General features: G+C 43.2%; 2 protein-coding genes across 3 annotated transcripts in view; one reads left to right on the top strand and one right to left on the bottom strand.

Annotated features, from left to right (window-relative positions):
* The window catches only part of TNPO3 (transportin 3), a 79,604-nt gene extending 60,822 nt beyond the window's left edge, over positions 1-18,782 (bottom strand). Inside the window, exon 1 of one of the 2 annotated variants that reach the window (XM_060776363.2) lies at positions 18,364-18,782. In XM_060776363.2, the coding sequence (XP_060632346.2) occupies positions 18,364-18,570 (207 nt within the window). In that variant the 5' untranslated portion in view covers positions 18,571-18,782. The remainder of the gene's footprint in view (positions 1-18,363) is intronic. The other variant, XM_060776364.2, reaches the window with a different exon arrangement.
* Positions 18,783-29,335: 10,553 nt separating this feature from the next.
* On the top strand, positions 29,336-63,190 carry TSPAN33 (tetraspanin 33). Its single transcript, XM_060776366.2, has 8 exons — positions 29,336-29,497; positions 41,292-41,349; positions 43,820-43,947; positions 46,205-46,279; positions 49,131-49,226; positions 53,209-53,337; positions 55,946-56,107; positions 60,075-63,190. The coding sequence occupies exons 1-8, from the start codon at positions 29,381-29,383 to the stop codon at positions 60,174-60,176; spliced, it is 867 nt and encodes a 288-aa protein (XP_060632349.2). The 5' UTR covers positions 29,336-29,380; the 3' UTR covers positions 60,177-63,190.
* The last annotated feature ends 8,899 nt before the right edge of the window (positions 63,191-72,089 follow it).

The following is a 72,089-nucleotide window of genomic DNA, read 5'->3' as shown; positions in this document are numbered from 1 at the left end:
AAATAGAGTATATAAAACAGCAAAATCAAGGATTCCTTTTTGGATGTCTTTTACATTATGGTCAAGCTGTGGATGTTTGAATCTGTGGATATTAAGCGCCAACTAGAAACAATATCATACGAAAGCTGACTGGCACAACCTGGGGATCACAACCAGACACAGGGAAGACATCTGCCCTTGCGCTATGCTACTCGGCTGCTGAGTATGCATGCCCAGTGTGGAACACATCTCACCACGCTAAAACAGTGGAGACTCTTAATGAGACATGCCGCATTATCACGGGGTGTCTGCGCCCTACACCACTGGAGAAATTACACTGTCTAGCCGGTATCGCACCACCTGACATCCGCCGGGAAGTAGCGGCCAATAGTGAAAGGACCAAGGCAGTGACATCTCCAGCTCATCCCTTGTTCGGGTATCAGCCAGCACGTCAATGACTTAAATCAAGAAATAGTTTTCTAAGATCTACAGAGACACTCGCTGGAACACCTCAGCAAGCGAGAGTCCAAAAGTGGCAGGCTCAAACTCAGAACCTCAATCAATGACTGAGACCAAATGAGAGACTCCTCCCTGGGCACACAGAAAACTGGGCGACTTGGAAGGCGCTGAACAGACTGCGCTCTGGCACCATGTGATGCAGAGCCAACCTTAAGAAATGGGGCCACAAAGTGGAATCCATGACATTCGAGTGTGGAGAAGAGCACACCACTGACCACCTGCTGCAATGCAACTTGAGCCCTGCCACATGCACAAGGGAGGACCTTCTTGCGGCAACACCAGAGGCACTCCAAGTGGCCTGATACTGGTCAAAGGACATTTAATCAACTACCAAGCTTGCAAACTCTGTGTTTTGTCTGTTTGTTTGTTTGTTAAAAATGTAATACAAATGTCTGGTTGCTGATGACACGATAAATAAAATAAAATAAGCGCCAATTATATCTTGAAATCACTCTCTTGGCCAAGAATAGAGGCTGGAGGCTTGTTCATAAAACAAAAGCAAAGAGCCTTCAACGCCCAGAGGACAAACTGGTACGACAGATATAAAGTTAGTGATTGGAAGCATTGGGACTTGTTTTCTAGGTAACCAACTCCAACTAGGTGGTCTTTTTAACCATGGGCTTCCATCACACCACTGGGCAGGGAGCCTGAGCAGAGGGTCTCAGGTTGGAAGAAGACAGCCAAAGAGAAGAGGCAAAAGGTGAATGGAGAAAGCGGCTCAGAAAAGCTGGAGAAAGCTGAAGAAAGGCCAGGGCTATCAAATGGTGACACTTGAGGAGGGCCCTGGCCTGGATGAGATGCAGCGCCGCTTCACACTGCAGTCTCATCTCTTGCCAAGTCGCCTTCCTCCTCAGACATAAATCAGAAAGGTCCTGCTCCAAAGAGCATATTTCAAACCTGCCCAATTCAAGGCTTGGGGGAGGAAAATGCAGATTCCAAAGACATAAGGCCTGTTCCACCTTCTTCACAAACCGGTAACTTGGAAGGCAGGAATGCTACTAGTCCTGCTTATCTCTGGCCTCCGAAGATCTAGAGAAAGGAGACAATTGGTCTCCAAATGAGATTAACTATTTATCTCGGGCAAACTTTGATCCTCCACGTGTTTGGGATTTCAACTCCTACAATTCCTAACAGCCAGTAGGCTATTAGGAATTGTGGGAGTTGGAGTCCAAAACACCTGGAGAAGGGCCAAAGTTTGCCCATGCCTGACCTAGACATTTCTAGAGAGAATACCAATGTGTAGTTATGGATAATAATAATAATACCAGTGCAGGTGGTCCCAGTGGTCATTGGCACACTGGGTGCCATGCCAAAAGATCTCTTGGAAACAATAAACATCGACAAAATCACAATCTGTCAATTGCAAAAAGCCACCTTACTCGGATCTGCATACATCATTTGAAAATACATCACATAGTCCTAGACGCTTGGGAAGTGTTAGACGTGATTTTGTGATACAAAATCCAGCATATAGATCTCGTTTGCTGTGACATACTGTACTTTTGTGTAAATAATAAAAATAATAAAAAAATCTTTACTTATCATAGAATCAAAGAGTTGGAAGAGACCTCCTGGGCCATCCAGTCCACCCCCATTCTGCCAAGAAGCAGGGATATTGCATTCAAAGCACCCCTGACAGATGGCCATCCAGCCCCTGTTTAAAGGCTTCCAAAGAAGGAGCCTCCACCACACTCTGGGGCAGAGAGTTCCACTGCTGAACAGTTCTCACAGTCAGGAAGTTCTTCCTCATGTTCAGATGGAATCTCCTCCTTATATCTCACTTTTCTCCCAAAATGGGACCCAAACCAACACTTCTTCCATTGTCAATCTCAGTCTGTAAGGTAGTCCCCTCTAGTCCTTACTCCCCACCATCTATACTCCCTTTCTAGCCCAGAAAAGCATTAAACCAGAACAGTTGGTGGCAGGCCAAAGAGAGATTGCTCCATCCATAGAAAGAATTTCAGGGATTCAATCTATAAAAGTGAGGTCAACTCCTAGTTCCAAGTAAAGCATGGTCAGTGAAACAGGGAGGGTTTATGCAAGTGTAATCAATTCAATGTCTTGTCGAAGGCTTTCATGGCCAGAATCACTGGGTTGTTGTAGGTTTTTTTGGGCTGTATGGCCATGGTCTAGAGGCATTCTCTCCTGACGTTTCGCCTGCATCTATGGCAAGCATCCTCAAAAGTAGTGAGGTCTGTTGGAACTAGGAAAATGGGTTTATATATCTGTGGAAAGACCAGGGTGAGACAAAGGACTCTTGTCTGCTGGAGCTAGGTGTGAATGTTTCAACTGACCACCTTGATTGGCATATAATGGCCCGACAGTGCCTAGAGCAACAACCAAAGGTTTGCTCTAGGCACTGTCAGGCCATTATATGCTAATAGTCCGCTGTAGTCTGGAATCGAGTATGGATATGCTGTTGTGTTTTTTATTTGCCGGGGGGTGTTGTTTTTGCGCATGCACTATAGCATTTCTTAGCTTTTTTGGCTTTTTAAGTCCCTTCCATTGTGTTTTTTTGTGTTTTTATGAGTTTTTGTGTTTTTATGATGGTCACTTGTTGGCCTGAGAGGTGCCTTGTGTCTAAATTTGGTGTCAATTCGCCCAGTGGAGTTTGAGTTATGTTAATCCCACAAACGAACATTTTTATTTATACAGATCACCAGTCATTTTAAACATATTTTAGGGCTTTTTTTTACAGTTGATTTGTTATTTCTTATATTTTATATTTCTCATGCATACTTAAGGAGCGCATGTTCAGTATGCTCACAAGAATCATAAACAGGAAGAGACTTGTCTTACACAATTCTGACGCTCTAAGACAGGAAGTATTCACCCAAAGTATTGGCCAGACTTCAACTCAGGTGTGACTGAGCCAGACCCATTTTTCAACAATTGATAGGCTTGGCTTTGACTGCAAGGAATGTACTCCTTCTCTCAAAATTCACAGAATACTCCACCTTTTTACTCCACCCAGGCTCCCTAAAGACTTTCCAGCATTGAACAGGCAAGAGAGGGATCAGGTACTGAAAGCCACACAGCTTACCAGTTGCATTCAAGCCACAGGACTGAGGATCAATGATGGATCAATCAGTTCTGAAAGCAAACCCTCAAACAGCTCGACAGAAACTGAGTTGTTGTGAGTTTTCCAAGTTGTACGGCCACATTCACTGGACCAAATTGGGCACAAATACCCAATACACCCAAATGTGAACGGTAGTGGGGTTGGTGGAGGACTGATTTTGTAATTTGGGAGTTGTAGTTGCTGGGATTTATAGTTCACTTTTAATCAAAGAGCATTCTGAACTCCACCAGCGATGGATTTGAACCAAACTTGGCTCCCATGACCAACAGAAAACACTGGAAGGGTTTGATGGGCATTGACCTTGAGTTTGGGAGTCGTAGTTCACCTATATCCAGAGAGCACCGTGGACTCATGCAATGGTGGATCTGGACCAAACTTGGCACACATACTCAATATGCCCAAATGTAAACACTGGTGGAGTCTGGGGAAAATAGAATCTTGACATTTGGGAGTTGTAGTTGCTGGGATTTATAGTTCATTACAATCAAAGAACATTCTGAACTCCACCAACGATAGAATTGGCTCAAACTTCCCACATGGAATCCCCATGACCATCAGAAAATACTGTGTTTTCTGATGGTCTTTGGTGACCCCTCTGACACCCCCTCGCGGCCCCCAGGTTGAGAAACACTGGGTTAGTGTGTCTGTTTCATATTTAGTATTTTAAGATGTGATAGTTTTTGTGTTGTGTATTATGAAAATGTTTCTATGGATTTACACTGAATTATTTCTATAATTGTGTGTTCTTAGTTCTGTACATTAATGTAGGTGCGTCTTAGGTTAGAGTGTCTGTTTCATATTTAGTATTTTAAGATATAATAGTTTTAGTGTTGCCTATTATGAAAAAGTTTCTATGGATTTAACCTGAATTATTTTAATACTAATGATGTTCGATGTTGTTTTAATATTTGTATATTTTAAACTGTATTCTAATACTTTTATGTTATGCTGCTTTGAGTCTCCTGTGGGAGAGATAAAGCAGGGTATAAATAAAAATAATTATTATATTATATTATTATAATAAAAATGGAAAAAGGAAGCTTTCAGAGAAATAAGCATGCCACTCTTGTTTCAGCATAAAAGGGGAGAAGAAGAAATCTAGCAGCAGTGTGTCTGTTTCATATTTAGTATTTTATATTATGGAAATGTTTTCTTTGCATTAGCTTGGTATTTTCTATTTTTATGACTTCTCAGATTAAGGATTTAATCTGAATTGTTATAACTGTTTTAATACGAATGATGTTTGATGCTGTTTTAATATTTTAATTGTATTCTAATACTTTTCTGTATGTAATTTCTGTGTTCTCAAATAAAATGCTGTGTCCAGGTTGGTTCTTCAGACTACTTTAACCAGAGAAATCAGCCATAGCAGAGCACCTGATGAACCAACCTGGACACAGCATTTTATTTGAGAACACAGAAATGCTGGACCACTCTCACAACCACCATGTCAGACTACACAGAGAAGCCATCGAAATCCACAAGCATGTGGACAATTTCAACAGAAAGGAGGAAACAATGCAAATGAACAAAATCTGGCTACCAGTATTAAAAACTCTAAAATTACAACAACACAATAACAGAGAGGAAACAAACATGGACATCTAACCACCTCTCAACAAAAGTTTGCTCTAGGCACTGTCAGGCCATTATATGCTAATCAAGGTGGTCAGTTGAAACATTCACACCTAGCTCCAACAGACAAGAGTTCTTTGCCCCACCCTGGTCATTCCACAGATATATAAACCCAATTTTCCTAGTTCCAACAGACCTCACAACCTCTGAGGATGCTTGCCATAGATGCAGGTGAAACGTCAGGAGAGAATGCCTCTAGACCAGGGGTCCACAAACTTTTAAAACAGAGGACCAGGTCACAATCCCTCAAACTGTTGGAGGGCCAGATTATAATTTGAAAAAAACATGAATGATTACCTATGCATACCACATATCTTATTTGTAGTGCAAAAATCACTTTAAAACAATACAATAATTAAAATGAAGAACAATTTTAACAAATATAAACTTATTAGTATCTTAGTGGGAAGTGTGGGCTTGCTTTTGGCTCATGAGATAGGATTGTTGTCATTGTTGTTGTGTTCTTTCAAGTCGTTTCAGACAGGTTGACCCTGAGCGAGGGCCGCGTAAATGACCTTGGAGGGCCACATCCGGCCCCCAGGCCTTAGTTTGAGGACCCCTGCTCTAGACCATGGCCATATATCCCAAAAAAACCTACAACAACCCAGTGATTCCGGCCATGAAAGCCTTTGATAATACATTAATAACCATGCTACTCTTGCTTCATCCTCGTGGACAACAAGTTAAACATGAGCCAACAATGTGATGTGGCGGCAAAAAAAGCCAATGGGATTTTGGCCTGCATCAATAGGAGCATAGTGTCTAGATCTAAGGAAGTAATGCTACCCCTCTATTCTGCTTTGGTTAGACCACATCTGGAATATTGTGTCCAATTCTGGGCACCACAATTCAAGAGAGTTATTGACAAGCTGGAATGTGTCCAGAGGAGGGCGACTAAAATGATCAAGGGTCTGGAGAACAAGCCCTATGAGGAGCGGCTTAGGGAACTGGGCATGTTTAGCCTGAAGAAGAGAAGGCTGAGAGGAGATATGATAGCCATGTATAAATATGTGAGAGGAAGCCACAAGGAGGAGGGAACAAGCTTGTTTTCTGCTTCCTTGGAGACTAGGACGCGGAACAATGGCTTCAAACTACAAGAGAGGAGATTCCATCTGAACATTAGGAAGAACTTCCTGACTGTGAGAGCCGTTCAGCAGTGGAACTCTCTGCCCCGGAGTATGGTGGAGGCTCCTTCTTTGGAAGCTTTTAAGCAGAGGCTGGATGGCCATTTGTCAGGGGTGATTTGAATGCAATGTTCCTGCTTCTTGGCGGGGGGTTGGACTGGATGGCCCATGAGGTCTCTTCCAACTCTTTGATTCTATGATTCTATGATTCTATTCTATAAAAGAGGAGGGAGGAGAAACCTAGCAGCAGCTTTCAGAACAACTGATTTATGTTTGCATGAGCTTTTGTGGCTAACCCACACCTTTGGTCACCCCTCAGCTCTGGCCTGGCCCAGTGGTTTACATCTTCAACAGGAAGGAGCATGAGACCAGGAGAGGGAGGCAAAGTACAGGCAGCCGCTCTTATCATCTCTCTACCTTTCCTGACTGGGCAAAAGGACAGGCTCAAGGCCTTGCCAAAGAAGACAGAGGCACCTCTTTCCGCCTGCCTCCCTCCCTCCCTTAAAGAGACCAGGGCTGCGGAAAGGGTGCCAGCAGCCAGAAGCAAGTCTGGAGTTTCAACAGCCCTTGCGTAAGAGGTCACAAACAAGCCCAGTTTCAAAATAAGCCATGCAAGGCTGGAGCTGGAAAGGAGGCAGGAAGTGATGTGATCCCCTGGTGTCGCTAACCAGAGCGGCTGAGCAAAAAAGCACCCAGGCAAAGTTACAGATAAGAAAGGCACCGAGGAGGGAGCCCAGGGGAACAACCCCAAAGCCAGGCTGATGCCACAGGCTGCATCGTTGGCATTGCCAAAAAGTATTCTTGCTTTTTTAATGCATTCATAGAATCATAGAATCAAAGAGTTGGAAGAGACCTCATGGGCCATCCAGTCCAACCCCCTGCCAAGAAGCAGGAATATTGCATTCAAATCACCCCTGACAGATGGCCATCCAGCCTCTGCTTAAAAGCTTCCAAAGAAGGAGCCTCCACCACACTCCGGGGCAGAGAGTTCCACTCCTGAACGGCTCTCACAGTCAGGAAGTTCTTCCTAATGTTCAGATGGAATCTCCTCTCTTGTAGTTTGAAGCCATTGTTCCGCGTCCTAGTCTCCAAGGAAGCAGAAAACAAGCTTGCTCCCTCCTCCCTGTGGCTTCCTCTCACATATTTATACATGGCTATCATATCTCCTCTCATCCTTCTCTTCTTCTCTTCTCATTCAAATAGAAATGATCACTTTTTATGCTAGTATTGTGATCACAACTCTTAACTCTGTGGTTTGGTTTTTAATGTTTTTAACAGATAGTCACAATCTGAGAACTCAGGTGCCTTGCAAAGCCCAAGTGTAAAATGTGCCAAGACCTGCAAATCCACACACTGTGTATGCCAAGAGATCTGCTGAAACCACTACAATCTGAATGCAGGAGCATCGATGTTTCCAATCCTTCAGAACAAGGGATGGGCTGAGAAGACATTGCTTCAAAGACACAGTTGGGAATGAAATCTCCTTTTTGTCAAAGGCTTTCATGGCTGGAATCACTAGGTTCTTGTAGGTTTTTTCGGGCTATAGGGCCATGTTCTAGAGGCATTTCTCCTGACGTTTCGCCTGCATCTATGACAAGCATCCTCAGAGGTAGTGAGGTCACTGCCTCTGAGGATGCTTGCCATAGATGCAGGCGAAACGTCAGGAGAAATGCCTCTAGAACATGGCCCTATAGCCCGAAAAAACCTACAAGAACCTAAATCTCCTTTTATTTATTATTATTTAATTCAGGTACTTCTACCCCGCCCTTTTCAACCCCCGAGGGGGGACTCAGGGTGGCTTACAAAAAAGGCACAATTCAATGCCTACACAAAATACACATACGTACAAAGCAGCAGTTAAAACAATTATCACAGTTAAAATAGTCGGTATATAACACAATCAATAAAAACTAATCTCATGTTCAACATTCAGAGTTCCATAGTTCCATTCCATTTTGTCAATTCCTGTCCATCGTCAAAGTCCTTTCTTTATCTGCTAGATTGTCCGAATGCCTGGTCCCAAATCCATGTTTTCAGTTTTTTCCTAAAGGCAAGGAGGGTTGTCGCTGATCTAATTTCCCCGGGGAGTGAATTCCAAAGGTGAGGGGCCACCACCGAGAAGGCCCTGCTCCTCGTCCCCGCCAATCTCGCTTGTGATAAAGGCGGAGTCGAGAGCAGGGCCTCCCCAGAAGATCTTAAGACTCCGAGGTGGGACGTAGAAGGAGATCCATTCGGACAGATAGACTGGGCCGGAACCGTATAGGGCAGTGGTTCTCAACCTGGGGTCCCCAGATGTTTTTGGCCTTCAACTCCCAGAAATCCTAACAGCTGGTAAACTGGCTGGGGTTTCTGGGAGTTGTAGGCCAAAACACCTGGGGACCCACAGGTTGAGAACCACTGGTATAGGGTTTTGTAGGTTAAAACCAGCACTTTGAATTGTGCTTGGAATTGGATCGGCAGCCAGTGGAGCTGACATAACAAGGGGGTGGTATGCTCCCTGTATGACACTCCTGTAAATACTCTGGCTGCCTCCCGCTGGACTCTGAGTTTCCGAACAGTCTTCAAAGGCAACCCCACGTAGAGTGCGTTGCAGTAATCTATCCGGGATGTAACAAGAGCGTGGACCACCGTGGCCAGATCCGACTTCCCAAGGTACAGGCGCAGCTGGTGGCCAAGTTTCAATTTAACAGTTCATACTTTTCCAGTATGAACTGTTGTAATGACTAGCAATTGCAGAGACCTGTGCTTAGTGCCTGCCCAGTCAAACACTTGAGGGCTTAACGTCACACAACGCACCAAGGAAACACTATGAGCAACACTCAGATGTTGTGACTCATAGAGAGAGTGACCCTCCAGGCCTATGTCTCCAGCACTCTTGTACTTGTTATTGCCCAAAGCCAACAAAAATGAGCTTCACTCAGTTATAATACCCATTTAACTGTCATAGGGAAATGATTTTAGAGGTTTTAGTTTGAGTAGATACTGAAATTTTAGGTTAGAGGGCTCTAGTAGCACCATACAAAGGGCTGCAGTTTTCCAGTTGAGGATCCTCATCTAACTACAAATCCCAGGATTCCATAGATAAAGCCATTGCAGTTCAAAGTGGGATCAAACCACTACAACTGTGTAATGTGGATGCACCTCAAGACTGGGGAACAAACACTTAATAAATAATAATAAACTTTATTTATTCACCGGGATTGTGGCGCAGCTGGCTGAGTGTCAGCTGCATTAAGATCACTCTGACCCAAAGGTCGTGAGTTCGAAGCCAGCCCGGGTTGGAGTGGGTTTCCAACCAACTGTGTAGCCTGTTGTCAACCTTTGCAACCCGAAAGACAGTTGCATCTGTCAAGTAGGAAAATTAGGTACCACCTTGTGTGGGGAGGCTAAATTAACTAATTTATGAGGCCATAAAAAAGACTCTAGGAAAAATCACTCCAGCAAAGCATGCGGGGAATGCGGAAGTACTTCATCAGTGTCGCAGATGGACGATGAAAGCGACAACTCCCTTGGCGGCCAGAAAAAGTTAAATAGCCTCTATGTATGTCTGTATATGTTGTATGTCAATTGGCATTGAATGTTTGCCATTTATGTGTACACTGTAATCCGCCCTGAGTCCCTTGCAGGGTGAGAAGGGCGGAATATATATACTGTAAATAAATAAATAATATCCCACCACCATCTTCCCAGTGGGAACTCGGAGTGGCTTACATGGGGCCAAGCCCGAACAACATATTACAGCAATAAAATCAAAGCATAAACAACAAACAACAACAACATCAAAATTACATAAGAAAAAAATGTCATAAAATAACATTCTAATAAACAAAATCACAGTAACATGTAAAGGATAAAACAATTAAAAGACTGTAATGTGATAAAATAGGAGCAGGACATTTATGGGGAACTCATAAAATACACAGAGTTGTGAGGCTAAACTTCCCATTTGGAGGGTGCGAGCTCCAGTAGCGAGCTCCAACTCAGTCCTATCCAGAGGCATATGATGACCAACACCTCAGTCCACACAACAATTGGCTGTGCTGAATTATGGGAACCATGGTCCCCACACACAAATAGAACGCATTGCAATGTGCTGGAACAGGTTTGTTTACATGTGCTGCCAGAAGTAAGAGAGATAGATCTATAGCCCTAGACCAGTGGTTCTCAACCTGTGAGTCCCCAGGTGTTTTGGCCTACAACTCCCAGAAATCCCAGCCAGTTTACCAGCTGTTAGGGTTTCTGGGAGTTGAAGGCCAAAACACCTGGAGACCCACAGGTTGAGAACCACTGCCCTAGACCAAGAAAAGGCCAGTGGTTCTCAACCTGGGGTCCCCAGACCTTTTCAGCCTTCAACTCCCAGAAATCCTAATAATAATAATAATAATAATAATAATAATAATAATAATAATAATAATTTATTTATATACCGCTCCATCTCCCCGAGGGGACTCAGAGCGGTTCCCAGGTAACATCACAAAACATACAAAGTAAAAACAACATAACCACAAGATTAACAAAACAAAATATAAGCATAAAAATCGCCGCCATAACACACATATATTAAAAGTAATCCTGCCCGTTCAAACTTGTAAAGTGGCTGGGAGTTGTAGGCCATAAACATCTGGGGACCCCAGGTTGAGAACCACTGCTCTAGGCTTTAGAACAGTGGTTCTCAACCTGTGGGTCTCCAGATGTTTTGGCCTTCAACTCCCAGAAATCCAAACAGCTGGTAAACTGGCTGGGATTTCTGGGAGCTGTAGGCCAAAACACCTGGGGACCCACAGGTTGAGAACCACTGCCTTAGAAGAAAAGCCTGAAACTCAGCACCAAAAAAAATCAAAATTTAAACAACACAGAGCATATTAGGCATTTATTCGTTGACACCTGTTGCCTTCATGACTCCATTCCTTGACACTCTCAAACCCCAAGTCAGCTCTCCCATTCAAATATCTCTAACTGAAGGATCCCAACCCATGATCTCAAACAGCCCCTCTCCTTATTCACTTGAGGGATCTCATTTCCTTCATGCAATCAGCTGACACCCGGAATTCCGCATTTCTCCATCCGTCAGTTCCTCCCATACAACGCACATCCAAGCTTCGCCTGATCCTTAGGAAACCCCCTCAGATATATGTAGACCAAGGCTTATCACTTTCTCAACACTGCTATTTGAAATCATGGGAGACACTTGTACGCAAAGTCACACTGGATCCCCCCCTTCCTACACACTTCAAAACTAGAAGGGGTCCAGAGAAGGGCAACCCAAAATTGGCTTGGAAGTCAAGACCAAGAGAGGCTTAGGTACCTGGATATGCTTAACTTGGAGAAGAAAAGATTGAGAGAGGACACGAGAGCCATGTATAAATGTATGAAAAGAGGTCAATGTTGAAGAAGGAACAGACCTCAATACCTCTGAGGATGCTTGCCATAGATGCAGGCGAAACGTCAGGAGAAAATGCCTCTAGAACATGGCCATATAGCCCCAAAAAACCCACAACAACCCAGTGATTCTGGCCATGAAAGCCTTCGACAATACATTGAACAGGCTTGTGTTCTGCTGCAGAGGAGGAAGGGACACAACGGAGCCATAGATTCGAACTGCAGAAAGGGACCTTTCAACTAAACGTTGGGAAGATCTTCCTAATGATAAGAGCTGTTCTAGAGTGGAATACACTGTCGCCTGAGTGTCTGGAGGAGTCTCCTTCACAGGAGATGTTTAAGCAGAGGCTGGATGGCCATTTGTTAGGAGTGCTCGGACTGTGCGTAGCAGAATGGGATTGGACTGGATGGCCTAACTCTTATGTTTCAGAGGTGGTTGACTACAACATCTTGTTGAATTGAAATGAGTGATGACTGATGTTCCCTAAGAATGAAGGGACTAGATTTGAAACCAAGAGGTCAGGAAAAGGAAAGTCATGTAAAAGATAAACAAGATTTTGAATGGTCATCTCTTGACAATGCTTTAGTCATGTAGTCCTGCATGGAAGAATGGGATGGGACTGAATGGCCTTGGGACTTCACCAAACTACAAATCTCAGGATTTCCTAGCATAGAACCATGGGAGTTCTAGTAAAGGTAAGTAAAGGTAGTCCCCTGACATTAAGTCCAGTCATGTCTGACTCTGGGGTGTAGTGCTCATCTCCATTTCTAAGCCGAAGAGCCAGCGTTGTCCGTAGACACCTCCAAGGTCATGTGGCCGGCATGACTGCATGGAGCGCCCATGTTTTCGAACTGTTAGGTTGGCAGAAGCTAGGGCTGACAGCAGAAGCTCACGCCGCTCCCCGGAATCCAACCTGCGACCTTTTGATCAACATGCTCAGCAGCTCAGTGCTTTAACCCACTGCGCCACCTGGGGCTCTATGGGAGTCCTAGTGGGGTCAAAATGCACTCATTCTACAATACAGAAGCACCCTAAGTTCCCAGTATCCCTTTGCAATATAAATGTACATGCAAGACAAGAACAGCTGACATGACGGACTAATAGAAGCCTATAGGCAGCTGTATATTAAACAGCATAATACAATACAATATCATACCATATACATGCATCTGGGAAACAAGAGCATTTGACACCATTGGGAGTTGCAGTTCGCCGAAGCCCATTCCCTATCCAGTAACAATCCTTGAGGCCCTGGTGGAACTACATCTCCCGGGACCGTATCCCTTATGTTTCTCAACCTGGGGGTCGGGACCCCTGAGGAGGTCGCGAAGGGGTGTCAGAGGGGTCGCCAAAGACCTTCAGAAAACAGTATTTTCTGATGGTCATGGGGATTCCATGTGGGAAGTTTGAGCCAATTCTATGGTTGGTGGAGTTCAGAATGTTCTTTGATTGTAGTGAACTATAAATCCCAGCAACTACAACTCCCAAAAGTCAAGGTCTATTTTCCCCAGGCTCCACCAGTGTTCACATTTGCGCATATTGAGTATTTGTGCCAAGTTTGGTCCAGATCCATCATTGCGTGAGTCCACAGTGCTCTCTGGATGTAGGTGAACTACAACTTCCAAACTCAAGGTCAATACCCAACAAACCCTTCCAGTGTTTTCCGTTGGTCATGGGAGTTCTGTGTGGCAAATTAGATTAAAATCCATCGCTGGTGGAGTTCAGAATGCTCTTTGATTATAATAATAATAATAATAATAATAATAATAATAATCTTTTATTTATAACCCGCTACCATCTCCCGAAGGACTCGGTGCGGCGTTCAAGAGGCCAAGACCCAATACATCAATAAACAACACAACAACAATACATCAATAAATAACTCAAGCAATAGACATTAAAACAGCACAACACAATTTAAAATCAGTGTCAGGGCCAGTTGTAATGCATTAAGAAATTTAAAAACTGGGCATTACCGGGTAAAGTGGATAGGTATTTTTGGAGAAGATAGGGCGTGCAGACAATCCTAGATTTCTAATAAAGTGCATTTGGGACAAGTGCTTTGGGGTTTCCTATTCTGGGAAGGCACACTGGAACAGCCACGTTTTCAAGCTCCTCCTGCCAGCGTCGGGGCGTGCCTGATATCCTTGGGGATTGAATTCCAGAGTCAAGGGGCCACCACTGAGAAGGCCCTGTCCTGTCCCTACCAATCATGCTTGCGATGCAGGCGGGATCACGAGCAGGGCTTCCCCGAAAGATCGAAGAGATCGTGTGGGTTCGTATACAGAAATGCGGTCACGCATAGATGAACTATAAATCCCAGCAACTACAACTTCCAACTACAACTCCCATCGCTTTGTATGGAGCTGAAATATGGGGTGAGCAAGACCTTTTATTGGTAGAAAGATTCCAACTGCGCCACCTGAAAATTAGCTTAGGTGTGGAGAGATCATCCCTGTCAGCTGCAGTGAGAGCAGAGATGGGAGTACCCCCTATTTCCACGGTAATCCTGAAGAGGCAGATCAATTGGTGGTACAAAATAAGACAAACGCATTTGAGCAGCTCGACATTAAGTCCAAGTTGGGACGACATCAGAATATTCCCTATACGAGGAGAACCTGTGGGTGCCATGAGGTAGATGCAGAAGTGGAGGACTCAGAACATTTTTTCTTAAAATGTCCCTACTACAATAGGATCCGATCTTACTACCTAGAGCCTCTGCTGGAGAATCATACTCATTTAGAGAATAAGGAGAAATTGCACATCCTCCTTCAGGGTTCAGACAAAAACTCTATTTTAAAATTGACCCTTTTCACGCAAAAAGCACTGGCCATCCGCGAGAAGATGGAAGCAGAGAGAGAGGTGACCTTGCTGCCATCAACAAAATTCAAACTTAAAAACTTAATATGGACATGCCACTAGTTTTACCTACCCCTGCCCAAACCCTACTTTAAGGAATGAATCCATTTTTAATATTTTAATTTTTTTTATCTTGTAGTTGCACAATCATTTAGGAGTGGGTTGACAGGCCAGTAGGCCGGGATGCCTTGTATTCATATATGGTTTTACTGTATGTATGGGCAAGTGTGTATGTTTTTGTATGTTTTGCATGTTTTGATATGGTCAAAATTGACTAATGAATAAAGAATTGTTGTTGTTGTAACTCCCAAATTACAAAATCAATCGTCCCCCAACCCCACTAGCATTTACATGTGGGTGCACTGGGTATTTATGCCCAGTTTGGTCCAGTGAATGAAAATACATCTTGCATATCTGATATTTATATTATGATTTATAACAGTAGTAAAATGACTGTAAAATGACTGTAGCAACGAAAACAATGTTATGGTTGGGGATCACCACAACATGAGGGACTGTATTATGGGGTCACAGCATTAGGAAGGTTGAGAACCAGTTTACCGGCCCAGTTTACCTGTCCAAACATATTCTCCCCTATGAACCATCAAGATTGTTAAGATCATCTGGAGGGGCCCTGCTCTCGGTCCCACCAGCCTCACAAGCGCGTCTGGCAGGGACGAGGGACAGGGTCTTCTCGGTGGTGGCCCCTCGGCTCTGGAACTCTCTCCCACTGGAGATCAGAACTGCCCCTTCTATCTTGACGTTCAGGAAACAGGTGAAAACTTGGCTCTGGAAATTGGCATTCGACGAGTGTGTCAATATTCCGTGATATGGATGGATGACGACGAACAACGATTTTATTGTGACGACTGACCATTGTAATTATATGGCTGCATTTTACTATTTTAATGTTTTTAGTCCAATATGCAATATGATGTTTTTTTAATGACTGTTTGTGATATTATGTTGGAAACCGGTCTGAGTCCCTCGGTGGAGGTGAGAAGACCGGCATACAAAACTGCTAAATAAATAAATAATAGTAAGATGACTGTTATGAAGTAGCAACAAATAATAACAGTGTTATGGTTGGGGATCACCACAACATGAGGGACTGTATTGAGGGGTCACAACATTAGGAAGGTTGAGAACCACTGCCTTATGTAAAGACTAGCTGTGCCCTGCCACGCGTTGCTGTGGCCTATAGTAAGACTTTCAAAGTAGAGGTAGATATCTGGACTATTATGAAAGTGAGGTACGTACTATTCCTTCCCCCTTCCTCTCCTTTCTTCCTTCTCTACCTCTTTCATTCCTTCTTTGGCTCTTTGGTTTCATCCTTCTTTCTTTCCTTCATTCCCTCCCTGTTTCCTTCCTCTACTTCTTCGTCTCCTTCTTCCCTCCCTGTTTCCTTCCATCTTTCACTTTTTATTTCGTTTTTCCTTCCTTCCTTCTTTCCTGCCTTTCCTTCCCTTTTTCTTTCCTTTCTCTTTTCTCTTCCTCCTTCCTTCAGTACCTCTTTATTTCCTTCCTTCCCAATGCCCACCAAACCCTTTTAGTGTTTTCTGTTGGTTAGGGGAGTCCTGTGTGCCAAAATTGGTTCAATTCCATCATTGCTGGAGTTCAGAACGCTCTTTGATTGTAGGTGAACTATAAATCCCAGCAACTACAACTCCCAAAAGTCAAGGTCTGCTTTCTCCAGGCTCCACTAGCGTTCACATTTGCGCATATTGAGTATTTGTGCCAAGTTTGGTCCAGATCCACCATTGCGTGAGTCCACAGTGCTCTCTGGATGTAGGTGAACTACAACTCCCAAACTCAAGGTCAATGCCCACCAAATCCTTCTAGTGTTTTCCGTTGATCATGGGAGTCCTGTGTGCCATGTTTGGTTCAATTCCATCATTGAAGGAGTTCAGAATGGTCTTTGATTATAGGGGAACTATAAATCCCAGCAACCACAACTCCCAAATGACAAAATCATAATTTTTGAGTGATGGTCACTCCTTGTGTAGTGAGACATTTTGTTGCCAAATTTAGTGTGATTTCACTCATTGGTTCTTTTGTTTTTAAGGTACTCATTATGCACAGAGCATTTTTATATATAGACAGATAGATAGATTGCACTGAATGTTTTTGCTTTATCAATGTATGTATTTTGTTTCGGCATCGAATTGTGCCGACTGTGTATACTGCCCTGAGTCGCCTTCGGGCTGAAATGGGCGGGATAGAAATAAATGTAAATAAATAAATAATAATGTAATGTAGCAACAAAAACAATGTTATGGTTGGGGGTCACCACAACATGAGGGACTGGATTAAGAGGTCACAGCATTAGGAAGGTTGAGAACCACTGCCTTATGTAAAGATTAGAGAGAGGGGGGAAGGAAGGAAGGAAGGAAGGAAGGAAGGAAGGAAGGAAGGGAGAGAGGAGTGTGGCCTAGCTTCCTTCCCCCGAAATTATTCTGGAATACCCTCCCCAAAGACAGGCCCCTAAGTTGACAGTCTTTAGAAAGAACTTGAAGACCTGGCTGTTCCCAGAATAGGAAAACTCCAAAAACAAGTCCCAGAAGCACTTTATTAGAATTAAGATTGCTGCACCTACCCTGAAATCTTACATATCACCTGTCACATCAGCACTTTTAATCTGTACCCATTACTCTGGCCCGGCCCAGTTTTATTGTGTCTTGGTGTATTGTTTATTGCTTGTTGTTTAATATTGCTTTAACTGTTTTAATATGCTTTAGGTGTTGTATTGTTGTGTTCTGTTTTGAGGCCTTGGCCTTTGTAAGCCGCACCGAGTCCAATCATAGAATCATAGAATCAAAGAGTTGGAAGAGACCTCATGGGCCATCATCCAGTCCAACCCCATTCCGCCAAGAAGCAGGAATATTGCATTCAAATCACCCCTGACAGATGGCCACCCAGCCTCTGTTTCAAAGCTTCCAAAGAAGGAGCCTCCACCACACTCCGGGGCAGAGAGTTCCACTGCTGAACGGCTCTCACAGTCAGGAAGTTCTTCCTCATGTTCAGGTGGAATCTCCTCCCTTGTAGTTTGAAGCCATTGTTCCCTTGCGTCCTAGTCTCCAGGGAAGCAGAAACCAAGCTTGCTCCCTCCTCCCTGAGGCTTGCTCTCACATATTTATACATATTTATACATCTTCTTCGGGAGATGCTAGCGGGGTACAAATAAAGTTAATAATAATAATAATAATAATAATAATAATATGGTCAAAATTGACTAATCAATAAAGAATTATTGTTGTTATTGTAACTCCCAAATTACAAAATCAATCCTCCCCCAACCCCACTAGCATTTACATGTGGGTGCATTGGGTATTTGTCCCCTGTTTGGTCCAGTGAATGAAAATACATCTTGCATACCAGATATTTACATTTATAAGAGTAGTAAAATGACTGTTATGAAGTAGCAACAAAAACAGTGTTATGGTTGGGGGTCACCACAACATGAGGGACTGTGTTAAGGGGTCACAGCATTAGGAAGATTGAGAACCACTGCCTTATGTAAAGATTAGAGCAGTGGTTCTCAACCTGGGGTCCCCAGATGTTTTTGGCCTTCAACTCCCAGAAATCTTAAGAGCTGGTAAACTGGCTGGGATTTCTGAAAGTTGTAGGCCAAAAACATCTGGGGACCCCAGGTTGAGAACCACTGGATTAGAGAGAAAGGGAAAGGAAGGAAGGGAGAGAGGAAGCGAGGAGTGTGGCCTAGCTTCCTTCTCCGGAAAGTGAGGCCTGGGCCTGGAGTAGAGGGAGGGCGGCCGCGGCCTGCTCACCGATCTCTGGAGCTCCCCGAGCCAGAGGCTGGCGCGCTCCTTCCCGCTGGGGTCCGGGTCGTGGTAGAGGGCCTGCACGGCCTGGTAGACCACCTGGAGGCCCGGCTTGGAGGGCCCGCTCCCCGCGCCGCCACCGCCGCCTCCGTTCCCCGCGCCGGGCCTCGGGCAGCCGCCGCCGCCGCCGCCCCCTCCTCCGCCGGGATCCATGCTCCTGCCTGAGGCGCACGCGGCCTGCTCTGCCTGCCTTCCTTCCTTCTCCTCAGGCCTCCTCCGGAGCCATCTCCCCGCCCTGGTCCGTCACCGGCCGAGAGAGAGAGAGAGAGGCAGGAAGCGCTTCAGGAGGAAGACGGTGCAACACGCAGGCCGCTCCCCACGGAAACCCCGCCCCCGCGCAACGCGTTCCGGACCAACCGCCCGCAGCGCGCTCTTGCTTCCACCCTCGGCAACGAGAAGAAGGCCCACCGCCTGCCACAGGGAAAAGGGAGCCGGGCCTCGAGGGAAGGAAGCGGGGAGGCGCCCTCGCGGGAACCGGCAGCCACGGGAGACGCACTTCCGGCGCCTCAGGAGGGCCGTCGTGACTTTGGGCCTCCGCGAAAAGGGCCCGGGTGGGAAACAGGCGCCCAGACCGGAAGTGGGCCGCTTTGGGGCGGGAGGCGGGAAAAAGGGAGGAAGGAAGGAAGGGAGAAGGGAGGGAGGGAGGGAGGGAGGAGGAGGCCTCAGGCTCAGGCCCAAAGTTACTTTCTCAAAAAGTTACTCTGGAAAGCCTCAAATGGAAGAAGGCAGACATGCTCAGGCCCAAAGTTACTTTCTCAAAAAGTAACTGGGAAGCCTCAGGCTCAGGCCCAAAGTTACTTTCTCAAAAAGCAACTGGGAAGCCTCAGGCTCAGGCCCAAAGTTACTTTCTCAAAAAGTAACTGGGAAGGCTCAGGCCCAAAGTTACTTTCTCAAAACGTAACTGGGAAGGCTCAGGCTCAGGCCCAAAGTTACTTTCTCAAAAAGTAACCTCAAAAGGAAGGATATAAGGAGGGAAAGAGGCACCCTCATGCTCAGGCCCAAAGTTACTTTCTCAAAAAGTAGCCCTGGAAAGCATCAAAAGGAAGGATGAAAGGAATCATGCTCAGGCCCAAAGTTACTTTCTCAAAAAGTAACCCTGGAAAGCATCAAAATGAAGGATGAAACGAATCAGGCTCGGGCCCAAAGTTACTTTCTCAAAAGGTAACTCTTGGAGGCCTCAAAAGGAAGGAAGGAGGCAGCCTCATGATCAGGCCTAAAGTTACTTTCTCAAAAAGTAACTCTGGAAAGCCTCAAAAGAAAGGATGAAAGGAAGGAAGGAGGCGGCTTCATGCTCAGGCCCAAAGTTACTTTCTCAAAAAGTAACTCTGGAAAGCCTCAAAAGGAAGGATGAAAGGAATCAGGCTCAGGTCCAGGGTTACTTTCTCAAAAAGTAACTCTGGGAAGGCTCAAAAGGAAGGATGAAAGGAATCAGGCTCAGGCCCAGGGTTACTTTCTCAAAAAGTAACTCTGGGAAGGCTCAAAAGGAAGGATGAAAGGAATCAGGCTCAGGCCCAAAGTTACTTTCTCAAAAAGTAACTCTGGGAAGGCTCAAAAGGAAGGATGAAAGGAATCGGGCTCAGGCCCAAAGTTACTTTCTCAAAAAGTAACTCTGGGAAGCCTCAAAAGGAAGGATGAAAGGAAGGAAGGAGGTGGCCTCATGCTCAGGCCCAAAGTTACTTTCTCAAAAAGTAACTCTGGGAAGCCTCAAAAGGAAGGATGAAAGGAAGGAAGGAGGCGGCCTCATGCTCAGGCCCAAAGTTACTTTCTCAAAAAGTAACTCTGGGAGGCCATGAAAGGAAGGAAGGAGACAGACACATGCTCAGGCCAAAAGTTACTTTCTCAAAAAGTAACTCTTGGAGCCTCAAAAGGGAGGAAAGTGGCAGACACATGCTCAGGCCCAAAGTTACTTTCTCAAAAAGTAACTCTTGGAAGCCACAAAAGGAAGGAGGCAGCCTCATGCTCAGGCCCAAGTTACTTTCTCAAAAAGTAACTCTAGAAAGCCTCAAAAGGAAGGAAGGAGGCTGACTCATGTTCAGGCCCAAAGTTACTTTCTCAAAAAGTAACTCTGGGAAGCCTCAAATGGAAAGAGGCAGCCTCATGCTCAAGCTCAAAGTTACTTTCTCAAAAAGTAACTCTGGGAAGCCTCAAAAGGATGAAAGGAATCAGGCTCAGGCCCAAAGTTACTTTCTCAAAAAGTAACTCTGGGAAGGATGGAAGGAAGGAGGCAGACACATGCTCAGGCCCAAAGTTACTTTCTCAAAAAGTAACTCTGGGAAGCCACAAAAGGAAGGATGAAAGAAATCAGGCTCAAGCCCAAGTTACTTTCTCAAAAGGTAACTCTGGGAAGCCTCAAAAGGAAGGATGAAAGGAAGCAGGGAGGCAGCCTCATGCTCAGGCCCAAAGTTCCTTTCTCAAAAAGTAACCCTGGGAAGCCTCAAAAGGAAGGATGAAAGGAAGGAAGAAGGCGGCCTCATGCTCAGGCCCAAAGTTACTTTCTCAAAAAGTAACTCTGGGAAGCCTCAAAAGGAAGGAGGCAGACTCATGCTCAAGCCCAAAGTTACTTTCTCAAAAAGTAACTCTTGGAAGCCACAAAAGGAAGGAAGGATGGGGGCGGCCTCATGCACAGACCCAAAGTTACTTTCTCAAAAAGTTATTTCTGAAACTACCAATCCAGTTACTTTTGAAACGAAAACTTCCAGATAGTTTTAAAATTACTGCTCTAGTTCTGAAACTACAGTTTTCAGTTCTGAAACAGCAGCTCCAGTTACTTTTGAAACTAAAACTTCTAGTTACTTCTGAAACTAGTTGCCAATTACTTCTGAAACTACAGCTTCCAGTTGAAACTACAGCTTTTTACTTCTGAAACTACAGCTCCAGTTGCTTTTGATACTTTGGGCAGTTGCAGCTGTCTCAACCAGAGCATTCTGAATGGCAGCTGTAACCCGAAAAAGTAACTTTACCAAAGTGGAAGAAGTACTCCATTCTCACACTTCCCTTACTATGGTTTTTAGTTTTGAATATGTTTTTTAATGAACTTTAACTTAATTGTTTTTAATACTAATGATATTTAATTCTGTTTTAATATTTGTATATGTATTATAATTCCATTGAAATGCTTTTAATGTAAGTAAAAGTCTCCTTGTGGAGAGAAAAAGTGGGATATCTTCAAACTGCAAGAAAGGAGATTCCATCTGAACATGAGGAAGAACTTCCTGACTGTGAGAGCCGTTCAGCAGTTGAACTCTCTGCCCCGGAGTGTGGTGGAGGCTCCTTCTTTGGAAGCTTTTAAACAGAGGCTGGATGGCCATCTGTCAGGGGTGATTTGAATGCAATATTCCTGCTTCTTGGCAGAATGGGGTTGGACTGGATGGCCCACGAGGTCTCTTCCAACTCTAGGATTCTATAATAATAATATCAAGAGTAGTAAACTGCTTAAAGTGCGAAAAACATAGCAAATACCGTAAAAACACAATCCAAAGCAGAAGAGAAAACTGGGAAAAGAAGGCTCTCCATGGACAGTTCCTGGGGAAAATTGAGAGCCAAATTGACAAAGAAAAAACATGGCTGTGGCTCACAAATGGAACTCTGAAAAAGGAGATGAAGGAGGGCCTGATTCTGGCAGCCTAAGAACAAGCCATTCGAACCAAGGCCATCAAAGCCAGAATTGAAAAGTTGAAAACAGATCCCAAGTGTAGACTCTGCAAGGAAACAGATGAAACGATAGATCACATCCTCAGCTGCTGCAAAAAGATTGTGCAGACAGACTACAAGCAGAGGCACAACACCGTTGCTCAAATGATTCATTGGAACTTGTGCCACAAACACCATCTGCCTGCGACAAAGAACTGGTGGGATCACAAGCTGGAAAAAGTTACAGAGAATGAACATGCCGAACTATTCTGGCACTTCCAGATTCAGACAGAGAGTTTTGGAGCATAATACTCCTGACCTCAGGATCGTGGGAAAAAACAAAGTATGGATCATTGATGTTGCAATCCCAGGTGACAGCACGATTTCAGAGAAACAACTGGAAAAGCTGACACGAGATGAGGATTTAAAAATCGAACTGCAAAGACTCTGACACAAGCCAGTCAAGGGGGTCCCAGTGGTGTTCGGCACACTGGGCGCAGTGCCTCAAGACCTTGGCATGCACTTAATCGGCGCTGACAAGATTACCATCGGCCAGCTGCAGAAGGCCACCCTACTCAGATCTGCACACATTCTCCGATACATCACACAGTCCTAGACACTTGGGAAGCGTCCGATGTGTGATCCAATACAACAGCCAGCAGAGTGACCTTGTTTTCTGTGTACTAATTTTGTCGTGTATCAAATAATAATACGATGTTATTGTTTTATTCACTTTTCCACAAAGCAAGTGACAATATAGTTTAAACGTCTAGGTAAAAATGTATTATTATTGCAAGTATTATTGTAATTATTAATAATAATAACAGAGTAATTGTTGTGCATAGTAATAATAATTCCAATATAGTAATAACAATGGAGTCATTGTTCTGAAATTATTATAATTATTAAAGTATTTTATTGCAAATATTATTATTGCTATCACTAATAATAATAGAGCCATTGTTATGCATAATAATAATAATTCCAATATAATAATAACAGAGTCATTGTTATGCAATTATTGTTATTGGAGTGTTTTTATTGTTATTATCAATAGTTTTTAATATTATTAATAGTAATAATATCCACCAATATTCCGTTTTCCGTTCTTGAGTTCAGAGTAGAGCATCTGTTTGGGAGATGGTGGTTGGGCATACGGACATCGTGGCTGGTCCAGCGGAGTTGATGGCGGAGGAGCATCGCTTCAATGCTGGTGGTCTTTGCTTCTTCCAGCACGCTGACATTTGTCCACTTGTCTTCCCAAGAGATTTGCAGGATTTTTCAGAGGCAGTGCTGATGGAGTCGTTCCAGGAGTTGGACGTGTCCAACTCTAACCCGATGAGCCTGCATTGTCCATAGACACCTTCAAGATCTTATGTTCAGCATGGAGCACCGTTACCTTCCTGCAAAAGAAGTACCTATTGATCTACTCACATTTGCATGTTTTCAAATTGCTAGGTTGGCAGAAGCTGGGCCTTACAGCAGGAGCTCACCCTGTTCCCCAGGTTCAAACCACCAACCTTTTGGTCAGCAAGTTTAACACGTCAGTGGTTCAACCTGCTATGCCAACCAGGGGGCCACTAAATACTACTACTGCTGCTATTATAATTAATAATAATTGGTCATTTCATTACAAGCTACTACTTCCCAGTGGATGTCGGGTGGTGCAATACCGGCTAAACAGTATAATTTCCCCAGCGGTTATTTATTTTTTTATTTATCGTGTCAGGAGCAACCAGACAGTTGTATTACATTTTTAACAAAACAAACAAACAAACAAAACACAAAGTTTGCAAACTTGGTAATTGATTAAATGTCCTTTGACCAGTATCTGGCCACTTGGAGTGCTTCTGGTGTTGCCGCAAGGAGGTCCTCCATTGTGACTGTGGCTGGGCTCAGGGTGCATTGCAGCAGGTGGTCTGCGGTTTGCTCCTCTCCACACTCGCATGTCGTGGATTCCACTTTGTGGCCCCATTTCTTGAGGTTGGCTCTGCATCTCGTGGTGCCAGAGCGCAATCTGTTCAGCGCCTTCCAAGTCGCCCAGTCTTCTGTGTGCCCAGGGGGGAGTCTCTCATTTGGTATCAGCCATTGATTGAGGTTCTGGGTTTGAGCCTGCCACTTTTGGACTCTCGCTTGCTGGGGTGTTCCAGCGAGTGTCTCTGTAGATCTTAGAAAACTATTTCTAGATTTAAGTCGTTGATGTGCTGGCTGGTACCCATACAGGGGATGAGCTGGAGATGTCACTGCCTTGGTCCTTTCACTATTGGCTGCTACTTCCCGGCAGATGTCAGGTGGTGCAATACCGGCTTAACAGTGTAATTTCCCCAGCACTGTTGGGCATAGACATCCTGTGATAATGCGGCATGTCTCATTCAGAGCCACATCCACTATTTTAATGTGGTGAGATATTTTCCACACTGGGCATGCGTACTCAGCAGCAGAGTAGCATAGCGCAAGGGCAGATGTCTTAACTGTGTCTGGTTGTGATCCCCAGGTTGTGCCAGTCAGCTTTTGTATGATATTATTTCTAGCGCCCACTTTTTGCTTGATATTCAGTCAGTGCTTCTTGTAGGTCAGAGCACGGTCCAGAGTGACTCCCAGGTATTTGGGTGCGCTGCAATTTTCCAGTAGGGTTCCTTCCCAGGTAATAATCCTCAGAGCTTGAGATGTTCGTCTGTTCTTAAGATGAAATGCACATGTCTGCATTTTAGATGGATGAGAAATCAGCTGGTTTCCCCTGTAATAGGCAGTAACAGCACCTAAAGCTTTGGAGAGCTTCTGTTCAACCATTTCAAAGCTCCCTGCTTGGGCGGTGATGGCACGATCGTCAGCATAGATGAAACTCTCTGTCCCTTCTGGCAGTGGCTGATCATTTGTTTGCATGTTAGACATTGATGGAGCAAGAACGCTCCCCTGAAGCAGGCCGTTCTTCTGTTTTCGCCATCTGCTTCTCTGGCCCTGGAACTCAACAAATAACAAAAGTGGCTAAAATAGGACTGAAGATTGAATACAGAATTAAGATATTAAGATAGAATGAAGAAACTGTTTAAAAGGATAGAGGGATGGGATTACAGCAATATTTTCACTGTGTGTTTAAGGGCCACTGCACACAGCCATATAACACAGAATTCTGGGCACCACAATTCAAGAGAGATATTGACAAGCTGGAATGTGTCCAGAGGAGGGCGACTAAAATGATCAAGGGTCTGGAGAACAAGCCCTATGAGGAGCGGCTTAGGGAACTGGGCATGTTTAACCTGAAGAAGAGAAGGCTGAGAGGAGATATGATAGCCATGTATAAATATGTGAGAGGAAGCCACAGGGAGGAGGAGGGAGCAAGCTTGTTCTCTGCTTCCCTGGAGACTAGGACGCAAAGGAACAATAGCTTCAAACTACAAGAGAGGAGATTCCATCTGAACATGAGGAAGAACTTCCTGACTGTGAGAGCCGTTCAGCAGTGGAACTCTCTGCCCCGGAGTGTGGTGGAGGCTCCTTCTTTGGAGGCTTTTAAACAGAGGCTGGATGGCCACCTGTCAGGGGTGCTTTGAATGCAATATTCCTGCTTCTTGGCAGAATGGGATTGGACTGGATGATGGTACCAGGAGGTCTCTTCCAACTCTTTGATTCTATATCAGGGGAGATAATCCACAATATCTGTTGTAGTAGAGTCTGCTGGCATTGGTGCATTTGTGTCAATAATAATAATAATAATAATAAGAAGAAGAAGAAGAAGAAGAAGAAGAATATCATTAAATTATCATCATGTTTATTTATATCTTGGTTTTTCTCTCCTCAAGGAGACTCAAAACAGCTTCAAATATTAATAAATGTATAGATTTGAAATAAAAAGAAAAACCTCCTGAGAAGGAGTCTCCTCTGAACTCTAGGGCCTCTTCTAAATTGCTATCAAATCTCTATTATCAAGTCAAATAATCCAGATTATCTGCTTTGAACTGGGTTATATAAATCTACACTGCCAGGTAATCCAGTTCAAAGCAGAGACGATAATCTGGATTTTATATGGCAGTGTAGAAGGAGCCATAGATCCCTTTCCTGTGAACTGTTGTCAAGCCAGGATTACATAGGCTGTTGCCATGGCAGCTAAATGAGCATCATACTGCTCCAAATTGCATAGTGTGCGCATGGGCCCCGGTTGCTAGCAATGAGTCATGCATTAAAAGCCTTTGAGAAGCACATTCTCCACAATTTCGTTCTGGAAACTGGTGGTTTGATGCCGCTTTTGTAAATACCTAGCATTAATACCTTGACATTCTCCGTGTGTAATTTTTTTGAAAAATAGCAAAACCCTAACCCTTCCCCACAGCCCTATATCCCAGAATATCAACGCAGAAAATCCCACAATATGTGCTTTGAACTGTGTTATCTGAGTCCACACTCAGATAATGTGGGATTTTCTGCCTTGATATTCTGGGATGTAGGGCTGCGTGGAAGGGCTCCTAGTAGGGTGCATCTACATACAATATAGAATGAATGCAGTTTGGCACCTGATGAACGAACAGGGCTCATGGCTGTGGACTTCTGGGAGATGTAGTTTTCCAAGGCCGAAGGTATTATTATTATTATTATTATTATTATTATTATTATTATTATTATTATTGCTGCTGCTGGAGACTACTCCAGCACATGTCCGCTTTTAAAAAGCCCAAAACAGATCATCAGCTAACTGAGCTGTGACACGGACACACAGCTGGTTTAAAGGAAGCATGAATAGTGACCATTAAAACTCTCCGAAAGTCTTTATTTTGAACTATATAATTTTATTTATTTATTTATCTCTCCGTATGGAGGGACTCAAAGCGGCTCACAATCAACAACATTACAACTTAAAATATACAATATACAATAGTAAAACAGCATATAATTATATATTATTATATGTTATGGAGCCCCCAGTGGCACAGTGGGTTAAACCACTGACCTGCTAAACTTGTTGACCGAAAGGTCTCAGGTTCAAATCTGGAGTGCAGCGTGAGCTTCCACTGTCAGCCCCAGCTCCTGCCAACCTAGCAGTTCGAAAACATGCAAATGTGAGTAAATCAATAGGTACTGCTCCGGCGGGAAGGTAACGGTGCTCCATGCAGTCATGCTGGCCACATGACCTTGGAGGTGTTTACGGACAACGCCGGCTCTTTGGCTTAGAAATAGAGACGAGCACTAACCTCCAGAGTCAGACACAACTGGACTTAATGTCAAGGGAAAACCTTTACATTTACCTTATATGTTATCTGTAGTAATTATATTTCACATATTAGTATAACTATATTACAATATTATTATTATATATTGTTATATTGTAGTATACTAGCTGTCCCCTGCCATGCGTTGTTGTGGCCCAGTCTGTGTATATGTGCTTTGTGTGTGTATATGTGTGTGTATATATTTGTGTATATATGTGTGTTTGTGTATATATGTGGTTTTGTGCATGCATAGCAATGTATTATTTATTTTTTTGGCTTTTAAGTCTCTTCTGCTATGTTTTTCAGTCTTTTTGTGGGTGATGGTCACTCATTGGCCTGACAGGTGTATTGCGTCTATTAATCCATTTCGTGTCTATTAATCCATTGGTTGTTGAGTTATGTTAATCCCACAAATAAACATTACATTTTTATTTATATAGACTAGTCGTCCCCTGCCACGCATTGCTGTGGCCCAGTCTGTGTATATATGTTTTGTGTGTATATATGTGTGTATATATTTGTGTTTATGTGTATATATGTGGTTTTGCGCATGCGTTGCAATGTATTGTTTATTTTTTGGCTTTTAAGTCTCTTCTGCTGTGTTTTTCAGTGTTTTTGTGAGTGATGGTCACTCATTGGCCTGATAATTGTTATTGTGTCCAAATTTGGTGTCAATTATGCTAATCCTACAAACGAACATTACATTGGGTTGTAGTAGGTTTTTTCGGGCTATATGGCCATGGTCTAGAGCAGTGTTTCTCAACCTGGGGGTCGAGACCCCTGTGGGGATCGCAAGGGAGTGTTAGAGGGGTCACCAAAGACCATCAGAAAACATAGTATTTTCTGTTGATCATGGGGGTTCTGTGTGGAAAGTTTGGTCCAATCGTTGGTGGGCTTCAGAATGCTATTTCATTGTGGGTGAACTATAAATCCCAACAATTACAACTCCCAAATGGCAAGGTCTATTTTCTCCAAACCCTACCAGTGTTCACATTTGGGCATATTGAGTATTTATGCCAAGTTTGATCCAGATTCATCATTGTTTGAGTCCACAGTGTTCTCTGGAAGTAGGTGAACTACAACTCCAAAAAACTCAAGGTCAATGTCCACCAGACCTTCCCAGTATTTTCTCTTGGTCATGGGAATTCTGTGTGCCAAGTGATTCAATTCCATCATTGGTGGAGTTCAGAAGGTTCTTTGATTTTAGGTGAACTATAAATCCCAGCAACTCCAGGATTACCAAATGACAAAATCAATCACCCCCAACCTCACCAGTATTCAAATCTGGGCGTATTGGGTATTTGTGCCAAATTTGTTCCAGCGACTGAAAATACATCCTGCATATCAGATATTTACATTACGATTCATAACAGGAGCAAAAATTACAGTTATGGAGTAGCAACGAAAATAACATTATGGTTGGGGGTCACCACAACATGAGGAGCTGTGCTAAAGGGTCATGGCATTAGGAAGGTGGAGAACTACTGGTCTAAAGGCATTCTCTCCTGACGTTTCGCCTGCATCTATGCAAAGCATCCTCTGAGGTAGTGAGATGCTTGCCATAGATGCAGGCGAAACATCAGGAGAGAATGCCTCTAGACCATGGCCATATAGCCCGGAAAAACCTACAACAACCCAGTGATTCCGGCCATGAAAGCCTTCGACAATACATTGATCATTACATTTTTATTTATATAGTATATATAAATAATTTAAGTAGTATATTACAGTATTATATTGCATTGCATTATAATATTATCCCTATTATATGTATATACAATTAGCATAACACAATATTAGTATTATACATTAATATATTGTACTATATCACTGTTCTTCAATAATATTAAATAAACAAACCAAGCAATGTTCCACCTGGTTCACCTTCCCTTCTACCCCTGCGCGGCCCCTTTAAGAGCTCCCCCCTCCTCCCTTTGGACTCCTTACAGGTGGTGCCTGGAGAAATGATACAACAAGGTTCGAAAGGGGCGGGGAAGAGGCTGAGTGAAGGGGAGAGGAACCAATAGAAAGCGTCCTAGGAGAGCGCTCAGCCAATGAGCGGGCGCCCAGGCAAGAAAGGGGCGGGGTTTACCCTGCCAGGTTAAAAACCCCGCGCTGGTGCAGCTTGCAGGTGAATGCTCCTGTCTGAGGTCATGGCGAAGAGGCCGGTGAACCCCCAGCACGGGGAGGACTTCTCCTTCGTTAGCCCGCTGGTGAAATACCTGCTCTTCTTCTTCAACATGGTCTTCTGGGTGAGTCTTGCAACATGGCTGGGTTCAGACGTGCATGTATACACGTGTCTAGAAAGGTTAACACACCTAGGCCTTTAAGGTTGCCTCTGGGGCATGGTCTCTGGATGCAGCCAACCACACTGTAGATTTAATAGTCTTCCAACATGGCTGGGTTCAGACGTGCATGCCTGTACACGTGTCTAGTGTACACGTGTCTAGAAAGGTTAACACACCTAGGCCCTTAAGGCTGCCTCTGGGGCATGGTCTCCCTGGGTGCAGCCATCCACACTGTAGATTTAATAGTCTGGCAACATGGCTGGGTTCAGACGTGCATGCCAGTACACGTGTGTAGTATACACGTGTCTAGAAAGGTTAACACACCTAGGCCCTTAAGGCTGCCTCTGGGGCATGGTCTCTCTGGGTGCAGCCATCCACACTGTAGATTTAATAGTCTTGCAACATGGCTGGGTTCAGACGTGCATGCCTGTACACGTGTCTAGCGCACACATGTCTAGAAAGGTTAACACACCTAGGCCCTTAAGGTTCTCTCTGGGGCATGGTCTCTCTGGGTGCAGCCATCCACACTGTAGATTTAATAGTCTTGCAACATGGCTGGGTTCAGACGTGCATGCCCGTACACGTGTCTAGTATACACGTGTCCAGAAAGGTTAACACACCTAGGCCTTTAAGGTTGTGTCTGGGGCATGGTCTCTCTGGGTGCAGCCATCCACACTGTAGATTTAATAGTCTTGCAACATGGCTGGGTTCAGACGTGCATGCCTGTACACGTGTCCAGCATACACGTGTCTAGAAAGGTTAACACACCTAGGCCTTTAAGGTTGTCTCTGGGGCATGGTCTCTCTGGGTGCAGCCTTCCATACTGTAGATTTAATAGTCTGGCAACATGGCTGGGTTCAGACGTGCATGCCAGTACACGTGTCTAGTATACACGTGTCTAGAAAGGTTGACACACCTAGGCCCTTAAGGCTGCCTCTGGGGCATGGTCTCTCTGGGTGCAGCCATCCACACTGTAGATTTAATAGTCTTGCAACATGGCTGGGTTCAGACGTGCATGCCTGTACACGTGTCTAGTGTACACGTGTCTAGAAAGATTAACACACCTAGGCCCTTAAGGCTGCCTCTGGGGCATGGTCTCTGGGTGCAGCCATCCACACTGTAGACTTAATGCAGTTTGATACTGTTTCTACTACCATAATAATAATAATACTAATAATAATAGTGTTGTCATGGCTAAGTTAATGTGTTTACATACTGTTTTAATGCATCTACACTATATTTAATGTGGTTTGATACCGTTTTAACTGCCATGGCTGAATTAATGCGGTTTGATACTGCTTTAATGCAGCTACACTGTAGATTTAATGCAGTTTGATACTGTTTCTACTGCCATAATAATAATAATAATTATCTATGCTGATGCTAGTTTCATCTATGCTGATGATCGTGCCATCACCGCTCAAGCAGGGAGCTTTGAGATGGTTGAACAGAAGCTCTCCGAAGCTCTAGGTGCTCTTACTGCCTATGACAGGGAAAACCAGCTGATCCTCAACCCATCTAAAACACAGACATGCGCCTTTCACCTCAAGAACAGGCAAACATCCCGAGCTCAGAGGATTATTACCTGGGAAGGAATCCCACTGGTGCATTGCAGCGCACCCAAATACCTGGGAGGAGTCACTCTGGACCGTGCTCTGACCTACAAGAAGCACTGCCTGAATATCAAGCAAAAAGCGGGTGCTAGAAACAATATCATACGAAAGCTGACTGGCACAACCTGGGGATCACAACCAGACACAGTGAAGACATCTGCCCTTGCGCTGTGCTACTCTGCTGCTGAGTACGCATGCCCAGTGTGGAACACATCTCACCACGCTAAAACAGTGGATGTGGCTCTTAATGAGACATGCCGCATTATCACGGGGTGTCTGCGCCCTACACCACGGGAGAAATTACACTTAGCCGGTATTGCACCACCTGACATCCGCCAGGAAGTAGCAGCCAATCGTGAAAGGACCAAGGCAGAGACATCTCCAGCTCATCCCTTGCTTGGGTATCAGCCAGCACGCCAACGACTTAAATCTAGAAATAGTTTTCTAAGATCTGCAGAGACACTCGCTGGAACACCCCAGCAAGCGAGAGTCCAAAAGTGGCAGGCTGAAACCCAGCACCTCAACCAATTGCTGATACCAAATGAGAGACTCCCCCCTGGGCACACAGAAGACTGGGCGACTTGGAAGGCGCTGAACAGACTGCGCTCTGGCACCACGAGATGCAGAGCCAACCTCAAGAAATGGGGCCACAAAGTGGAATCCTCGACATGCGAGTGTGGAGAAGAGCAAACCACTGACCACCTGCTGCAATGCAACCTGAGCCCTGCCACATGCACCAGGGAGGACCTTCTTGCGGCAACACCAGAGGCACTCCAAGGGGCCAGATACTGCTCAAAGGACATCTAATCAACTACCAAACTTGCAAACCTTGTGTTTTGTTTGTTAAAAAATGCAATGCAACTGTTAGGTCTGCTCCTGACAAAATAATTAAATAAGGGGTCTGTTTCAAAGGACATTTAATAGAACACCAAGTCTGCAAACTTTGTGTTTTGTCTGTCTGTTTGTTTTGTTCTGTTAGAAATGTAATACAATTGACTGGTTGCCCTCACACGACAAATAAATCCTAGATTTAATGTGGTTTCATAGAATCAAAGAGTTGGAAGAGACCTCATGGGCCATCCATTCCAACCCCATTCTGCCAAGAAGCAGGAATATTGCATTCAAATCACCCCTGACAGATAGCCATCCAGCCTCTGTTTAGAAGCTTCCTGTAGAGATGTGTTCATTATAAAGTGTTATTTATAATGTTTATTATAGAGTGTTAAATGTACTGTGTTTTAAACTGTATTTATGTATTACATTTATTGCCATGGCCTAGCTGTGAGGGATAGGTTGCCATGGTGACGAGACAAGGCAGCAGAGGAGGTGGGCGGAGCTAAAGGAGTAAAAGGTCTGAAAGTGGCAGTTAAGCTCCAGTCCGGTGGAGGAGACCCGGAAAAGAGCAGAGCCAGTTAAGGGCTCTGGGAAATAGCAGAGTCAAGAAAGGACTCTGGGAAAAGTAGTTCAGTCCGGTGGAAGAGACCCGGGGAAGAGGATAGCCAGTTAGGGCTCTGTTGTGAAGCTGTGAGAATTCAGTAGTTCCTAGAATTTGTGAATATTTCTTCAGCAAGAGAGCTGAAGGTGTTACCTTGTTAGATTGCTTAGGTTAAAAGAATCTAACAGAGGGGGTCTTCAGGATTGCCAGTAAGGAAAGACTGGTGATCAGTGGTTTGTTCCGAGTATAGGGCAAACAGTGTGGACATTCACAATAGGGAACTCTGAAGTAGTATAAGCACTTCACTAAGAAGAAGTTTGTAGAATTGTATCATCAGAAGCATGTATCTCAAACCAGCCATTTTGTAACATCAAGCCTTGTGCCAAGTTCAAATTCTCAAAACTGCAACAATTACATTCTGTTAGCAATAAAACTTGTTCTCTTTATATTTCAAACCTGCCTCCTCGATTGCTGTCATGCTTGGTGCATTCCACACTACCAAAGTCACCTCACAACACAACTAAAGATAAACAGAGACCTAAACCAGCGTCTCTAAACATATTGGTGGCAGCTTAATTGATATCTAAAAGAAGGTTCCTCACAGAATATTAGTGGCTATAAAGAAGATTAATACTTCCTCCCATAATTTTGGTGGCATCTAGTGAGATTTGCGCTGCTTCTTTACATTTTTTGTTGACAAGCGGTGGGATTAGTGCCTCTTTACATAATTTGGTGGCAGACGACGGGATTCGAGTAACAACTGATCGAGTGCCTTAAGTTTGATTTTAAAATAAGTTGTGAGGTAAAAGTTGCTGAAAAATGGCTACCAGGCGGCAGAGAAAGCTGGCTGAAGAAAGAGAGGGAGACATAGGGGAAAGTTCGGGCTCTGAGGCAGAGACAGAGCCAGTGCCTATGTCAGAAATGGCTTATAAATACAAACTGGAGATGGAGGAAAAACGATTAGAGATGAGACGATTAGAACTAGAGATGGAGGAAAAACAAAGAGAGAGAGAACAGGAGTTAGAATTAAAGAGAATGGAGTTTGAGCTAGAAAAACAAAGATTGACTTTGTCTCAAACATCCAGTGTTGTCCAGGAAGGGAGATCTGGAGTGGATACCCCAGATTTGACAAAGAAATTCCCAAAATTTACCAAAGGAGATGACCCAGAGAAATTCCTTATATCTTTTGAGAGATGTTGTCGAGATTTTGGGTTGGCTAAAGACAAATGGATGATATACCTAAGGCCTCAGATAAATGAGAAGCTTTTACAGATTTATGGACAGATGCCGGAGGAGTCTTGTAGAGACTATGATCTGTTTAAGAAGCAGGTTCAACAGGAATATAGATTGACTCCTGAATATTATAGATTTAAGTTCAGGACATTGAAGAAAGATAAAACACAAAGTTTTGCTCAGGTGGCCTCTAGATTGTCTCAACTGTTCGATAGTTGGATAAAGACGTCTGAGGTAGAAGATTATCATCAGCTGAGGGAACTTTTGAAATTGGAACAATTTTTCCAATTAGTTCCTTATGAAATTCGTTGGGTGATTCAAGATCGCAAGCCATCCACGATTGTAGAGGCAGCGGGTATGGCAGATCAAATAACAACCTTGAAAGAAGGATTTAAAAGGGAAGATCTACCAGGGGACAAAAGAACAGACAGGCAGCCATTTTATCCACAACAAACGCGCCCACAACATGAAAAGGGCTCTGACATAGAAAACACCATCTATAGGAGGCAGAGTGTAATAAGACCAACTGCTCCTGAGGTAAAACGTCGGTGCTATCAATGTGGAAAATTGGATCATATAAAATATCAATGTCCTCTGTTAAGGAATGAGAAAACAACCCTCTTTATAAATAAAATGAAAGAAACACCAAAGGCAGAACCGGTTACTGTTGCAAAGGAGAGTTCAAGCTCAGAGCCTGGAGAGAAACAATGTTTGTTCATCCTGTCAGGCAGCCCATCTAAGGACTATTTAGAAACCATTTCTATTGATCACAAAGACAGGAAAGGACTCCGAGATACAGGTTCCGAAATATGCATAGTGCATCCCGAAATAATACCTCAGAGATTTCAGCAGCCAACCTCTGAAATAAAATTAAAAGGTTTAGGTCCCGCGATCCCGACACCCGTGGTGACCTTGCCAATACAATATGAAGGATGGAAGGGTGTGTGGGATTTTGCAGTCAGTCCTGACATACCATACCAATGTTTAATTGGAAATGATTTGGCTGAGGAGATTAAATACTGTAAGATGGCTTGTGGGGAAAAAAAATGTATCAACAAAAGCCCTGAACAGAAAGCCCTGTGTTTTGCCATCCGACAAGATGGGGATGAGAGCCCAGAAGCCAGTGCTACAGTTGCTAAGGTTGTTGAGAAGACAGGAGGAGTTGAGGAAATTCAACAGGAACAAAGAGCAGAAGAACGACCCTATAGATTTATTGCTGGAGGTGGTGTTCCAAATATAAAGTCAGAAGTGTACAGCCAGGAGAGACCATGCAAACGAGGAACAAGCCCTGCAGCAGAGCCGATTCCAGTGGCTGATTATCTGAGAGCCAGTGAAGAGAGTATAGAAACAATAGGTCTGGAAAGACAAGTGATAAACTCTGAGGAGAAAGAGGAATCCTTGACCTTAAAAGATGTATTTCCTTCAGCTCCACATAAAGAAATTACCTCAGCCGAACTTTTCGACAAAAACAATAAAATAAAAGTAAAAGAGAAAGCTAAAGGAAAACAAACTCTGGATGTGACAGTAGGAGCTGATGCGAGTTCAGAATATCCAGGGGTCTTCTGTGAAACAAAGATCCATACATCTGAAGAGAAAGTGAACAGAAAGAGAAGATTTGGCCATGTGTCGGAAGAGAGATCTCCTTTATCCTTGAACGGAGAGGAAGGAGAGAATAAAAGCCAAGCTGATGGTCTGATAGGAGAGCTGATGTACGCAGACTATATTGGTGGTGATAAAAAGAAAAAGCTGCAATTTCTAGCTTTAAAAGTTTGTCCAGATAGCAGTGATGAGCTTGCCATGAAGAAGGACAATATTCGTGTTCGTTCTTCTAATGACAGTGAATTCTCTTCAGTGCCAAGAAAAGATGCTAAAGGAATTCCAGATTATTCACTACAACCTGATGCTTCATGGAAGCAAGCCATTGTTCAAGCCCTGAAAATCGATGGAAACAGAACTGTTCCTGATAATTGGAAGGTCAGATTAAAAGAAGATACCCCAGCAACAAAAAAGAGAGGAGAAAAGACTTGCAGACATCGTGTGAGGAAGAAAACCATATCTCCAGGTAATCGAAAAGACATCAAGAGACAAAAGAAGAAACCTAAAAAGAAGAAACGAAGAAGTGGAAAAAAGAAGCTAAAAGATCATCATAAAGAGACATTGCTGTAGACAGTTGGTCCAATACAACTGAGGTTGTGTTTGAACCATGGGACATTAGACACTAAGACATCTATGTCAATGATCAAATGTGGGAGTTTAACTATTGTGTGGGCTATTAACAAATTGAGACCATATGTATGGAGAAAAGTTGTGGTATGATATATAGATAAATGTCTTATAAATTAACCAGACTAGGTAGAAGGTCAATTATATATGTTAATGTATAAAGGTAATGTATGTGTAATATAGTATAAAATAGTATAGTGTAATATTTAAACCAAATGGGTATACTGTTTTATTATAGACTTATAAAATATAGGATGTTATTACAGTGGTGAACTGTATATGTTTCATACCATAGATATAAGATATAATCCCATTATAATAAAGTGTGGTAAGTATATATGTTTTACAATAGGCAATAAATATTTACAACTATATATATAAATATAGAAATGTTTAGATATATTGTTTAGGTATAAATATAAAAATGTGAGACTTGGATACCACATCCATAGATGATATTAGAATTTCGTAGGTTAAAGGTTTGTATATATGTGTAATTGAAATGTATTTAACCCTAATATGTTTTCCTTTCAGAATTGATATATATGTATTTATTGTTGGATAATATGTGGAATTATTTTTTTTGCCATTCTGGGACTGAGAATGGTCCAAAAAAATAATATTTCTGGGGAGGAAGGTGTAGAGATGTGTTCATTATAAAGTGTTATTTATAATGTTTATTATAGAGTGTTAAATGTACTGTGTTTTAAACTGTATTTATGTATTACATTTATTGCCATGGCCTAGCTGTGAGGGATAGGTTGCCATGGTGACGAGACAAGGCAGCAGAGGAGGTGGGCGGAGCTAAAGGAGTAAAAGGTCTGAAAGTGGCAGTTAAGCTCCAGTCCGGTGGAGGAGACCCGGAAAAGAGCAGAGCCAGTTAAGGGCTCTGGGAAATAGCAGAGTCAAGAAAGGACTCTGGGAAAAGTAGTTCAGTCCGGTGGAAGAGACCCGGGGAAGAGGATAGCCAGTTAGGGCTCTGTTGTGAAGCTGTGAGAATTCAGTAGTTCCTAGAATTTGTGAATATTTCTTCAGCAAGAGAGCTGAAGGTGTTACCTTGTTAGATTGCTTAGGTTAAAAGAATCTAACAGAGGGGGTCTTCAGGATTGCCAGTAAGGAAAGACTGGTGATCAGTGGTTTGTTCCGAGTATAGGGCAAACAGTGTGGACATTCACAATAGGGAACTCTGAAGTAGTATAAGCACTTCACTAAGAAGAAGTTTGTAGAATTGTATCATCAGAAGCATGTATCTCAAACCAGCCATTTTGTAACATCAAGCCTTGTGCCAAGTTCAAATTCTCAAAACTGCAACAATTACATTCTGTTAGCAATAAAACTTGTTCTCTTTATATTTCAAACCTGCCTCCTCGATTGCTGTCATGCTTGGTGCATTCCACACTACCAAAGTCACCTCACAACACAACTAAAGATAAACAGAGACCTAAACCAGCGTCTCTAAACATATTGGTGGCAGCTTAATTGATATCTAAAAGAAGGTTCCTCACAGAATATTAGTGGCTATAAAGAAGATTAATACTTCCTCCCATAATTTTGGTGGCATCTAGTGAGATTTGCGCTGCTTCTTTACATTTTTTGTTGACAAGCGGTGGGATTAGTGCCTCTTTACACTTCCAAAGAAGGACTCCGGGGCAGAGAGTTCCACTGCTGAACGGCTCTCACAGTCATGTTCCTCATGTTCAGATGGAATCTCCTCTCTTGTAGTTTGAAGCCATTGTTCCATTGCGTCCTAGTCTCCAGGGAAGCAGAAAACAAGCTTGCTCCCTCCTCCTCCCTGTGGCTTCCTCTCACATATTTATACATGGCTATCATGTCTCCTCTCAGCCTTCTCTTCTTCAGGCTAAACATGCCCAGTTCCCTAAGCCGCTCCTCATAGGGTTTCATACCATTTTAGCTGTCATGGCTGAATTAATATAGTCTGATACTGCTTTAATGTACCTACACTCTAGATTTAATGCAGTTTGATACTGTTTCCGCTGCCACCATAATAATAGTCATAATCATGCCATAGAAAAATTAATGCAATTACCTATGGCTTTAATGCATCTGCATTAGATTTAATGCGGTTTGATACAGCTTTAACTGCCATGGCTGAATTAATGCAGTTTGATACTGTTTCTACCGCCATAATAATACCGATGATGATGCCATGGCCGAATTAATGCAGTTTGATACTGCTACACTGTAGACTTAATGCAGTTTGATACAGTTTCAACTACCCATGGAAAAAAGTAATGCAGATTGATACTTCTGAATGTATTCGAATCGGATAAGAGATATTCAAGTCATATTATTATTTCCTCGTATCACAGATTTATAAGTATTATTGATTAGGGATTTGGATCATTGATTACTTGGATTCTACCTGAAAATATTGGAATCGCTTAGGCATGTACAAATACCAAGGATGGCCGCTGTTTACAAAGGTGCTGCACCGATCCCTTCTAATTACAATCCAATTATTACATTATCAAACTATTACTTTTCTCAGTTTGGAAGTCTGCCAGGTTTTAATAGCTGGAGTTTCGGACAATTGACGATTTTTTACTTTGATCCAAGAGTTTAGGAATCCTTCCAAGTGTCATCTTTTCTTTGGCAAGTTGAAATTAATTTATCAGTCCATAGATATTTTCCATAGAGGAGTTCTTGGTGGTATGAAGAGACTTCTGTCCCCATCCCAAAAAAGTCAAATGCTAACGTATGCTCAAACTTAGATATGTAGATGATACCATTTTGATGGCCGAAAGCAAGGAGGAACTGAGGAGCCTTCTGATCAAGGTGGAAGAAGAAAGGGCAAAAGCTGGGTTGCAGTTCAACAGGTGGCAAAACTATACAGAGGATCTGTGTAGGAAGGATAATAATATCGAGGATAGTTTTGATGGTCTGGTGAGTGAATTAGAACCAGACACCCTGAGGAGTGAGGTTGAATGGTCCTTAAAAACAAAGATGGCAGGGACCTAATAGAAGCTGAAGAGATCAAGAGAAGGTGGGGAGACTATACAGAAGATCTGTATAGGAAGGATAATAATATCGAGGATAGTTTTGACGGTGTGATGAGTGAATTAGAACCAGACATCCCGAGGAGTGAGGTTGAATGGGCCTTAAAAACAAAGATGGCAAGGACCTAATAGAAGCTGAAGAGATCAAGAGAAGGTTGCGAGACTATACAGAAGATCTGTATAGGAAGGATAATAATATAGAGGATAGTTTTGATGGAGTGGTGAGTGAATTAGAACCAGACATCCTGAGGAGTGAGGTTGAATGGGCCTTAAGAAGCATTGCTAACAACAAGGCGGCAGGAGGTGATGGGATCCCAGCGGAACTGTTTGAAATCTTGAAAGATAATGCTGTCAAGGTGATGCATGCCATATGCCAGCAAATATGGAAAACACAAGAATGGCCATCAGACTGGAAAAAACCAACTTATATCCCCATACCAAAAAAGGGAAATGTGAAAGACTGCTCAAACTTCCATACAGTGGCCCTTATTTCTCATGCCAGTAAGGTAATGCTCAAGATCCTGCAAGGAAGAAGACTCCAGCAATACATGGAGCGAGAGTGGCCAGATGCACAAGCTGGATTCAGAAAAGGCAGAGGAACGAGAGACCAGATTGTCAATATCCAAATGCTGGATAATGGAGGAAGGCAGGGAGGTTCAGAAAAACATATATTTCTGTTTCATTGACTATTCTAAAGCCTTTGACTGTGTGGATCATAATAAATTGTTGTTCCAGGGCCAGAGAAGCAGATGGCGGAAACAGAAGAACGGCCTGCCTCAGGGGAGTGTGCTTCCTCCATCCATGTTCAACATCTACACAAATGACCAGCCACTGCCAGAAGGGACAGAGAGCTTCATCTATGCTGATGATCGTGCCATTACCGCTCAAGAAGGGAGCTTTGAGATGGTTGAACAGAAGCTCTCTGAAGCCCTAGGTGCCCTTACTGCCTCTTACAGGGAAAACCAGCTGATCCCTAATCCATCTGAAGCGCAGACATGTGCTTTTCACCTTAAGAACAGACAAGCATCCTGAGCCCTGAGGATGACCTGGGAAGGAATCCCACTGGAGCATTGCAGCACACCCAAATACTTGGGAGTCACTCTGGGCCATGCTCTGACCTACAAGAAGCACTGCCTGGATATCAAGCAAAAAGTGGGCGCTAGAAACAATATCATACGAAAGCTGACTGGCACAACCTGGGGATCACAACCAGACGCAGTGAAGGCATCTGCCCTTGCGCTCTACTACTCTGCTGTTGAGTATGCATGCCCAGTGTGGAACACATCTCACCACGTTAAAACAGTGGATGTGGCTCTTAATGAGACATGCCACATTATCACGGGGTGTCTGCGCCCTACACCACTGGAGAAATTACACTGCTTAGCCGGTATTGCACCACCTGACATCCACTGGGAAGTGGCAGCCAATAGTGAAAGGACCAAGGCAGAGACATCTCCAGCTCATCCCCTGTTTGGGTATCAGCCAGCATGTCAACGACTTAAATCTAGAAATAGTTTTCTAAGATCTACAGAGACACTCACTGGAACACCCCAGCAAGCGAGAGTCCAAAAGTGGCAGGCTCAAACCCAGCACCTCGATCAATGGCTGATACCAATTGAGAGATTCCCCCCCCTGGGCACACAGAAGACTGGGCGACTTGGAAGGCGCTGAACAGACTGCGCTCTGGCACCACGAGATGCAGAGCCAACCTTCAGAAATGGGGCCACAAAGTGGAATCCTCGACATGTGAGTGTGGAGAAGAGCGAACCACTGACCACCTGCTGCAATGCAAACTGAGCCCTACCACATGCACAATGGAGGGCCTTCTTGCAGCAACACCAGAGGCACTCCAAGTGGCCAGATACTGGTCGAAGGACATTTAATAGAATGCCAAGTTTGCAAGCTCTGTTTTGTCTGTCTGTAATACAATTGTCTGGTTGATACTGACATGATAGATAAATAACCGAGGGATCCATATATATGTATATGTGTGTGTGTGTATTTATATTATTGTTAAAATCTTTCGAAGCCGTGTTTAATTCATCCGTGCCTGCCATCTCAAAGCTCTTTGTTTTCCAATTATCTAAAGAAGGTGTCATGCAGGGATGGGACCGTCCCGTGTCAGTGTTCTAGCTGATGGTCTAATATTATTAGTTTTTAAAAAAATTGGAATGATATTTTGCATTGAAATGTATTTGAGTATTTTTGGAATCAATTCATGCTTCTTTTTCCCCCAGATGATTTCAATGGTGATGGTGGCCATCGGGGTCTATGCTCGCCTGATGAAGCATGCAGGTAAGGAATGAATGAGAGAGAGAGAGAAAGAGAGAGTTAGAAATGAAAGAGAAAGAAAGAGTGAGAAAGAAAGAAAGAAAGAAAGAAAGAGGAAGAGAAAGAAAGAGACAGAAAGAGAGAGAAAAAGAGATAGAAATAAAAAAAGAGCAAGAAAGATACCGGTAATAGAAATAAGAGAGAGAAATAGAAATGAAAGAGAGATAGAGAAAGAAAAAGTGAAAGAGGAAAAAAGATAGAAGGAAAAAGAAATAAAAGAGGCAAAATGAAAGAAAGAGAGGGGGAGAGAGATAGAAATATAAGAGGGAGAGCCAGAAAGATAGATTGAAGTAAGAGAGAGAGAAATGATAAAGATAGCAAGAAGGAGGAAGAGAAAAAGAATGAAATAAAAAGAGGGAAGGAAAGATACAGAAAGAGACAAAGAGAGAAATAAAAGAGCAAGAAAGATAGAAGTAAGAGAGAAGTGAGAAAAATGAAAGAGAGAAGGAAGGAGGAAAAGAAAGAAAGTGAAAAAGAGACAGAAATAAAAGAAAGAGAAAAAGGGGGGAGAGAAATAAAAGAGGGAAGAGAAAGAAAGAGTGAGAGAAAGACAGTAAAGAGAATGGAAGAGAAATAAAAAGAAAAAAGATAGAAAAGAGCAAGAAAGATAATCTAAGTAAGAGACAAATAGAAATGAAAGAGAAAAAGAAATAGAAAGAAAAAGAAATAAAAGAAGGGAAGTGACAGAAAGAGAGAGCCAGAACGATAGATCGAAGTAAGAAAGAGAGAGAGAAATGGAAGAGAAAGAAAGATAGCAAGAAGGAGGAAGAGAAAAAGAATGAAAGAAAAATAAAAGAGAAAGAAAAATACAGAAAGAGAGAAAGAGATAGAAACAAAAGAGAACAAGAAAGATCAAAACAAGAGTAGAGAGAAATGAAAGAGAAAGAGAGAGAGAAAGAGTGAAAGAGAAAGACAAAAAGAGAAATAAAAGAAAAAAGAGAAATAAAAGAGAGAAGAGAAAGATAGAGTGAGAGAAAGACAGTAAACAAAGAAAGAGGAAGAGAAATAAGGAGAAATGATAGAAAAGAGCAAGAAAGGTAATAGAAGTAAGAGAGAAATAGAAATAAAAGAGAAAAGGAGATGGGAAAAAAAGAAATAAAAGAGGGGAAGTGACAGAAAGAGTGAGAGAAATAAAAGAGCGAGAGCCAGAAAGATAGATTGAAGTAAGAGAGAAATAGAGAGAAATTAAATAGAAAGAAAGATAGCAAGAAGGAGGAAGAGAAAAAGAATGAGAAAAAAAATAAAGGGGAGAGAAAGAAAAATACAGAAAGAGAGAAAGAGATTGAAATAAAAGAGAGCGAGAAAGATCAAAATAAGAGAGAGTAGAGAGAAATGAAAGAGACAGGAGAAAGAGTGAAAGAGAAAGATACAGAAATAAAAGAAAGAGAAAGATCGAAATAAGAGAGAGGAGTAGAGAGAAATGAAAGAGAAAGAGAAAAAGGAGAAAGAAAGAGTGAAAGAGAAAGAGAAATAAAAGAAAGAGATAGAAACAAAAGGGAGAGTGAGAAAGAGAAGTAAGAGAGAAAGAGAAATGGAAAAGAGAAAGAGTGAAAGAGAAAGAAAAAATAGAAAGAGAAATAAGAGACAGAAAAGAAAGAAAAAATAGAAAGGAAAGACAAAGATGAAAGAGAGAAAAATAAATGCGAGAGAGAAAGAAAAATACAGAAAGAGATAGAAATAAAAGAGAGCGAGAAAGATCGAAATAAGAGAGGAGTAGAGAGATATAAACACAGAAATACACAAATATATACACATATGCATACACATATACACCCATCTATCTATCTCTCTCTATCTCTGTCTCTATCTCTCTCTCTCTCTCTCTCTCTTTCTCTCTTTCTCTTTCTCTCTCTCTCTTTCTCTCTCTCTCTTTCTCTCTCTCTATCTCTCTGTCTATGCAAACACACATATATACACATATACACAAATATATACACACACATAAACGCATATATACACATACACAAAAACATATACACAGATTGGGCCACAGCAACGCGTGGCAGGGCACGGCTAGTCTATAATAATATTAATTATGCAAGTCCCAGCATTTCTTCACCTTGGGATGCTGGGACATCCAATGCAACGGGATCCGGATTGCTGCCTGTTGCCTGTCGATCCTGCTCTGAACCAGAGACCTTTTGGGGTTTGTTGTACTGCAATTCCCACCATGAATAAGGGATGCTGGGAGTTGTAGTCCCACATCCCATTAGGTTTCAAAAGAGAGGACTATCATGGCAGGGGTGTGTGTGGGATTTTGGGAAGGATAGTCCCCAAAAAGGTATGTTTTTGGTGAGGAATGCAGTGCAAAAGTGGGGTTCTGGAATGGAAGATGGCTCCGTTCTGGTGCCAAACTGCATTAATTCTGCCGTGTGGATGGATGCACCTCTAGCCTCCCCTTTGCAACTCCTAATTCTCCCCTCTCTTTCCACAGAGGCAGCCATGGCCTGTTTGGCTGTGGATCCGGCCATTTTGCTGATGGTGGTCGGGATCCTGATGTTTTGCATCACCTTTTGCGGCTGCATCGGCTCCCTGCGAGAAAACATCTGCCTGCTGCAAACGGTGAGGCCAAAGGGGACAGGCAAACTCAGCTGACATCCCACACTTCAGGTTTCAGGTTGACCATTTGTAGTCTACGTCCGCTCTTCGTTGTGGTCGAACCGATGCTGTACGTGTGCAAGCGAAAAGAAATAAAATCAAAGATATACCTGAAAACCTTCCTATGGAAGGTAAAAAAGGGTTTTCCCCTGACATTAAGTCCAGTTGTGTCCAATTCTGGGATTCTGGTGCTCATCTTCCATTTCTAAGCCGAAGAGCCGGCGTTGTCCATAGACACCTCCTAGGTCATGTGGTCTGCATGACTGCATGGAGCACCATTACCTTCCTGCCAGAGTGGTACCTAGTGATCTACTCAAAGTTGCATGTTTTTGAATTGCTTGGTTGGTGGAAGCTGGGGCTAACAGTGGGAGCTCACCCCCGCTTTCCGGATTTGATCCTGCAACCTTTCGCTCAGCAAGTTCAGCAGCTCGCTGAACCGGAGACTCCATTTCCTATGGAAATAGTTTTTTTTAATTAGTTAGGCAAAGGGTCCCAGGAAGAAAACCACCTAATTTAAATAATGCAAATTCAGAACAGGCCAGGCAAGGAGGGATGGAGTGGGAAGAAGAAGCCCTTTCCCATCAGCTTTGGTTTTAATTTCAGAAATGGACCTTGAGTGACAAGAATGCTCCTTGTATTGTCGAAGGCTTTCATGGCCGGAATCACTGGGTTGTTGTAGGTTTTTTCGGGCTATATGGGCCATGTTCTAGAGGCATTCTCTCCTGACGTTTCGCCTGCATCTATGGCAAGCATCCTCAGAGGTAGTGAGGTCTGTTGGAAATAGGACCATGGGTTTATATATCTGTGGAATGACCAGGGTGGGACAAAGAACTCTTGTCTGCTGGAGCTAGGTGTGAATGTGTCAACTGACCACCTTGATTAGAATTTGATGTCCTGGCAGTGCCTGGGGGAATCTTTTGTTGAGAGGTGATTATATGTCCTTGTTTGTTTCCTCTCTGTTGTTGTGCTGTTATAATTTTACATTGTATTGTCGAAGGCTTTCATGGCCGGAATCACTGGGTTGTGGTAAGTTTTTTCGGGCTATATGGCCATGTTCTACAGGCATTCTCTCCTGACGTTTCGCCTGCATCTATGGCAAGCATCCAGAGGTTTTGAGGTCTGTTGGAACTAGGGAAAAGGGTTTATATATCTATGGAATGACCAGGGTGGGACAAAGGACTCTTGTGAATGTTTCAACTGGCCACCTTGATTAACATTTGATGTCCTGGCAGTGCCTGGGGGAATCTTTTGTTGAGAGGTGATTATATGTCCCTGATTGTTTCCTCTCTATTGTTGTGCTGTTGCAATTTTAGAGTTTTTTAATACTGGTAGCCAGATTGTGTTCATCTTAGTGGTTTCCTCCTTTCTGTTGAAATTGTCCACATGCTTCTTGTGGATTTCAGTGGCTTCTCTGTGTAGTCTGACATGGTGGTTGTGAGAGTGGTCCAGCATTTCTGTGTCCTCAAATAAATAAACCAGCATGTGGACAATTTCAACAGAAAGGAGGAAACCATGAAAATGAACAAAATCTGGCTACCAGTATTAAAAAACTCTAAAATTACAACAGCAAAACAACAGAGAGGAAACATTCAGGGACATCTAATCACCTCTCAACAAAAGATTGCCCCAGTCACTGCCAGGCCATCAGATGCTAATCAAGGTGGTCAGTTGAAATCTGCTGTGTCCAGGTTGGTTCCTCAGGTACTCTGCTGTGGCTGAATTCTCTGGTTGGAGTAGTCTGCAGTGCCTTTCATGTTCAAGGCACATGAAAGGCACTGTAGGCTACTTCAACCAGAGAAGCCACTGTGTAGTCTGAACAAAATCTGGCTACCAGTATTAAAAAAACTCTAAAATTACAATAGCAAAACAACAGAGAGGAAACAATCAGGGACATCTAATCACCTCCCAACAAAAGATTGCCCCAGGCACTGCCAGGTCATCAAATGCTAATCAAGGTGTTCAGTTGAAACATTCACACCTAGCTTCAGAAGACAAGAGTCCTTTGTCTCACCCTGGTCATTCCACAGATATATAAACCCATTTCCCTAGTTCCAACATGCCTCACTACCTCTGAGGATGCTTGCCGTAGATGTAGGCGAAACGTCAGGAGAGAATGCCTCTAGAACATGGCCATATAGCCTGAAAAAAACCTACAACTACCCAATAATGCTCCTGTCTTACCTCAAGACCTTCCCTTAATGGGGTCTTCTCTTTTCCGTAGTTCTCGGTCTGCTTGACCATCATTTTCCTGCTGCAGCTGGCGTCCGGCGTTCTGGGCTTTGTCTTCTCAGATAAGGTATTTGTTGTTGTGGTTGTGATACTATTATTACTGTGGTGGTGGTGGTATTAATATTCTTGCTATTGATATTGTTGTGATATGATTGTGATAGTGGTATTATTGCTATTATTATTGTATTGTGGTATTTTTGTTGCTGTTGTTATTGTGGTAGTGGCATTTTTTGTTGCTTTTATTATGGTGCTATTATTGTGGTAGTGATATTATTTCTGTTGCTGTTATTATTGTTCCAGTATTATGATGATGGTGGTATTAATGATTTTGCTGTTGTTATTGTGGTGGTGGTGTTGTTGTAGTTTTAATATTGTTGCTATTGTTGTTGTGGTATTATAGTGATAATGCTATTGTTGTTGCTGCTGTTATTTTATTGTGGCATTATTATTATGGTAGTGATTCTGTTGTTACTGTTATTATGTCATGGTGGTATTGCTTTTGCTGTTATTATTGTACTATTATTGTGGTAGTGATATTTGTTGCTGCTGTTATTATTATTATTATTATTATTATGGTAATATTGTTGTTGTTAATATGGTAGTGTATTGTTGTTGCTGTTATTACTGTTATTGTGGTAGTGGTGTTGCCATTTTTGCTGTTATTGTATTATTGTGGTGTTGTTGCTGTGGTTATTGTGGTAGTGGCATTGTTGTTGCTATTATTGTGGTAGTGATATTATTTCTGTTGCTGTTTTTATTGTTCCGATATTATGATGATGGTGGTAGTGGTGGTATTAATGATGTTGCTGTTGTTATTATTGTTGTGTATTATTGGAGTTTTAGTGTTGTTGCTATTGTTGTTGTGATATTATAGTGATAATGCTATCGTTGCTGCTGCTGCTGTTATTTTATTGTGGTATTATTGTTATGGTACTGACACTGTTGTTACTGTTGTTGTTATGTTATGGTGGTATTGCTGTTGCTGTTGTTATTATTGTACTATTGTGGTAGTGATATTTGTTACTGTTATTATTATGTTATAGTGGTATTGCTGTTGCTGTTATTATTATTGTTCTATTATTGTGGTAGTGATATTTGTTGTAGCTGCTGTTATTTGGTAGTTGTATTGTTGCTGCTGTTATTTTATTGTGGTATTGTTATAGTAGTGATGCTGTTGTTACTGTTGTTATTTTTATGTTATGGTAATATTGCTGTTGCTGTTATTATTATTGTATTATTATTGTGGTAGTGATATTTGTTGTAGCTGCTGTTACTATTATTATTATTATTATTATTATTATGGTAATATGGTAGTGTATTGTTGTTGCTGTTATTACTGTTACTATGGTGGTGATATTTTTATTTTTGCTGTTTTTATTATATTATTGTGGTATCTTTGTTGCTGTTGGTATTATTGTGGTAGTGGTATTATTGCTTCAGCCTCTGTTATTTTATTGTGGTATTATTGTTATGGTAGTGATAGTGTTGTTACTGTTGTTATTATTATGTTATGGTAGTATTGCTGTTGCTGTTGTTATTATTGTGCTATTATTGTGGTAGTGATATTTGTTGTTGTTGCTGTTATTATTGTGGTAATATTGTTGTTGCTGTTGTTAATATGGTAGTGGATTGTTGTTGCTGTTATTACGGTTATTGTCGTAGTGATATTGTTATTTTTGCTGTTATTATATTATTGTGGGATTGTTGTTGCTGTTGTTATTTGGTAGTGGTATTGTTTCTGCTGTTATTTTATTGTGGTATTATTGTTATGGTAGTGACACTGTTGTTACTGTTGTTGTTATGTTATGGTGGTATTGCTGTTGCTGTTGTTATTATTGTACTATTGTGGTAGTGATATTTGTTACTGTTATTATTATGTTATAGTGGTATTGCTGTTGCTGTTATTATTATTGTACTATTATTGTGGTAGTGATATTTGTTGTAGCTGCTATTATTATTATTATGGTAATATTGTTGCTGTTGTTAATATTATTTATTTTATTTATTTATTTATAAATAAATAAATATGGTAGTGTATTGTTGTTGCTGTTATTACTGTTACTGTGGTGGTGATATTGTTATTTTTGCTGTTATTTTTATATTATTGTAATATCTTTGTTGCTGTTATTGTGGTAGTGGTATTGCTGCTGCTGTTATTCTATTATGGTATTATTGTTATGATAGTAATTCTGTTGTTACTATTATTATTATTATTATTATTATTATTATGTTATGGTGGTATTGCTGTTGCTGTTATTATTATTGTGCTATTGTGGTAGTGATATTTGTTGTTGCTGCTGTTATTGTAATATTTTTGTTTCTGTTGTTAATATGGTAGTGTATTGTTGTTGCTGTTATTAATGGTGGTGATTGTTATTGTTATTTTTGCTGTTATTATTACATTATTGTAGTATCTTTGTTGCTGTTATTATTGTGGTAGTGGTATTGTTGTTGCTGCTGCTGCTGTAATTTTATTGTGGTATTATTGTTATGGTAGTGATAGTGTTACTGTTATGATGTTATGGTGGTATTGTTGCTATTGTTATTATTGTACTATTATTGTGGTAGTGATATTTGTTGTTGTTGCTGTTATTATTATTGTGATAATGTTGTTGCTATTAATATAGTAGTGTATTGTTGTTACTACTGTTAGTTGGTGATATTGTTATTTTTGCTGTTATTATATTTTTGTGGTATCATTGTTGCTGTTATTATTGTGATATTGTTGTTATTATTAGTATTGTGGTTGTTATTATTGTTATTATTAGATAAATGTGTTGCTGGGGCCTGCAGAGGAGGTCTCCCATTTGCAAGGATGGCAAAGGAGGAATCCAAGACTTCAGTCCTCTAATTTCTTGAAAGTTTAATGAAAATTAAATTAATTTTTAAAAACACCCCCTCGTTATCTTCGTTTCCAGGCGCGGGGAAAAGTCAGCGAGATTGTCAACAACGCCATTGTGCATTACCGGGACGACTTGGACCTCCAAAACCTCATTGACTTTGGTCAGAAAGAGGTATGCTGTTTGCATATACTACAAATCCCCAATTCTCCTTGCTAACTTCCAACCAAAGGCATAATGAATAAATGCAGTTTGACCCCACTTGAATTGACACAACCCAATGCTGTGGAATCCTGGGAACTGCAGTTTTCTAAGGTCTTGACCCTTTCTGCTTGCAGCACCTTTGCTTCGCCGCTCTTGTTAAGAGGGTTGAATGAAAAGTAATGCCTCCACCTTCGTTACTTGGGTTTGGATGGGAATATTTTAATAAATCAGACACAGAACTGATCCTTAGAATGTGCTCTTTAACTACCACTATTCACCTTTCCACATAATCACCAAATTGGATACATTTCTGCCAACGATGAACAAGTTTTCTGAAGCCGTCAACACTCTGTTTCCGCAACCAGTGTCTCACAGTTCTCTCATCCTGGGTACCCATCGTGCACAGATCTTCTGATAGCCAAGCAAAGCAATAATGTGACCCACACGTTCTTGCAAAATGCCCGTTGTGCTTGAAATCTCTCTCGGAGTGATACGACAATAGTTCTGAATTAATCTGTCAACCTTTTGCTTGTGATACTCGGTGGTTGCCGTCACAGGATGTCCAACTCTTTGTTTGTCACGCAAATCAGATGTTCTCACCTCGACATCTTTAGACTTACTCGCCCAACGACGCACAGTACTCACATCAACACAATCAACATCAACAGCTTGCATTCTCTGATGAATCTCCTTTGAGGTGACACAGTACTCACATCAACACAATCACCATAAACAGTTCAAATTCTCTGATGAATCCCCTTTGGGGTGACATCTTCTGCTGTCAAGAACTCAATCACTGCACATTGCCTAAGTCGTATTGACTGACCATCTGCGCACAGTTCCATACTTTGCACTTTAACAATACAACCGTTCCATGCTAAGGCTTCCCGCCAAAATGGAACTGTAGAGGGGAGTCTACTGAACAAGCCAGTACCTGCCACATACCAGTACTCCCACCTGTTGAGTTTCAAAGGTGGAGGCATTGCTTTTCACTTTAGCAACACAACCGCTCAATGCGAAGGCTTCCTGCCAAAATGGAACAGTAGAGGAGAGTCTACCGAACAAGCCAGTACTTGCCACATACCAGTACTGTCATCTGTTGAGGGGTTTCGAAGGTGGAGGCATTACTTTTCACTTTAACAACACAACCATTCAATGCTAAGGCTTCCTGCCAAAATGGAACTGTAGAGGAGAGTCTATTGAGCAAGCCAGCACCTGCCACATATTTATTTATTTATTTGGAGTGCTTCTACCCCACCCTTCTCAACCCCCTAGGGGGGACTCAGGGCAGCTTACAAAAGGCACAATTCGATGCCCAACAATTCACAAAACACAATGTACAAATTACAGTAAAATGTCAACAATTATGATTAATTAAAAATAATCGAAAACACTACAATAGCAGCAGTAAAATCATCTTGTCGTCAAAGTTTGCACATACCAGTACTGCCATCTGTTAAGGAATTACGAAGGTGGAGGCATTACTTTTCACTTTAACAACATAACAGTTCAATGCTAAGGCATCCCGCTAAAATGGAACTGTAGATGAGAGTCTACTGAAAAAGCCAGTCCCTGCCACATACCAGTTCTGCCATCTGTTGAGACGTTATGAAGGTGGAACATCTGGTGGACAAAGAAGGCCGAAGAAATCCAACACCTGGCAGATACCCATAATGCTCAGGGATTCTTCAAAGCCACAAAGGTAATCTATGGACCAAGAAACCATGGCATACAGCCTCTACGTCCATCAGATGGAACCAAACTCCTGAAGGACCAAAACTCAATTGCACTACGTTGGAAAGAACACTACCAAAGCCTCCTGAACCGCAGCTCCAATGTGGCCGAAGAGGTCCTCTCACAAATCCCACAACAACAAACCAGGGATGAGCTTGCAGCACTGCCTAGTTTGGAAGAAGTCAGCAATGCCATCAGCCAACAGAAGAATAACAAAGCCAGTGGACCAGATGGGATCCCTGCTGAAATCTTTAAAGAGGGAGGACCTGAGCTAGCACACCAACTCCATCAGCTCATAGAAAAAGTGTGGGTGACCGAGAAAATCCCAGCAGACTTCAAGGATGCCACCATCATCACACTCTTCAAAAAAGGGGAAAGAACAGACTGCGGAAACTATCGAGGTATCTCCCTTCTAACCTCCGCTGGGAAAATCCTCGCAAGAATCCTTGCAAACCGCCTTCTGCCCCTCTCAGAAGACACCCTCCCAGAATCCCAGAACGGCTTCCGCCCCTCCAGAGGAACCGTGGACATGATCTTCACTGCACGACAGCTCCAAGAAAAATGCAGGGAACAAAACCAACCTCTGTACATGGCATTCATCGACCTTGCCAAGGCATTCGACACAGTGAATCGCAGCGCTCTCTGGACCATCCTCCACAAAATCGGGTGCCCAAGCAAATTTGTGAACATCCTGCGGCTCCTCCATGATGACATGATGGCAACAGTTTTGGACAGCAGTGGCTCCCAAAGTGACCCATTTAAGGTGGAATCCGGTGTCAAACAGGGATGTGTTATTGCCCCAACTCTATTCTCCATCTTCATCGCTATGATACTTCACCTTGTTGATGGGAAGCTTCCCACCGGAGTGGAAATAATCTATCGGACAGATGGCAAGCTATTCAACCTCAGCAGACTGAAAGCCAAAACCAAGGTTACAACAACATCTGTTATAGAACTCCAGTATGCTGATGACAATGTCGTCTGTGCGCATTCAGAAGAAGATCTACAAGCCACTCTAAACACCTTCGCAGAAGCATACGAGAAGCTCGGCCTGTCACTGAACATTGAGAAAACCAAGGTGCTTTTCCAGCAGTCACCAGCCAACTCCTCCCCAATGCCAGAGATACAGCTTAATGGTGTAACATTAGAAAATGTGGACCATTTCCGCTACCTTGGCAGCCACCTCTCCACCAAAGTCAACATCGACGCCGAAATACAACACCGCCTGAGCTCTGCAAGTGCAGCATTTTTCCGAATGAAGCAGAGAGTGTTTGAGGACCGGGACATCCGTAGGGAGACCAAGGTGCTTGTCTATAAAGCCATTGTCCTCCCAACCCTGCTCTATGCCTGTGAGACGTGGACTGTCTACAGACGTCACATGCAGCTCCTGGAACGATTCCATCAGCGCTGCCTCCGGAAAATCCTGCAAATCTCCTGGGAAGACAAGCGGACAAACGTCAGTGTGCTGGAAGAAGCAAAGACCACCAGCATTGAAGCGATGGTCCTCCAACATCAACTCCGCTGGGCCGGCCACGTTGTCCGGATGCCTGACCACCGTCTCCCAAAGCAGTTGCTCTACTCCGAACTTAAGAACGGAAAACGGAACGTTGGTGGACAGGAAAAGAGATTTAAAGATGGGCTCAAAGCCAACCTTAAAAACTCTGGCATAGACACTGAGAACTGGGAAGCCCTGGCCCTTGAGCGCTCCAGCTGGAGGACAGCTGTGACCAGCAGTGCTGCAGAATTCGAGGAGGCACGAGTGGAGGGTGAAAGAGAGAAACGTGCCAGGAGGAAGGCGCGTCAAGCCAACCCCAACCGGGAACGCCTTCCACCTGGAAACCAATGCCCTCACTGCGGAAGAAGATGCAGAGCAAGAATAGGGCTCCACAGCCACATACGGACCCACAAGGAAATCCAAAATGGAAGACCATCTTACTCGTCCAACGAGGGATCGCCTAAGTAAGTAAGTAACTTTTCATTCAACCCTCATATTTCAAGTGAATGCAGTTTGGCAGCATTTTAACAGCCGTGACTCAATGCGATGGGATCCTGGGAGTTATAGTTTCCCAGCGTCCTTAGCCTTCTCTGTCCAAGAGTGACGGTGTCTCACCAAACAAACTCCCAGGATCCTGTCGCATTGAGCTATCGCAGTTGGAAGTAGTACAAATCTGCATGAATTCCCCAGTGTGGACACAACCTCTTCTTTTCCTCTTTCCAGTTCAGCTGCTGTGGAGGCGTCTCCTACAAGGACTGGTCCCGAAACATGTACTTCAACTGTACGGCGTATAATCCCAGCCGGGAACGCTGCTCCGTGCCTTATTCTTGTTGTCTGCAAGTCGAGGATGAGGTCAGTGAGGACAAAGGGCTCTGGGTGTTGGTTGGTTATTACAGGCTGTCCCCAAGTTACAGACATCCTACCCCTAGTTAAGAATGGAGCCGAGACAACAGAAAGTGAGAGGAATCTGATATTATGTACTATTAGTATTAATATAAATATTTTATATTGTATAATTATATTATATTGTATTGCACATATATACAAATATATACACACATATCCATAGAACACATATGGACAGACTGGGCCACAGCATGCATGTGCAAAACCACATATATACACTAATATACTCAGATATATATACACGTATCCACAAAACACATATACTCAGACTGGGCCACAGCATGCATGCGCAAAACCACATATATACACTAATTTTCATATATACACAAATATATACACACATATCCACGGAACACATATACACAGACTGGGCCACAGCATGCATGCGCAAAATGACATATATACAGTAACTTACATATATACATATACACAAATATATAGCCACATATCCACAGAACACATGTACACAGACTAGGCCACAGCATGCATGCGCAAAACCACATATATACACTAACATACATATATACACAGATATATACACACACATACACAAAACACATATACACAGACTGGGCCACAACATGCATGCGCAAAACCCCATATATAACACTAACATATGTATACTATATGTATATGCATATAATATTTATAATATTATAATGTAACGAATATAATAATAATAACAATGATATTATAATTATATGTTTATATTACATATAATATTACTAATAATATTACGATATAGTGGTATGGTGCAATATAGCAATGTTTAATGCTGATATTGTACTATGCTAATAATATAATATATTGTATGTAATATATACATTGCTCTGAGTCCCCTTCGTGGTGAGAAGGGTGGCGTATAAATGTCGTAAATAAATAAATAACACACATATATACACATCTACACAAATCTATACACACATATCCACAAAACACATACACACAGACTGGCCACAGCATGCATGCGCAAAACCACATATATACACTAACATACATACGTACACATATACGCAATATATACACACATATCCACAAAATACAGACTGGGCCACAGCATGCATGCACAAAACCACATATATACACTGACACATATATACACATATATACACACACATAACACATACACACAGACTGGGCGACAGCATGCATGCGCAAAACCACATATGTACACTAACATACATATGTAAACATATACATAAATATATACACGCATATCCACAAAACACAGACTGGGCCACAGCATGCATGCGCAAAACCACATATATACACTGACACATATATACACATATACACATATAGACACACACATAACACATACACACAGACTGGGCCACAGCATGCATGCGCAAAACCACATATATACACTAACATACATATGTACACATATACACACATATCCACAAAACACAGACTGGGCCACAGCATGCATGCGCAAAACCACATATATACACTGACACATATATACACAGTCACATATACACATATATACACACACAAAACACATACACACAGACTGGGCCACAGCATGCATGCGCAAAACCACATATATACACTGACACATATATACACATATACACATATATACACACACATAACACATACACACAGACTGGGCCACAGCATGCATGCGCAAAACCACATATATACACTAACATACATATGTACACATATACATAAATATATACACACATATCCACAAAACACAGACTGGGCCACAGCATGCATGCGCAAAACCACATATATACACTGACACATATATACAAATATACACAAATATATACACATATATCCACAAAACACATATACACAGACTGGGCCACAGCATGCATGCGCAAAACCACATATATACATTAACATACATACATACATACATATATATATGCACACACACATATACATAAATATATACACACATATCCACAGAACACATATAAACAGACTGGGCAGCAGAATGCATGCGCAAAACCACATATATACACTAACATACATATATATATATATATACGCACACACATATACACAAATATATACACACATATCCACAGAACACATATACACAGACTGGGCCACAGCATGCATGCACAAAACCACATATATACACTAACACACACACACACACACACACACACACATATATATATATATACCGTATATATATATACATACACATACACACACATACACACATATACACCAATATATATACACATATCCACAAAACACATATACATAGAGTGGGGCACAGCATGCAAGTGCAAAACCACATATATACACTAAAATACATATATACACAAATATGTACACAAATATCCACAGAACACATATACACAGACGGCTAGTGTTATATATTCAGAATTGTGGGAGTTGAAGTCCTAAACACCAGGAGGGCCAAAGTTGGCCCATGCTTGCCTTAGGGAATGTGCAGTAGTGATTAGAATGTGGATGGATGAGTGCTTTGTTTTTGCAATTCTGCATATATAATGTGCCTGTATGTATATGCTATATAATATGCCATCTCTGGCCTTTGCCCTCCTCCTCCTCCTCCTTGCAGTCGGTCATCAACACCATGTGTGGCCAAGGCATGCAGGCCCTCAACTACCTGGAGGCCGGCGAGTTCATCTACACCAACGGCTGCATCGACAAGCTGGTCAACTGGATCCACAGCAACCTCTTCCTCCTGGGTGGAGTGGCCCTGGGGCTGGCCATCCCGCAGGTGAGCCCCTTCCTCCTGGAAGACCCAACCAGGGCTTGGCTTGGCTTTTAAATGGTAGACAGATTGAAAGAAAAGCTACACACAAAACAACAACAACAACAAAAGTACATTTTCAAGAATAATACGAGGGTTAAATGAAAAGTAATGCCTCCACCTTCGTAACTCCTCAACAGATGGCAGTACTGGTATGCAGCAGGTACTAGTTTGTTCAGTAGATTCTCCTCTACAGTTCCATTTTGGCAGGAAGCCTTAGCATTGAACGGTTGTGTTGTCAAAGTGAAAAGTAATGCCTCCACCTTCGTAACTCCTCAACAAATGGCAGGATTGGTATGCGGCAGGTACTGGCTTGTTCAGTAGACTCTCCTCTACAGTTCCATTTTGCCGGGAAGCCTTAGCATTGAACGGTTGTGTTGTTAGAGTGAAAAGTAATGCCTCCACCTTCGTAACTCCTTAACAGATGGCAGTACTGGTATGCAGAAGGTACTGGCTTGTTCAGTAGACTCTCCTCTACAGTTCCATTTTGGCTGGAAGCCTTAGTATTGAACGGTTGTGCTGTTAAAGTGAAAAGTAATGCCTCCACCTTCGTAACTCCTCAACAGATGGCAGTACTGGTGTGCAGCAGGTACTGGCTTGTTCAGTAGACTCTCCTCTACAGTTCCATTTTGGCGGAAAGCCTTAGCATTGAATGGTTGTGTTGTTAAAGTGAAAAGTAATGCCTCCACCTTCGTAACTCCTCAACAGATGGCAGTACTGGTATGCGGCAGGTACTGGCTTGTTCAGTAGACTCTCCTCTACAGTTCCATTTTGGCAGGAAGCCTTAGTATTGAACGGTTGTGCTGTTAAAGTGAAAAGTAATGCCTCCATCTTCGTAACTCCTCAACAGATGGCGGTACTGGTGTGCGGCAGATATTGGCTTGTTCAGTAGACTCTCCTCTACAGTTCCATTTTGGCAGGAAGCCTTCGCATTGAATGGTTGTGTTGTTAAAGTGAAAAGTAATGCCTCCACCTTCGTAACTCCTCAACAGATGGCAGTACTGGCATGCGGCAGGTACTGGCTAGTTCATAGACGCTCCTCTACAGTTCCATTTTGCCAGGAAGCCTTAGCATTGAATGGTTGTGTTGTTAAAGTGAAAAGTAATGCCTCCACCTTCGTAACTCCTCAACAGGTGGCAGTACTGGTATGTGGCAGGTACTGGCTTGTTCAGTAGACTCTCCTCTATAGTTCCATTTTGGCGGGAAGCCTTAGCATTGAATGGTTGTGCTGTTAAAGTGAAAAGTAATGCCTCCACCTTCGTAACTCCTCAACAGATGGCAGTACTGTGGTGTAGCAGGTACTGGCTTGTTCAGTAGACTCTCCTCTACAGTTCCGTTTTGGCAGGAAGCCTTAGCATTGAACGTTTGTGTTGTTAAAGTGAAAAGTAATGCCTCCACCTTCGTAACTCCTCAACAGATGGCAGTACTGGTATGCAGCAGGTACTGGCTTGTTCAGTAGACTCTCCTCTACAGTTCCAGTTTGGCGGGAAGCCTTAGCATTGAACGGTTGTGTTGTCAAAGTGAAAAGTAATGCCTCCACCTTCGTAACTCCTCAACAGATGGCAGTACTGGTGTGCAGCAGGTACTGGCTTGTTCAGTAGACTCTCCTCTACAGTTCCGTTTTGGCAGGAAGCCTTAGCATTGAACGGTTGTGTTGTTAAAGTGAAAAGTAATGCTTCCACCTTCGTAACTCCTCAAGAGATGGCGGTACTGGTGTGCGGCAGGTACTGGCTTGTTCAGTAGACTCTCCTCTACAGTTCCATTTTGGCAGGAAGCCTTAGCATTGAACGGTTGTGTTGTTAAAGTGAAAAGTAATGCCTCCACCTTCGTAACTCCTCAAGAGATGTGTGGGCCACAGTATGCATGCGCAAAACCACATATATACACTGACACATATATACACATATACACATATATACACACACAAAACACATACACACAGACTGGGCCACAGCATGCATGCGCAAAACCACATATATACTGGTACTGGTGTGCGGCAAGTACTGGCTTCTTCAGTAGACTCTCCTCTACAGTTCCATTTTGGCAGGAAGCCTTAGCATTGAACGGTTGTGTTGTCAAAGTGAAAAGTAATGCCTCCACCTTCGTAACTCCTCAACAGATGGCAGTACTGGTATGCAGCAGGTACTAGTTTGTTCAGTAGATTCTCCTCTACAGTTCCATTTTGGCAGGAAGCCTTAGCATTGAACGGTTGTGTTGTCAAAGTGAAAAGTAATGCCTCCACCTTCGTAACTCCTCAACAAATGGCAGTACTGGTATGCAGCAGGTACTAGTTTGTTCAGTAGATTCTCCTCTACAGTTCCATTTTGGCAGGAAGCCTTAGCATTGAACGGTTGTGTTGTCAAAGTGAAAAGTAATGCCTCCACCTTCGTAACTCCTCAACAAATGGCAGGATTGGTATGCGGCAGGTACTGGCTTGTTCAGTAGACTCTCCTCTACAGTTCCATTTTGCCGGGAAGCCTTAGCATTGAACGGTTGTGTTGTTAGAGTGAAAAGTAATGCCTCCACCTTCGTAACTCCTTAACAGATGGCAGTACTGTTATGCGGCAGGTACTTCCTTGTTCAGTAGACTCTTCTCTACAGTTCCATTTTGGCAGGAAGCCTTAGAATTGAACGGTTGAGTTGTTAAAGTGCATAGTATGGAACCCTGCGTAGACAGTCAGTCAATACGACTTAAGCAACGTGCAGTCATTGAATTCTTGACAGCAGAAGGAGATTCATCAGAGAGTGCAAGCAGTTTATGGGGATTGTGTTGATGTGAGGACTGTGCGCTGTTGGGCAAGTAAGTTTAAAGATGTTGAGGAGGGAACATCTGACTTTCGTGACAAAGAGTTGGACGTCCTGTGACAGCAACCACTCGGTTTCACAAGCAAAAGGTTGACAGATTGATTCAGGACGATCGTCGTATCACTCAGAGAGAAATTTCAAGCATAATTGGCATTTCACAAGAACGTGTGGGTCACATTATTGCTTTGCTTGGCTTTTGGAAGATCTGTGCACAATTGGTACCCAGGATGAGAGAACTGTGAGATGCTGGTTGCGGAAACAGATTGTCGACTTCTTCCGTGACTGCTTCAGAAAACTTGTTTATCGTTGGCAGAAATGTATCCAATTGTTTGGTGATTATGTGGAAAAGTGAATAGTGGTAGTTAATGAGCACATTCTAAGGATTATTTCTACGTTTGATTTATTAACATATTCCCATCCAAACCCAAGTAACGAAGGTGGAGGCATTACTTTTCAACCCTCTCAGTTTGCAGCAGCCCAATTAGAGATCATATGCAAATTGTTCCAATCAGAGATCATATGCAAATTGTTCCACAGTGGCAACGAATCAGAAAGCTGCCACAGCCTCACGCCCTTTTTTCCCCTCTCTGCTGTCTCAGAATGTTGGAATGTTGAGGCTGGCCAATCAGAGACCATATGCAAATTGTACCACAGTGCCAACCAATCAGAATGCAGCCACATACACCTCCCTCCCTCCTTCCACATACAAACATTCACTTTTATTACATAGATAGATAGATAAATAGATAATATTACTAGTAATATTGCAGTATAATGTGTTATTATTTTGACGTAGATGTGAATTTTTGGGGGGGATTTGGGGGGTTGGTTATTTTTGCCTTTGTTCAGCTTCTGACGGCATTGAATGTTTGCCGATATCTGTTGGAAATCTCCTTGAGTCCCTTCAGGGAGATAGGGCGGGATATAAATAAAGTTTGATTATATTATTATTATTTTACTGACACAAAACCACAGTATGTCCCAGCAAATGAGGTCTATATGCTGGATTTCGTATCACAAGATCACAAGTTGAACACTTCCTAAGCATCTAGGACTGTGTGATGTATATTGTTGTTGTTGTTGTTGAAAATCCAGGTCCTCTTTCATTGTTTCTTCTTCCCCTTTGCAGCTGGTTGGGATCCTGCTCTCCCAGGTGCTTGTCAACCAGATCAGAGACCAGATCAAATTGCAACTCTACAACCAGCAACACCGGGCCGATCCTTGGTACTGACAGGCTCAGCATCCAGGGAAAGAGCTGCTCATTCAAGGGCCAAACCCACAAGGAAGGGGCTGGCGAGGAAATGGGGGCCTCCCTCTTCCTAGTGAAGCCTTTGGGAAGCTTGGAAGAAGACTCCAAATTGTGGTGACTTAAGGATCTCTGGGGAGGACTCTCCTCTGCATTTCTTGCCTGCAGATACAGAAACCTTGAGGTGCCAATGGCCATGACTTTCCCAGCCAGGTGATGCTTTTTGGCTCCCAGAGACAGGTTTTGGGGGTGCTAAAGCCTGGAACCCTATGTTAATCAAAAGGGAGGCATCTTCTCATTCCATGTTGCTAGAAGAAAAAGCTTTATGGAGTCGGGATCCATCCATGTTTCCATTGCTTGGTCAAAGAGGGTCTTCACCAGACAATGTAATGTAGAAGGCAGGAGAAGAAGGCCCTATTCCAGATGCATGACTCCATTAAAGAAGCCATATGCAGTCAGGACATAATCAAGGGGGTCTCTCCAACAGACAGTAAAGTAAGTTATGAGGAAAAGGAGAAAACCCTATTCCATATGGAGTCAGGATTCATCTGTTTTTCCAGTGCTTTGATAGATCAAGAAGGTCCTTCAACAAAAAATAAAGTAAGGTATGACACAGAAGGAAAAGAAGAAGACAGTATTATATGAATATGGAGTCAGAATCCATTCATGTTTCCAGTGCTTTGATAGGTCAAGAAGGTCTTTCAACAGACAATAAAGTAAGTTATGAGGCAGTAGGAAAAGGAGAAGACCGTATTCCATATGGAGTCAGGATCTATTAATGTTTCCAGTGCTTTGATAGCACAAGACGGTCCTTCAGCAGACAATAAAATAAGTTATGAGGCAGTAGGAGAAGAAGGAAGACCCTATTCTATATGGAGTCAGGATCCATCCATGTTTCCAGTGCTTTGATAGATCAGGAAGGATCTTAAACAGACAATAAAATAAGTTATGAGGCAATAGGAGAAGAAGACCCTATTCCATATGGAGTCAGGATCCATTCATGTTTCCAGTGCTTTGATAGACCAAGAAGGTCCTTCAACAGAAAATAACATAAGTTATGACACAGTAGGAAAAGAAGAAGACAGTATTAAATATGGAGTCAGAATCCATTCACGTTTCCAGTGCTTTGATAGATCAAGAAGGTCCTTCAACAGACAATAAAATAAGTTATGAGGCAGTAGGAAAAAAAGAAGACCGTATTCCATATGGAGTCAGGGCCCATCCATGTTTCCAGTGCTTTGATAGATCAAGAAGGTCCTTCAACAGACAGTAAACTAAGTTATGAAGCAGTAGGAAAAGGAGAAGACCCTATTCCATATAGAGTCAGGAGTCATCCGTGTTTCCAGTGCTTTGATAGATCAGGAAGGTCCATCAACAGACAATAAAATAAATTATGAAGCAGTAGGAAAAGAAGAAGACCCTATTTCATATGGAGTCAGGATCCATAGGAAAAGAAGAAGACCCAATTCCATATGGAGTCAGGATCCATCCATGTTTCCAGTGCTTTGATAGATCAAGAAGGTCCTTCAACAGACAATAAAATAAGTTATGAGGCAGTAGGAAAAGAAGAAGACCCTATTGTATTGTATATGGAGTCAGGATCCATCCATGTTTTTGATGCTTTGATAGATCAAAAAGGTCCTTCAACAGACTATAAAATAAGTTATGAGGCATTGGGAAAAGACGAAGACCCTATTCTATATGGAGTCAGGATCCATTCATGTTTCCAGTGCTTTGATAGATCAAGAAGGGTCTTCAACAGACAGTAAAATAAAGTCCTTCAACTGTGCTTTGATAGATCAAGAAGGGTCTTCAACAGACAGTAAAATAAAGTCCTTCAACTGTGCTTTGATAGATCAAGAAGGATCTTCAATAGACAATAGACATGTTTCCAGTGCTTTGATAGATCAAGAAGGTCCTTCAACAGACAGTAAACTAAGTTATGAGGCAGTAGGAAAAGAAGACCCTATTCCATATGGAGTTAGGATCTGTCCGTGTTTCTAGTGCTTTGATACATCAAGAAGGTCCTTCAACAGAAAATAAAATAAGTTATGACACAGTAGGAAAAGAAGAAGACAGTATTATATATGAAGTCAGGATCCATCCATGTTTCCAGTTCTTTGATAGATCAAGAAGGTCCTTCAACAGACAGTAAACTTAGTTATGAGGCAACAGGAAAAGAAGAAGACAGTATTATATATGGAGTCAGAATCCATTCATGTTTCCAGTGCTTTGATAGATCAAGAAGGGCCTTCAACAGAAAATAAAGTAAGTTAAGAGGCAGTAGGAAAAGAAGCCCTATTCCATATGAAGTCAGGATCCATTCATATTTCCATTGCTTTGATAGACCAAGAAGGGTCTTCAACAGATCATAAAGTAATGCCAAAGGCAGAAGAAGAAGAAGACCCTACCCCAGATGGATGGACCCCATTGAGGACGCCATATGGAGTGAGGACATCATCAAGTGAGGGTCTTCAACAAAGTAAAGACAGTAGGAAAATAAGAAGACCCTGTTCCAAATGGAGAAGCTCAACTGCAAGAGCCGATTGTTGCATGGCTTGGGTGTCCTTCATGCTTAGAGTTGCCACAACCCAAAGGCATCTTGACTGCAAGCAATCAACATAAATATGGCTGAAGGCAGCTGACAACAGTCAACATAAATATCAACAACAAGCAACTCATTTGACTGACATGCTGGAGTTGCATTCTGGGCTCCATACCCTGCCCAGAGGTTGGACTAAATGACCTCTTGGGTGCCTTTGGACTCTGTAATTCTTTAAACCCACCAATGTGAATAACAAGAGAGAGGCAAATGGAGGGGCTTTTGGACTCTAGATGACCTCTTATTAAGGAATCCCATCTCCAGAAATACCAACTTGCCCATTGTTCACTCAGTGGTTGTGTTCCCACTCTGGTCAGTGTGGTGGGTGTGTTTGTGGGTGCCTTTTTTTGACTATGTATTGTATCCTCGCACCAAAAGGTCCATATGGGGAAAGCAATGTGGTGTGCAATTATCTTTCTCGTGTTGTGTTACGATAATCCTACGGGTCTCTTCATAGGTGCATCTACACTGCAGGAGGAATGCAGTTTGTCACCACTTTAACCAACATGTCCCAGTGCTATAGTATCGTGGGAGTTGTAGTCTTGTAAGATATTTCAATTATTTATTTATTTACAGTATTTATATTCTGCCCTTCTCATCCCAAAGGGGACTCAGGGCGGATCACAGAATATACATATGCAGCAAATATTCAATGCTGTTTTATATACAAACCTCTACTTACAGCTCTAAGCTGTTTTCGAACTGCTTAGGTCAACAGTGAGCTGGGCTGACAGTCGGAAGCTCACGCCGGCCCGGGGCTTTGAACTGGCAACCTTTAAGTTCGTAGATCTTATCATTGCTGGTGATTTACCAGCTTTGCTAAATCCACAAGCATGTGGACAATTTCAACAGAAAGGAGGAAACCATGAAGATGAACAAAATCTGGCTACCAGTATTAAAAAAAACTCTAAAATTAAAACAGCAAAACAGCAGAGGGAACACAATCAGGGACATCTAATCACCTCTCAACAAAAGATTGCTCCAGGCAGTGCCAGGCTACCAAATGCTAATCAAGGTGGTCAGTTGAAACATTCACACCTAGCTCCAGCAGACAAGAGTCCTTTGTCCCACCCTGGTCTTTCCACAGATATATAAACACAATTTTCCTAGTTCCAACAGACCTCACTACCTCTGAGGATGCTTGCCATAGATGTAGGCGAAATGTCAGGAGAGAATGCCTCTAGAACATAGCCATATAGCCCGAAAAAAACCCACAACAACCCAGTTTTAAAAGGGCTTCCCGAAGGTCATCTAGTCCAGCCCCCATGTTTTCCAGAAAGGTGCTGAGAGTTCAGCCTGTGATTGTTTCAGGATCAGGGTGCTTTGGATGTGGGAGGTGAGGCCAATGAATTTCAAGATGGCAATGGTTTGGTCAATGATATTGATGCAGAGAAGGACCAGGAGACTCCTGTGCAAAGTGTAGTTTCTCATGAGAATGTCCCTGAAGCGTTTGGGGATGATAGTGTACTCCCTGAATTGCTGCCAGAGTTCCCAGGATTTGGGGCTTGAAAACATCTGGGCACCTGGCCCAGCTGGAAAACTTAATGAGCAAATAGAGAACAGGCAGGAGATTAGTCAAAACAGGCAGACCAAACAGTGGCTTCAGTGGTCTGCCAGGATCCAACAGAAAAAGATAAGGGAATTTCAATTAAAATGAAACCAATTTTTGAGTGCTTGAATAGCTTAGGGGATAAAAGTTCCAAGTATGGGAAATATAGTCAGATGAAGCATCGTTTGGAATCAAGTGTTGGTCTCGTCCTTGTTTTGGGGCTTGAAAACAACTGGGCACCTGGCCCAGCTGCAAAACTTAATGAGCAAATAGATAGACGAGAGGAAATTAGTCGTTAACAGACAGGCCAAACAGTGCCTTCGGTGTTCTGCCAGACTCCGACAGAAAAAGATAAGGGGATCTCAAGTAAAGTGAAATCAATTCCTGAGTGCGTGGAATAGCTTAGCGAGGGGATAATAGTTGCAAGTATGGGAAATATAGTCAGATGAAGCATCGTTGGAATCCATTATGTGCCAAAATAACATATCCTGTCAGCTCAGTTCTCTGTTGTATTGTGATACACAAACTGTAGTTTTGGATCTGGTGATTCCTTGATTGGAATATTCTATAATTCAGGGGTCATCTTGATGATAAAAACATCAAATCATCCAGGCGTCCCCTGGGCAACGTCCTTGCAGACGGCCAATTCTCTCACACCAGAAGCGACTTGCTCCTGACACGACAAAAAAAAAATCTAGATCACCCCAAATTTTTTGGATTTGTTGGTTTTTTTTGGTTTTGTCTGATGTGAAGTGTGGCGTGGGTGAGGTTACTTCCCTTTTCTGGATATTTACTGAGGGAACAAAGGCCATAGAAGAATCTTTGTGGGGAAGAGCACATCCTCATCCATTGTATCATCATAAGGGACACTCAAACCTATGAGAAGAAACAAATTATTCAGACAGGGAATACTAAGGGTATGGGGATGATAGTGTACTCCCTAGATTGCTACCAGAGTTCCCAGGATTTGGGGCTTGAAAACAACTGGGCACCTGGCCCAACTGCGAGACTTAATGACCAAATAGATACAACAACCCAGTGATTCTGGCCATGAAAGCCTCCGACAATACCTTTTAAAACTGTTGGTCTCAATAAGCTAACCATCTGTTTCCACTATCTGACCGAGCCTTCTATGCTGATCATCTATGCTGATGATCGTGCCATTACTGCTCAAGCAGAGAGCTTTGAGATGGTAGAACAGAAGCTTTCCGAAGCTCTAGGTGATCTTACTGCCTATTACAGGGAAAACCAGCTGATCCCTAATCCATCTAAAACACAGACATGCACCTTTCACCTTAAGAACAGACAAGCATCCCGAGCTCTGAGGATTATTACCTGGGAAGGAATCCCACTGGAGCATTGCAGCGCACCCAAATACCTAGGAGTCACTCTGGACCGTGCTCTGACCTACAAGAAGCACTGCCTGAACATCAAGCAAAAAGTGGGCGCTAGAAACAATATCATACAAAAGCTGACTGGCACAACCTGGGGATCACAACCAGACACAGTGAAGACATCTGCCCTTGCGCTGTGCTACTCTGCTGCTGAGTATGCATGCCCAGTGTGGAACACATCTCACCACGCTAAAACAGTGGACGTGGCTCTTAATGAGACATGCCGCATTATCACGGGGTGTCTGCACCCTACGCCACTGGAGAAATTACACTGCTTAGCCGGTATTGCACCACCTGACATCCGCCGGGAAGTAGCAGCCAATAGTGAAAGGACCAAGGGAGAGACATCTCCAGCTCATCCCCTGTTTGGGTATCAGCCAGCACGTCAATGACTTAAATCTAGACATAGCTTTCTATGATCTACAGAGACACTCACTGGAACACCTCAGCAAGCGAGAGTCCAAAAGTGGCAGGCTCAAACCCAGAACCTCAACCAATGGCTGATACCAAATGAGAAACTCCCCCCTGGGCACACAGAGGACTGGGCGACTTGGAAGGCGCTGAACAGACTGCGCTCTGGCACCACGAGATGCAGAGCCAACCTCAAGAAATGGGGCCACAAAGTGGAATCCACGACATGCGAGTGCGGAGAAGAGCAAACCACTGACCACCTGCTGCAATGCACCCTGAGCCCTGCTACATGCACAAGGGAGGACCTTCTTGCAGCAACACCAGAGGCACTCCAAGGGGCCAGGTACTGGACAAAGGACATTTAAGGGAATGCCAAGTTTGCAAAATCTCTGTGTGTTTTTTTTTCTTTTTCTTTTTAATCTGTGTGTTTGTTTTGTTCTGTTAGAATTGTAACACAATGGTATGGTTGCTGATGACATGATAAATAAATAAACCTGGAATATTGTGTCCAATTCTGGGCACCACAATTCAAGAGAGATATTGACAAGCTGGAATGTGTCCAGAGGAGGGCGACTAAAATGATAAAAGGTCTGGAGAACAAGCCCTATGAGGAGCGGCTTAAGGAGCTGGGCATGTTTAGCCTGAAGAAGAGAAGGCTGAGAGGAGATATGATAGCCATGTATAAATATGTGAGAGGAAGCCACAGGGAGGAGGAGGGAGCAAGCTTGTTTTCTGCTTCCTTGGAGACTAGGACGCAATGGAGCAATGGCTTCAAACTACAAGAGAGGAGATTCCATCTGAACATGAGGAAGAACTTCCTGACTGTGAGAGCTGTTCAGCAGTGGAACTCAATGCAATATTCCTGCTTCTTGGCAGGGGGTTGGACTGGATGGCCCATGAGGTCTCTTCCAACTCTTTGATTCTATGATTACTTCCTTGACCTTTTGGTCACACTAAAGGATTATTTAAAAAAAGCGATGAGTCGAAACATTGATATTTTTTTCTCCCCTCTTGAAAACCAGTAAAAAAGAAAATATTTTGTTATTGAAATGTGACTGCTTTGTTGTCCGATCCGGCCTTCGGATGATGTAAGAATGGATGTGAACTCTGAATGCACCGGGTTCTTTTATTTCATCCGCCCTCCCTCTCATCTCTTCCAATACAGGATTGTAATTGAGTTCAAGCTATTGAAAGGGTTTTGCGTTCTGCCGGATGGGATCTTGATTATTACTGTGGAGACGAGGAGCAAAAGATCTGGCATTTTTTTCTTCTTCTCCCTCTTGAGAAGACTGCCTTGAACTCCAAAGGGTGCATCTACATTGCAGAACGGGCGCAGTTTGACCCCACTTTTATTTGCCTTGATGCAAAGCAATTAGTTCGCTTCGTAATAAGTTCTGATTTCATGTAGTCCTGATTCTCAGCACGCTTTGCTTTTGCAGCCGAAAATATGGCTCTGCATGGAAGGAAGGGAAGACCACACACAGGGCCACGGCATTGGCAGCGAATGCAGACAGAGAGCAAAGAGAGGGAGAGCAGGAGGAGGAGGAGCGAGAAACCCACCCACGTTCGGCCCCACGTCATCCAGAGCCCCACAAGGCACAGAAGGCCTCTGTTTGGGGAGAAGTTTTTACATAACGCAAGGCCCCAGCACACTAGCACGGCACTCTTGCTTCACTCTCTCAATGCTGTGGCAACATCCCATGGTTGCAATTTAGGGAAAGGGATTTGGAGTTCTCGGCCAGGAAGCTCTGGATCCACGCAAAACTAACTTCAGGATCCTGCTAGCCTGTGGGAAAACACTCCAGGATCCTGCTAGCCTTTGGGAAAGCACTCCAGGATCCTGATAGCCGTTGGGAAAGCACTCCAGGATCCTCCTAGTCTTTGGGAAAGCACTCCATGATCCTGCTAGCCTTTGGGAAAACACTCCAGGATCCTGCTAGGCTTTGGAAAAACACTCCAGGATCCTGATAGCCTTTGGGAAAGCACACTAGGATCTTGATAGCCTTTGGGAAAACACTCCAGGATCTTGATAGCTTTTGGGAAAGCACTCCAGGATCCTGATAGCTTTTGGGAAAACACTCCAGGATCTTGCTAGGCTTTGGGAAAACAATCCAGGATCCTGCGAACATTTGGGAAAACACTCCAGGATCTTGATAGCTTTTGGGAAAACACTCCAGGATCTTGCTAGCCTTTGGGAAATCACTCCAGGATCTTGATAGCCTTTGGGAAAACACACCAGGATCCTGCTAGACTTTGGGAAAGCACTCCTGGATCTTGCTAGCCTTTGGGAAAACACTCCAGGATCCTGCTAACCTTTGCGAAAACACTCCAGGATCTTGATAGCTTTTGGGAAAACACTCCAGGATCCTGCTAGCCTTTGGGAAATCACTCCAGGATCCTGCTAGCTCTTGGGAAATCACTCCAGGATCCTGCTAGCTCTTGGGAAAACACTCCAGGATCTTGCTAGCCTTTGGGAAAACACTCCAGGGTCCTGCTAGCCTTTGGGAAAACACCCCAGGATCCTGCTAGGCTTTGGGAAAGCTCTCCAGGATCCCGCTAGGCTTTGGGAAAACACTCCAGGATCCTGCTAGGCTTTGGGAAAGCACTCCAGGATCCTGCTAGCCTTTGGGAAAACACTCCAGGATCTTAATAGCCTTTGGGAAAACACTCCAGGATCCTTCTAGGCTTTGGGAAAACACTCCAGGATCCTGCTTGCCTTTAGGAAAACACTCCAGGATCCTGCTAGGCTTTGGGAAAACAACACCGCCTGAGCTCTGCGAGTGCAGCATTTTTCCGAATGAAGCAGAGAGTGTTTGAGGACTGGAATGTAGGGAGACCAAGGTGCTTGTCTATAAAGCTATTGTCCTCCCAACCCTGCTCTATGCCTGTGAGACGTGGACTGTCTACAGACATCACATGCAACTCTTGGAATGATTCCATCAGCGTTGCCTCTGGAAAATCCTGCAAATCTCTTGGGAAGACAAGCGGACAAACGTCAGAAGAATGGAAGAAGCAAAGACCACCAGAATCGAAGCGATGGTCCTCTGCCATCAACTCCGCTGGACCGGCCACATCGTCCAAATGCCCGATGACCGTCTCCCAAAGCAGTTGCTCTACTCCGAACTCAAGAATGGAAAATTGAATGTTGGTGGGCAGGAAAAAAGATTTAAAGATGGGCTCAAAGCCAACCTTAAAAACTGGCATAGCCACTGAGAATTGGGAAGCCCTGGCCCTTGAGCACGCCAGCTGGAGGTCAGCTGTGACCAGCAGTGCTGCAGAATTTGAAGAGGCACGAATGGAGGGCGAAAGAGAGAAACGTACCAAGAGGAAGGCGTGTCAAGCCAACCCCGACCGCGACCGCCTTCCACCTGGAAACCAATGCCCTCACTGCGGAGAAGATGCAGATCAAGAATAGGGCTCCACAGCCACATATGGACCCACCGCCAGGACAAGCAAGAACATCAACAGCACATAAAAGTATATGAATACATTAATAATATAACATTACAATAAACACAATCACAGTGACAATGGGTGGGCCACATGTGCAGGATAAAATGTTAAAAACTCGGGTGAGATAAGAAGAGGAGCAAGTTATGTGCAAGAGGGAGCTCATAAGTTGTGGAACCAAGCTTTCCCACGAGGAGAGCATGTACTCCAGTGACAGAAGCGTTGAGGGGAGCAGTTCTGTCTTATTGTGTACCTACTCACCAAAGGCGCAGCGGAAGAGCCAGGTTTTAAGGTTCTTTTTAAAGGTTTCTAGAGTAGGAGATTTCCTGATCTCTCCAGGTAATGAGTTCCAGAGTTGGGGGGCCACAGAGGAGAAGGCTCTCTCCCTTGTGCCCAAAAGACGAGCTTGTGAGACTGGCAAGAGCGAAAGGAGGGCCTCCCCCGAAGAACAAAGGGTTGGTTCATGGAGAGAGATATGGTCACGAAGGTAGGCAGGTCCCAAACCAGTTAGGGCTTTATAGGTGATAATCTGCACCTTGAATTGGGCCTGGAAAATAAACAGCAGTCAGTAGAGCTCCTTAAACAGGGGTGTCGGCCGTTCCCTGTAACTAGCCCCAGTTATTAATCTGGCTGCCAAACGTTAGACGAGTTGTAGTTTCCGGGCTGTCTTCAAGGGTAGCCCCACGTAGAGTGCATTGCAGTAGCCCAGTCTAGAGGTAACTAAGGCATGGACCACCATGGTCAAGTGTGAGAGCTGGACCATAAGGAAGGCTGAGTGAAGGAAGAGAGACGCTTTTGAACTGTGGTGTTGGAGGAAAGTTCTGAGAGTGCCCTGGACAGCGAGAAGATCCAACCAGTCCATCCTCCAGGAAAGAAAGCCCGGCTGCTCACTGGAGGGAAGGAGACTAGAGACAAAGTTGAAGTCCATTGGCCACATCATGTGAAAACAGGAAAGCTTAGAGAAGGGAATGATGCTGGGGAAAATGGAAGGAAAAAGGAAGAGGGGCCAACCAAGGGCAAGCTGGATGGATGGCATCCTTGAAGGGACTGGCTTGACCTTGAAGAAGCTGGGGGTGGTGACGGCCGACAGGGAGCACTGGCCTGGGCTGGTCCAGGAGGTCACAAAGAGTTGGAAACGACTGAACGAATGAACAACAACAAATCCTACGGATGTGAGCTGGACTATAAGGAAGGCTGAGCGAAGGAAGATCAATGCTTTTGAGCTGTGGTGATGGAGGAAAGTTCTGAGAGTGCCTTGGACTGCGAGAAGATCCAACCAGTCCATCCTCCAGGAAATAATTCCCAACTACTCACTAGAGGGAAAGACATTAGAGGCCAAGATGAAGTCCTTTAGCCACATCATGAGAAGACAGGAAAGCTTAGAGAAGAGAAGGATGCTGGGGAAAAGGGAAGGAAAAAGGAAGAGGAGCCGACCAAGGGCAAGGTGGATGGAAGGGATCCTTGAAGTGTCTGTCTTGACATTGAGAGAGCTGGGGGTGGTCACGATTCTGAGTGGTTGCTGGGAACACGAGGAGGTTGAATGAAAGCCAAAGATGGTTTATGGAAGTCTGAAATGGTAGCTTTACATGAAGAAGGAAAGAAAATCTCCCAATCTTCAGAGTTCAGACCTTGTGAAAGAGACTAGCTAGAAGACTTGTGATACAAGGTCTTTTTCTTGTTGTTCAAGTGTATTGCTGTTTGCGTGCAGATATCTACACTGTAGAACTAGAATATTTTGACTCCATGGGCTCAGTGCTATGGTACCCCTCATTGGAGGGAAAGAGATGAGAGGCAAAGATGAAGTCCTTTGGCCACATCATGAGAAGACCGGAAAGCTAGGGGAAGGGAATGATGGTGGGGAAGATGGAAGGAAATAGGAAGAGGGGCTGACCAAGGACAAGATAGATGGAAGGCATTCTCGAAGTGACTGGCTGACAGGAAGCTCTGGCCTGGGATGGTCCAGGAGGTCACCAAGAGTCGGAAGTGACTGAACAAATAAACAACAACCAATGATGCTGGGGAAAAAGAAGGAAAAAGGAAGAGGGGCTGACCAAGGACAAGATAGATGGAAGGCATTCTTGAAGTGACTGGCTGACAGGGAGCTCTGGCCTGGGATGATCCAGGAGGTCACCAAGAGTCGGAAGTGATTGAACGAATAAACAACAACCAATGATGCTGGGGAAAAAGAAGGAAAAAGGAAGAGGGGCTGACCAAGGACAAGATAGATGGAAGGCATTCTCGAAGTGACTGGCTGACAGGAAGCTCTGGCCTGGGATGGTCCAGGAGGTCACCAAGGGTCGGAAGTGAATAAACAACAACCAATGATGCTGGGGAAAAGGAAGGAAAAAGGAAGAGGGGCCGACCAAGGACAAGATAGATGGACGGCATCCTTGAAATGACTGGCTTGACCTTGAATGAGCTGGGGGTGGTGACGGCCCAGGGAGCTCTGGTCCAGGAGGTCATCAAGAGTCAGAAGCGACTGGATGAATAAA

This window comes from Anolis sagrei, chromosome 5, assembly GCF_037176765.1.
Source record: "Anolis sagrei isolate rAnoSag1 chromosome 5, rAnoSag1.mat, whole genome shotgun sequence".
NCBI lineage: Eukaryota > Metazoa > Chordata > Lepidosauria > Squamata > Dactyloidae > Anolis > Anolis sagrei.
Note: the sequence above shows the minus strand (reverse complement) of the source record. Positions and strands in the feature narration are given on the sequence as shown.

What these genes read in the sequence shown, in the direction of transcription:
- TSPAN33 (XM_060776366.2), top strand. Translation starts at nt 29,381, where the DNA reads ATGCTCCTGTCTGAGGTCATGGCGAAGAGGCCGGTGAACCCCCAGCAC. An exon ending in TCTTCAACATGGTCTTCTGG is followed by an intron (nt 29,498 to 41,291) that starts GTGAGTCTTGCA and finishes TTTTTCCCCCAG; the next exon opens with ATGATTTCAATGGTGATGGT. An exon ending in ACATCTGCCTGCTGCAAACG is followed by an intron (nt 43,948 to 46,204) that starts GTGAGGCCAAAG and finishes TCTTTTCCGTAG; the next exon opens with TTCTCGGTCTGCTTGACCAT.